Raw genomic sequence first — 72,089 nt, forward strand, 5'->3', positions numbered from 1 at the left:
CAGTTTTAGTATATGTGCTGCCGAAGCGAGCACTGAGATCATCAAAACAGTATAGTATCAGCATAAAAACAGAGACATCATTCAATGGAACAGAATCAAGGCCCCAGAAATAAACCCATGCATATTTGGTTAATTAATTTATGACAAAGGAGCCAGGAATACATAATGGGTGAAGGACAGTCTTTTCAATAAGTGGTGTTGGGAAATCTGGACAGCCAAATGCAAAAGAATGAAACTGGACCACTAGCTTAAACCATACACATAACTAGCTCAGAATGGTTTAAGGACTTAAACATAAGACCTGAAACCATAAAACTCTTAGAAGAAAACATGTAAGCTCCTTGACGTTGGTCTTGGTGATGATTTTTTGGATTTGACGCTAAAAGCAAAGGCAACAAAAGGAAAAATATATAAGTAGGACCACATCAAACTAAAAAGCTTCTGCACAGCAAAAGAAACCATCAACAAAATGAAAAGGCAACCTACTGCATGGAAGAAAATATTTGCAAATCATGGATCTGATAAGGGGCTAATATCCAAAATATGTAAAGAACTCATACATCTCAATAGCAAGAAAAAAAAAAAAGCATAAAAAATTGGATTAAAAACTGGGCAGAAGATCTGAATAGAGATTTTTCCAAAGAAGACATATAGATGGCCAACAGGCACATAAAAAGATGCTCTACCGGGGCACCTGGGTGGCTCAGTCAGTTAAGCGTCTGCCTTCGGCTCAGGTCATGATCTCAGGGTCCTGGGATCGAGTCCCACATTGGGCTCCTTGCTCAGCGGGGAGCCTGCTTCTCCCCCTCCCTCTGCTGCTCCCCCTACTTGTGCTCACTCTGTCTCCCTCTCGCTGTCAAATAAATAAATAAAATCTTTAAAAAAAAAAAAAAGATGCTCTACCTTAGTAATCATCAGGGGAGTGTAAACCCAAACCACAAGGAGATATCACCTTATATCTGTTAAAGTGTCTATTATCAAAAAGACTTGAAATAACAAGTGTTGGTGAGGATGTGGAGAAAAGGGAACCCTTGGGCACTGCTGGTGGGAATGCAAATTGGTGTAGCCACTATAGAAAAAAGTATCAAAAAATCAAAAATAGAACTACCATATGATCCAGCAATCCCATTTCTATGTATTTATCTAAAGAAAACAAAAACAGTAATTTAAAAAGATATGCACCCCCATGAACATGGGGCAGCATTATTTATAATAGCCAAGACATGGAAGCAAACTACGTGTCCACTGATAGATAAATGGATAAAGAAATTGTAGTACACACACACACACACACACACGCACACACACTGTAGAATAATACTCAGCTATAAAAAGAAAGAAATCTTGCCATTTGACAGCATGGACGGACCTTGAGGGTATTATGCTAAGTGAAGTAAGACAGAGAAAGGTAAGTATTGTATGATCTCACTCAGATGTGGAATCTAAAATTATATACATACGTAAAACCAAGGTTCAAAGACCAGATTGGTGGTTGCCAGGGTGGGGGCCTAGGAGAAATGGTCACTGGGAAGCGGGCTCTATAGCTATATTGACCTAGGAGAAATTTTTCATTTTGTTTTTAGTTTATTTATTTATTTATTTTATTTTATTTGAGAGAGAGACAGAGAGCAAGCGCGCTCACGCACGTGGTTGGGGAAGGGACTGATGGAGAGGGAGAAGCAGACTTCCCACTGATCAGGGAGCCCTCCTGGACTGGGCTTGATCCCAGGACTTGGAGATCACAATCTGAGGCAAAGGCAATCAACTGACTGAGTCACCCAGGCACCCCTGTTTTTGTTTTTAGTTTAAATAAGTTGAGTATTTTTAAAAAGTGCTTAATTTTAGTCAAGATCACCTAGGAGGATGGTGTTTGTCTGGGTCTATCTGGCCTATAGTGGAGTACTGCCCATCCTGTCTGCTTTGATAACAGCCTCCCACTCTGAACCTCTGTGGCAGGGGGGTTTGGCTAAGGTTGTACCTTAAGTCTCTGAGCACCCCACTTAACACAGCACCACTTTTTTGTTTGTTTGTTTGTTTGTTTTTGTTTTTTTTTTTAAAGATTTTATTTATTTATTCATTTGAGAGAGCGAGAATGAGAGAAAGAGAGAGCACATGAGAGGGTGGAGGGTCAGAGGGAGAAGCAGACTCCCCGCTGAGCAGGGAGCCCGATGCGGGACTCGATCCCGGGACTCCAGGATCATGACCTGAGCCGAAGGCAGTCGCTTAACCAACTGAGCCACCCAGGTGCCCCAACACAGCACCACTTTTAATCTATCACCTGGCTAATGACCAATCAAATTTCCTGTCTTCAACAAAGTGAGACAGACTTTGGCCATTTGAACTGAAAAGTGCTATTGAGCTAGAGTGGACTATTCCAATTCTGTGCATAAATAGAGAAAGTGGGTCTGCAGGAAGAAGTGGAGATTTAGAACAAGAGAGAGGTAAGAATGGAGATCTTGTGACCACAGAGAGCAGGGAGGTGGCAGAGAGAGGTGCCACGATGGTCCCTGAGGCTTCCCAGTGACCAGTTCCTGTTCCTTTGGGGCCCCAGCTTGCTTCCTTCTGATGGAATGTCCCATACAATAATCCCTGAGTATTTGAATTGCTTTAGTGGGTTTCTCTTTCCGGCAACAGAAAATCTCGAATACAATTATGACTACCTAAAGACTTTCCAGATCTGGCATTATGTGGATGTGGTAGATTTTCAGGGCTCCCGGGAGGATCAGGTGGAGACCCTGTAACATCGTAGTTGGGAGGGCAGGCTCTATAGCTATATTGCTCCAGTAAAAAGTCCAGTTCTGTGCCTTACTGGTTGTGTGATCTTGGACAATTTAACCTCTTTATGCTTCGGTTTCCTTATTTATTTGCAAACACAAGGATGATGATATTTTTCTACATCACAGTTCATTGTGAGGATGAAACACATGAAGACAGTGTACTTGACATGTAGTATTTAAGTATCCAATGAGCATTAGCTGTTATCTTAGTGAGGACTTTATTTTACACACACACACACACACACACACTCATACATATGCACATGTATGTACATATATACAAACATGATAATGTACACGTGCCTATAATCAAACCTATAATAAAATATAGCTTATATGTATGTATATGTGTGTATATACGTACGCATATGAAGAGATGTATACACACACACACACCCCCATTATCCAGCCCAAGCCTGAAGCTCTGTGCTCCTACAGCACTTTGTTCACAAAAGTATTATAAGCTTCATCACAGTGCATTACAACCTACTTATGTATTATTTTTCTCAATACCTGTGAGCCTCACAATTCAGGTAATTACCTTCTTTGTTCTCTTATCCCCCAGAGCTTTGTGTCTGGTGCTGAGGATATTCCTGGGTTCACAGCAGATTTATGTTGTTGGATAGGTGGATGCTAGATGATACACTACTGGATTATCATCCCTTTAGCTTAACACTAGGCTCTCTGTTAAATTCACATGCCCCTAAGTGACTTAACACTTGATGCTGTAGTATTATTTACCACGTAGAGGAAATGAATTTCAAAGTCCTTGCCAAAAGCGGGCTTTGGCAAAAGTGCAGACGAGAGATTTTAGGATTCTGGATGTCTGTGAGTGATGGGCAAGTGAAGCATGTGAGATTCGTGTTCTTCATTCTTTTGTTCTGGAATAGTTCTCATGGTAGAGTTTCTCTTCCCTGCTCGACATACGTGATCAGCAGTGGCTGCCTGGTATTATCCATCACTGCTTTCAGCTTGCTTGTAGCAAAGGAAGTGAACGGTCACATTTCATTAGTTTGCTGGGGCTACAGTAACAAACTTCTGCAGTCTTGGTGGCTTAAACAACATCATTGTATTTTCTCACAGTACTGGAGGCTAGAAGTCTAAGATCAAGATGCCATCACGGTTGGTTTCTGGGAAGGCCTCTCTTTCTGGCTTGCAGAGTTGCCTTCCTGCTGTGCCCTTACGTGTCTTTTCCGCTGTGCACACAGAGGGAGAGAGAAGAAGGAAAAGAGAACTCTCTGGTATCTCTTCCTCTTCTGAAAAGGACACTGATGCTATCAGAATAGGGCCTCATCTTTGCTACAGACTGAGTGTCTGGCTTCCAAAGCTCCTGAGTTGAAATCCTACCCCCCTGTGTGATGGTATTAGGAGGTGGGGCCTTTGAGAGGCGATCAGGTTTTGAGGCAGTGCTCTTGTGGGTGGGATTAGTGCTCTTAGAGAAGAGACTGCCGAGAGCGTCCTTGCCCCGATTGCTGTGTGAGGTTATGGGGAGACCATGGTCACCTATGAACCAGAAGGCGGGTTCTCACCAGACACTGATTCTGCCACTGCCTTGATCTTGGACTTCCCAATTTCCACAACTGTGAGAAATAAATTTCTGTTGTTTGTAAGCTACCTAGTCTGTGAAATTTTGTTATAGCAGTTCTTCTGACCTCATTTAACCTTAATTACCTCTTTAAAAATCTATTCCATTGGGAGCTAGAGCTTCAGCATATGAATCTTGGTGGGGGGAAGACACATTTCCGTCCATAACACATGTTAATCCCAATTGGAAACCTATTTTAGTTAAGAGTTTGAGTGTGTGTATCTGAGAGGCCCACATTTTATATTCTGCATCACTCTGTAATCAAAATCAAAGCTGAGAGATGGGTCTCTCTGGCCTATAGATGAGTAACCGAAAGAAGTGATCATTAAAATGAGATCCCTGCAGTCTCATAGGTGCAGGCTGGAGATGCAGAAGCCAGTATGTTTTAGGTCAGCCTCAAATGTAAAAACCACACAGTGTAGATTCCTGTTTTCCCAGGTGAACTTGGAAGAGTCAGAATATGCAGAGTCCAACTCCAGTGAGGGCTGCCCGATGGAGTCCACGGAGGAGGTGGGATGTCCCAGAGTTGCGCCAGGGCCTCTGATACAGATCTATCAGCCTGGGGAGCGGCAAGGCTCACTTAGGCCTGGGACACACAGCAGGTGAGTTGAGAGGCAAGTGAGACTCTCCAGCCGGAAGGGCAGAGCAGGGAACGTGCCAGAGAAACAAAGAGATGGGAATGGAATGATAGGAGGATGGGGTCGGGGGGTTAGGGGAACCTCAGAACTAATTTTGGGAACACTGAGTCCTCCTCTTATGTGCGGCTTGGCAGACATGCTGCATCGGGGGCTTGTTCCTAAGTATCTGGAGTTGGCCTTACACCATTAGAAAAATTTTGGCAGATAAAGAAAAGCAGTTTCATTAAGTTTCAGGCATTATACCCTTCCATGGTACTTCCTGGTGAAATGTCCAAGCTAAGTGATCTCTCATCCAGGAGTAATATTAACCCTACTCTAACAATCTCTTTCATCATGAAAAGTGAATTTTTTTAATGAGGATTTTTATTTATGTGTGAATTATGCTACCTTCTAGTTAACCTTGTAATATACTAGTAGGATAGTAACTCTAGTTATCATTCCTTGTAATATTTATTACTTATTCCTTTCATTTATGAACATTACATCTTCAAAGAAGCCTTCTCTGAGCTTGGACCCCCACATGGGATCAAAGCCCTCAGTTATGCCCTCTCTTAGCAGCCTGTACTTCTTTTTGGCCTTCCCACTATTACAATTAAATAGTAATTGCATGATTAATTGTTTAATGTCTGTCTTTCTTGCCAAATTATTTCCCCAATGAAAGCAGGAACCAGGTCTATTTTATTTATTTATTTATTTATTTATTTATTTATTTATTTATTTATTATTTTTTAAAGATTTTATTTATTTATTTGACAGAGAGAGAGAGAAGAGAGAGAGGGAACACAAGCAGGGGGAGTAGGAGAGGGAGAAGCAGGCTTCCCACCAAGCAGGGAGCCCAATGCGGGGCTCGATCCCAGGACCCTGGGATCGTGACCTGAGCCGAAGGCAGACACTTAATGACTGAGCCACCCAGGCGCCGCGAACTAGGTCTATTTTAGTCATGGCTGTATCCAACACTGGTTCTTGCCAATAGCAATAAATTCTTTTTAAATGAGTTATTTCATTCACTCATTTATTCATCCATTAGCTCATGTATTGAGTGTTCACAAGCCCTAGGATCTGTGCTACAAACAGGGAAACAGAAATTAATGTGATAGTGTCTGCTTGCAAAGAGTTCACAATTTGGTACAGAAAGTTCTTAACCACTGTAGGCGAAAGTTCTCCTTGAGAACCTGTTGAAAGGAGTCGTCCCTCTGCCCAGAAACTACACATTTAAAATGGGCTTTGTATTTATCTTGCTGTGTTCGCAGATTCCTGGGAGTCTATTCACTGTCTTCCTAAAATTCCCTGAATTCCAAAGTCAGGATCTCCTCATTAAACAGACTTGAAGACACATACAAGGTAAGGAGAGGAATAAAAGAGGGTAGCGGCTTGTCCTGCTATGGATCAGGAAAGGTTTCCACTGGAGGAGATGCTGGAGCCATGTCTCGAATGATAATATGATTTTACTGGGAAAAGTGAGAGCATTAGAGGTTGTGAAGATAGTTTTTAGAAAAACGTGGAAGTGGGAAGGAGCATATCATTTCAGGGAATTGCAAGTACCTTGTATAGAAGAGAATGTGTGATTGGGAAGAAGTTTGGTGGGTGAGGGGTGAGGAGGTGGTCAGGAGAGGACCAGGGATCTGAGAGAACTTTGCTCTATCCTGTGCTTGATGGGGAAGAGATAGCAAGGTTGATTCGTGGAGTGATAGGATCAGAGTTGTATTTTAGAAGGAGCCCTCTGGTGGTGGTGTTGAGGGCAGATCAAAGTCTGAGGTCCTTGAGGCTGGTAGATCAGCTGTCCTCGTCATTCTCTCAATGGGGTTTGCTGAGAGGGTGCAGGTGGAGTGATACTTAGGAAGGAGAATCAGCAGGATTTTGTGACAGGTTGGATGGGACTGTGGGTGAGAAGGTAGGAATAAACTCGACATTTTTGCCTTCATCGAGGGCATGATGGGCAGCCTTGGCTCCCTGGCAGTCTTTTTGTCATGAATGCCAATTCAACAAAATAAAAGTGCTCACAGAACACATTTTTTTTCCCATTCAAAATGAAATAGGCCTTTGTCAATGATAAAAAGTACATTCCTTGCAATTTAGATTACCTAAATAGATTGGATAGAAGAATGTCAGGAGAAAACTAACCCCTGCTTTTTAATCACAAACGTTCTATCTGTGGAGTCACACTGAGGCAGCTTTCTTATCTTCTTGAGATAAGAGCAAGAGCTGTGGGGGGAAGCCAGGTTGGCCACCCGCAAGCTCCTCCTCGCGGCCTGAAGCCTTTTGGGGGGAAAGGTGACAGTTCATTTATGGACCCCCTAAATGGGAGGCACTTAGTCCAGTGTGTTGTACAAAGAGGATTCCTGCTAATATTAAATCCTAACTCTGAATTATAAACAATTTTTCTATAAATTTGGAATCTTGAGTATTATAAATCTTGACCTGTAATAAAAATACCTGTGAAAGTTACAGTCCGCTTACAATTAGCTGCAGTTTCAAACCTCATATGTGGTTGACCTTTGAACAAAGGGGGTTTGAACTGCATGGGTCCGTTGATATGCAGATTTTTTTCACTAAATACAGTACAGTACTGCAAATCTATTTTCTTTATGATTTTTTAAATACCATTTTCTTTTTTCTAGTTTACTTTATTGTAAGAAGACAGTATATTATACATATGACATACAAAATATGTGTTAATTGACTGTCGATGTTATCGGCAATGCTTCCTGGTCAAGAGTAGGCTGTTAGTAGTTGTGGGGGAATCAAAAGTTACGTGTGGATTTTTGACTGCATGGGGGTCAGTGTCCCTAAGCCCTGCATTGCTCAAGGAGCCACTGTAGTAGGACAGTGAGCTGTCAATTAACTTTTTTTTAAAGATTTTATTTACTTATTTGACAGAGAGAGAGACAGCGAGAGAGGGAACACAAGCAGGGGGAGTGGGAGAGAGGGAGAAGCAGGCTTCCAGCCGAGCAGGGAGCCCGATGCGGGGCTCAATCCCAGGACCCTGGGTTCATGACCGGAGCCGAAGGCAGACACTGAGTGGCAGAGCCACTCAGGCGTCCCAATTAACTTTTTTTAAAAGATTTTATTTTTATTTATTTATTTGAGAGCGCGCACACGAGCGGGGGAGGGGCAGAGGAGGAGGGGGAGGGAGAAAGAATCTGAACTAAGCCCTGAGCCCGATGCGGGGCTCCATCTCATGACTACAATATCATGACCTGAGCGAAAACCAAGACTTGGACGCTTAATCGATTGAGACACCCAAGCCCCCTCAATTAACTTTTTAAAAAATGGCTTTGTTGAGATATAATGCATATACCATAGAATTCTCCCATAAAATGTGAACAATACTTCCAATTACTTTCAAAAATGCTGTTGTTTAGAAATTATTTTTGCAGTGAAGCGGTATTCCTTTCATAACAAGAAGAAAGAATACAAAGTATGTATATTTAAAATTTGTCTAACAGTCCTTACACATAAGGAGTTTTTTCTCAGGTGCTTCTGATAATTGGAGTCAAGAGAAAATATATTCTCATGGGGGTTTAAGTGAAAGAAACGTGTAAAATGTGGCCAACATATTATTGCAAAAGTGACAGGTGCAATGAGAAGAAAAGACCAAAGGCAGACTGTCCTAATGGCTTTCTTCAGTGTCCTGCTTGGGCAAGGAGACCCAGTTTAATTTACAGACTCTCAGTCACTATCAAGGGGTTAGGGAGAGACTTCCTCTGCCAACAACCAACCTGGCTAATGGCTGATATGTTGTGATAAGTGTTTTCTCACCCAGCATAGTAGTGGTGCTACTTTTCCCATTCAGAGGGGAAAAAGTAAATAATAGTTTTGGGGTTTCAACTGAAGTAAACGGGAAAAGGAAAGTTCCACCTAAGCATTACCATATATGCGCAGTGAGAAAAATTGGAAGGTTTTGAGAACTCTGAATGTCAACTCCCATTATGTGTTAATGATCTTTGTCATTGATGGAATAGGTGTAAAAACATGCTTTTTGCTGAAATAACAATGTGTAGGAAAAAATATAAGCCTTTTCCTATGAAATTGACAGAACTGTCCACAAATATTGAACCTCTGTGGATTGCTCTATGATGCTGAATGCCAAGAATACAGCTGGGATTTGGGCTGACCCACATATTGGTAATCTAAGAGAGCTTTTCCTTTCCAAGATTGCATATGATGAGTGTGTAGTGCGAGAAGGGCTTAGACAAATCAGACAACCCATCCTGATATCATTGCTAGACTATTTGTTTTTAAGTGCAGCTTTTTTCTTGTGACTTCTGGCTAAAGTGACTCCTTCTTTAATGCCTGCATCTGGCTTTAAATCCTGCTATAATCCAGCATCATCCCAATTTTCCGGTAATCAGGTTTATTTTTTCATTGTTTCAGATATACAAAGACTCATTCTTGTGTCTGAATGTTTGCTTATGTCGTTTAACTTCCTATTGTATTCACTTTCTTAAAAGTCTGCTTTGGAGTTGTGTCCTCCGCTTATAACAATAGATACTATAAAAATAGCCTTAGCGTGTGTGTGTGTGTGTGTGTGTGTGTGTGTGTGTGTGTACCATATACTATAATTACCATATACTATACTTACCATATACTTACTATATATTTTTGTGTATGTATATATATATATATACACACACCCTAATCCCTATAATGGTGAACTATGCAGCTGTGAAAAGGAACAAGGAGGATCTCAGTACACAGCTATGGAATGATCTCCAAGATATACTATTATTCTGAAAAAAACAAAAACAAAAGCAACAGAAAAACAAACCAACCAAGGCGTGGAACAATATTTATAGTGTACAACCTTTTGTGTAAGGAAGAGAGTGAAATAGGAAAGATATATGCATTTTCTAGTATATATATATAATGACAAAGTCCACTATAATATTTAGTGTGCCCTTTATGTGGATCTATGAGGAGGAAAGTTCGTTTCAACCTCTCTGCTGCACTTCCGTGTATTTCTTAGAAAAATTACTACTTGTAACTAATCATGTTTCCTTAGTTGCTTTAACCACTAGGAAACTCAGAATCACATATGCAACTCTTCTTTAGTACTAAATAGATTCTTAGAGCATGACTTTATTTGTCTAAATTTTCAACCGACCTCATGTTATCGTTCTGGTCTTTGGGGGATGAGGGTGGTCCTCTATCTTTTAAAATCATTTACTCCTCAAAATATAAAATTAAAAACAATAGAATCATTTACTCATGCTTTGCTTTTTAAAAGGACAACACAAAATTTATTAATCTGACATTTTCCATGAGTCAGGAGTCTGGGTACCATGTAGCTAGATCCTCTGCTCACGTCTCAGATTTGATATCAAGGTGTGGGCTCGTAATGCAATACGCAGCTGGGGCCTGGGGTTCTCTTCCAAGCTCACTGATTGTTGGCAGAATTCACTTCCTTGCACCTGTGGTACTAAGGTCCTTATTTTCTTACTGGTTCTTAACTGTGGCTTGCTCTCAGCCTCTAGAGGCTGTCCCTCTTCACCAGCAGTTCACAATGTGGCTGTTTGCCTTCTATCTGGAGTTCAGCAGCAACGCCTTTCATGCCCTGAATCCCCCTCATGCTTCAAATGTCTTTGATTTCCTTCTGCCATCAGCAGGGAAAAAATTCGGTGCTTTTAATGGTTTCACCTGATGAAATTAGGCTCACCTGGATAACCTACATATTTTAAGGCTAATTGAATTGGGATTTAATTACATCTTCAAATTCCTTTCCCGGTGGTTCCTAGATTAGTGTTTGAACAGCTGGGGTGGGAGGGGGAGGGCCTTGGGGGAGATCATCTGTAGAATTCTGCCAATCACAATCCCCATAATGGTGGACTATGCAACTGTGAAAAGGAACAAGGAGGATCTCGGTACACAGCTATGGAATGATCTCCAAGATATACTATTATTCTGAAAAACAAACAAAAAACCCAAGGTGTGGAACAATATTTATAGTGTACAACCTTTTGTTAAGAAAGTGGGTGAAATAGGAAAGATACGCATTTTCTAGTATTTTTGAAAAGAAAGAATGGGAGGATACAAAAAAAGTGAACAAAAAATGTCAATTTACAGGGGTGCTGGGTGGCTTAGTCGGTTAAGGGTCTGCCTTTGGCTCAGGTCATGATCCCAGGGTCCTAGGATCGAGTACCACATAGGCTCCCTGCTCTGCAGGGAGTCTGTTTCTTCCTCTCCCTCTGTCTCCCCTATCCTCCCACTCCTGCTCATGCTCTCTCTCTCTCTCTCAAATGAATAAATATAAAATCTTTAAAAAAATGTCAGTTTATAGGAGTAGGAACAAGGATGAAAGTTATACTTCTCTGAAGTACCTGTTTTGTGGTTTATACTTAAGACCCATTAAATGTTTTATATAACTAAAAGACCAAATTAAATAAAAATGATAAAAATAAAACAATTTCTAAAAACTGTAAACAATCTGGTACCAGGTTTTTGGTGTAATTCTTCAGAGAAGAAATGTTTAAAGAGCTCTTAAATCACAGTATTTTGACAATATTGCTGTATACTTTAGGGACAAACTCCATTAAGAAATCTTAAACTGCATTCAGTGTTCTTGTTGTCATTGTTAATATTTGTATTGCTGAGGTTTTTTCTTCCAATTTTAGAAATTGCAGTAAAATACACACAACATATATTTTACTATCTTAACCATTTTAGCTGTACAGCTCAGTACTATTAAGCACAGTCATATTATGCAACCATCACCACCAAAACCTCTCAGGAACTTTTCATGTTACAAAACTGAAACATTATACCCTTTAAACAATAATTCTCCATCCCTCCCACCCCCAGCTTCTGGCAATCACCATTCGGCTTTCTGTCTCTATGATTGTGACTATTCTAACTTCCTCAAATAAGTGAAATTATACAGTATTTGTTTTTTTGTAACATGTTTATTTCGTTTAGCATAATATCCTCAAGGTTCATCTATGTGGTAGCATATTGTAGAATTTCTTCCCTTTTTAAGGCTGAAGATTATTCCATTGTGTGTGGGTACCACATTTTGCTTATCCACCATCTGTTGAAGGTCCTTTGGGTTGCTTCCACCTTTTAGCTATTATGAATAACGCTGCTATGAACCTGGGTATACAAATATCACCTGATTTCCTGCTTCTGCCTTCAATCTTTTGCGTATATACCCTGAAATGGAATTACTGGATTATATGGTAATTCTATTTTTCATTCTTTTGCGGAAACACCATTCTGTTTTCCAAAGCTATTGTACCAGTTTACATTCCCACCAAAAGTGCAGAAGGGTGCCAGTTTTTCCACGTCCTCATTAACACTTGTCATTGTCTTTCTTTTTGTTGTTGTTATTGATAGGAGCCATCCTAAAGAGTGTGAAGTTTTACTTGTGTTATCTTTGCAAGCCATTTCAAATCCCTTTGGATCTAGGTGAAATAAAAATAATTTAAAAACAGCCGATTTGCTTATATTTTCTTTCTCTTTCTTTTTCTCCTTCCTTCCTTCCTACCTTCCTTCTTTCCTTTTCTTCCTTCCTTCCTTTCTTTCTCTTCTCCTTTTATTCAGACTGCATCCAGTCCTCCAATCCAGCTTTTCCAAGCACTCCTGTATTTTTTTCATTGACCTCCCTCCCTTTTCTCTGGGCTCTTGTGTTAATATCATTTTTCACTTTAGGGTTTCAGACTACTTGTTAGTGTTTGTGTGTATTGGTCCTGTTGTCCCAGGTTGTATATTTTTTAGTAGAAGGACCCATGAAACTTCTACTTTTTTGAATCATCTAATGCAGTTATACTCTATCAAGAAATGCTTCCTTTTAATAGTATCCTTGTTAACAAATGCTCAACTTTTAGCTTAACTCTCAGAACACTGAGCACGTTCTCTTTAGAACTGTAGGAACCTGTTTTTGTTTGCAGCATCCATGCTTGTTTCATCGATCCTGCAAGACAATTCAATCACTCAACTAACGTTTCTTGAGTTCCTGTTATATATGGTGTTCTTGATAGGCAGCTGCCTTTGCAACACACTTGGGATGAATGGTAATATCCAGATGGGGTGAGGTCTATTTCCGTTGCAACTTGGGGGAGGGACAGGTAGGATAGCTGTGAGTCTGGTACTTGGGGATCACTTCTTCAATAGGCAGGGCATTTAGTCTTTAGCCAAAAAACAATTCCTGGATGTAAGGCAGACAATGGAACTCTGAATAATGTATATTCTGGGTTTTAACTACCATAATCAATTTATCTCGGTTGACGGGACTGTTACGATTTTAAAACGTTAAGCCCACCGTCTTAACCCCATTAGTTCCAGGGACACTGGAATGGTAGGTCATCTGAACTCTAATTCTGACTCTCACGTCCCAAGGGGTATGGAGGTCACCTTGACCCTCCTTCATTGCCTTGAGTACATTTCCCACTGAGCAGTGAGACCACGCCTCTTCCTCTCCCGCGTGAAGACTACAAGTCCCAGCATGCAGCGCAGCCCTTCTAGGCCAGTCCTCGGCCGCCCGGGCTCTTTCACGCCCGCGTCTCCCGTAAGGCGCTGGGCCTGGTAGTCTGTGCGCGTTGACGTCGTTGCGTAGATGTCGTACTCTTCGCGCCTCTTCCCCGCCTACTGGGTTGCCGAAGTCCGGCGGCAGAAGGTTGCGGTGCTTTCCTTCTTTCTCTTTTTCTTTTTTTTTTTTTTTTCTTCGGCGGTTTGCGTTTTTTTAGGAGACTCTGTGGTTTAAAAGCCAGAGAGAATCTGGAAAGGAGCCACCACTCTTAGCCCTCTTTCCTCCCGAGTTTGCGACTCCCCGGGGCAAAATGGACAAAGTCTGTGCTGTTTTCGGAGGCTCCAGGGGCATTGGGAGGGCAGTGGCCCAGTTAATGGCCCAAAAAGGCTACCGATTGGCCATCATCGCCAGAAATCTGGAAGTGGCCAAAGCCACCGCCGGTGAGCTCGGCGGTAGGTACCGAACTGGAGTCGTCCAAGTTGTGTGGCTGCAGTCCTGAGAGCCTGAAGTTTCTTCGTTTGAAAACGAGGGGGTCTGGCCTTTACGGCTCTGAGGTTTAGCAATTCAGCTACCCGCGTTTAGGAGCACCCCGTCCTGAGTGTGGACACCAGTTTGGGCAGATAACCCCTTAACACCCGGTTCCCCGCAGAGTATCCCCTGCCACGCTGCCTGCCGCCAAGAGCTGAACACTTGGGGTTTTCTTTGAGTCTTAGCAGTCTTGTGAGGCCCTATTAATTAAGCACCTACCCCCCTGAGGCTAGTGCTAACGATGTTGCGTTGTTTTGTTTTGGTGTCTGGAAGAAGGGAGACACACAACAGTTAATTTTTTATGCAGGGTAAAGGGTTCCCTTGTGCCGCGAGGTCCCGGGGCGCCGCCGGGAGACGGGGCTGGGCGGAAAAGCAGGAAGGGTAGGCGTGTCAGGCCTGAAAGGCTCGCTGTAGTTTTCTTGAGGGCTGTTTTGGCCCCTGTGCGAATGCACAAAGCGGTGTTTCATAGACAAACTCTTTTGAGTACCAGCCGGTTTTGAGATACACTTGTTTTGGCTCTCCTACATCCATAACCACTTAATAGGTTATTAAATTGTTTTGGTGGCTTTTACAAATGGAGAATTGAGATTTTCAGATTCCTTTTTACTGCATTTAAAATCCAATTTTTTTTTTGTTTATTAATAATGGGTTAGTAATTGTTTTGCATTATTTTGCAAATTTAAGTCCCTTGATGGTAGGGAGAATTACGATGAACGAAAAATGCTGAGATGCTGCAATTTAGTTACTGGAAGGCGCAAATGCACTTCATTATCAGGGAGGCATTGGGAAGAGGCTGGGGATGCATTTGGAAGCTGTATCCTCCAACGTTACTTATTGGTTCACTCTAATTGTGCACATGGGTTGGGAAAATATTAGACTCTGTTTAGAGAGAAAAAAAAACGAGTTACAGAGCAGGGAGAATTTCAGTGAATGCTTCTTCCTGCTCATATTCACTTCGATTATGTTACTGTCACAAAGGAGTGAGAAAGTGATTTTCCTTATGGGGGTCATCCCAAGCCATTAGTGTTTGCTGGAGTAGATTAAAACTTTTGGTTGAGCTTCGAGGGTTGTTGTGAACCCAACAAGTTTTCAGATGAAAGTCGAAAGTGGGTCACAGAGGAGTCTTTTGGGCCTTTTACTTCCTTGAATTATGTGTTCCATAAGCAATTGGTTTTCACCTACAAAGTGTGACTTCCCAGAAAGCTTACTGTTTCCAAAGGCATGAGGTTGTAATTTTAGTGTTAACTACTAGGCGAGGTCAGCCAGAAAATAAGCAATTGTTTAGTTTTCAAAAAAAATCTACATTTAGAGTATTAAAATGATGTATTACTGAATGGAAAATGCTTTCTTTGACATGTATTCTTTTGGTATTTAAACATCTTTAAAAAGTGGGCATTTTAAAAAGGGTAAGTAAGTTTTTAGTAAAGGTTTTTTGTGTTTTTTAGTTTTGGCATTTTTTTTTCTTTTTATAGCTTCCTGCTTTATAATGGTCAGGCTTGAATAATAGTTACTGTAATATATGTGCCATAGTTAAAAAAAAAAAAAAAAAGTACAAGACCCCTAGGGTTTATTCTCAGGACTAGGAAACCAATTTAACAAAAACCTAACAGAATTAGACATAAATTCAAAAAAAAATATAAAACCCAGAACACTGTTGAATCGAGTAGCATGGGATCACCGTCAAAGCCAGAAATATTATTGGATGAATCTTACAAAGCCTTATGAACACAAAAAGGCCCTCCTCCCATTTTTTTCTTGATAAAAAAAAGTTTTAAGGTTTAATTCTGTAGTATTACTTTACTTCTTACTCCCCATCCACCCCCCTCTCAGTTTTATTGGACTGAACTCCTTGAGAGCAGGAATCCGTGACATAATCTTTTATCTCTAGGTTCTAATAATCACAGGCTTAGCTCATAGTAGATGCTTAAGAAACGTGTATTGAATAATTTTTAAATTGAAGTTATAATTTATAAGTAATGCTAATTTAATTTTGTTGTACAGGAGATCATTTAGCATTTAGCTGTGATGTTGCCAAAGAACGTGATGTTCAAAATACATTTGAAGAGATGGAAAAAAATTTAGGTCGAGTTAATTTCTTGGTAAACGCAGCTGGAATTAACAGGTTGGTCACAAATTTAAGTACATTTCCCGTATTTTTTTTTTCTAATATGTTTTTGATTGGTATGAGTAAATCTATTAACTTGCTGTACTTCTAATTGGAAGAAAGTATGTATTTAAAAAAAAATATTTTAAAATTTGATCTATCTATACATTCTTATCTTTTATAGTGAGATATCAGTAAGGGTACAGTTCGATCAATTTTAACATTGCAGTCACACCCATATTGAGCTATAGAACTTTTCTAGCACTCCAGAAGGCTCTCTTCAGTTTCTTCCCAGTGAATACTACCTTACAGGTAACCACTATTCTGACTTCTGTCACCATTGTATAAGTTCATAACTTAATGGTATTAGAGTAGGTATTCTTTTCTTTTTAAAAGATGAATTTAGGATAATAATTAGAGTAGTATATTTTCTTGCTAAACAGGGCTTACTGTAATGGCAGTTGCTCAGTTCATTCAAGCTATTTTGGCTGCATGGCATTACTTTTAGCAGTTAGGAATATTTGCCCCTCAACCCTGCTTCTGGGTATATCTGTTCTGGTTTATCAGTTATTTTAATGCCCCTCAAATCAAGTTTAAAATGGGACTCTGTAGGTATTCTAGCTCACCTCTATTCCTAATACTCTATTTTCAGTTAAAATGTTATATATTTCTTGACTTTCTGAATTTGTTTTTATCCCATTTTTTATTTATATGCTACTGTTTTTTGTTTTTTTTTGTAGGGATAGCCTTTTAGTAAGAACAAAAACTGAAGATATGATATCTCAGCTTCATACTAACCTCTTGGGTTCCATGCTGACTTGTAAAGTTGCCTTGAAGACTATGATTCAACAGCAGAGAGGGTCTATTGTTAATGTAGGTGAGTCTTCACCTGTGAAATTAGACTTATCTCATAGTGCCATAAAAATATTTAATTGACTAATTTAGAGTTTATTCATGTGTGAAACTTAAATGAAATGGGTCTTTTTTTTTTTTTAAGATTTTATTTATTTATTTGAGAGAGAGAGAATGAGAGAGAGCACATGAGAGGGAGGAGGGTCAGAGGGAGAAGCAGACTCACTGCCAAGCAGGGAGCCCGATGCCGGACTCGATCCAGGGACTCCGGGATCATGACCTGAGCCGAAGGCAGTCGCTTAACTAACTGAGCCACCCAGGCGCCCATGAAATGGGTCTTTTTACTATCTATGGAAAAATGACTTGATTAACCAATTACTGGGTAGAATAGGAATCACAAATTCACGTCTCTCTAGTGGTCAAGCAGATGTTAATTGAATGATACCACCAGGTATTAGAAAAATTTGATATATAACAAATGATGCCTAGCTTTGGTGTCCAGAAGCCATGTAGAGTGGCAGCCGCCGCTTGGATCCAGTGGATTGCTGCTATGCACAGATCTGGTCTCCATTTTGCCAGCCATTTGACATTTTAAGAGAAATTGGACATCCTGATTTGCATGTGACACCTGATTTTTAAAATACGGATAAGGGGGGCACCTGGGTGGCTCAGTCGTTAGGCGTCTGCCTTCAGCTCAGGTCACGATCCCAGGGTCCTGGGATCGAGCCCCACATCGGGCTCCCTGCTCCGCGGGAAGCCTGCTTCTCCCTCTCCCAGTCCCCCTGCTTGTGTTCCCTCTCTCGCTGTGTCTTTCTCTGTCAGATAAATAAATAAAATCTTAAAAAAAAAATACGGATAAGGAATTGAAAAATTTTTGGTGGGGACTAAATGATCTCTACAGCTGCTATTGCATGTGTCTCTAATAAATCTAATACAGAGGTTTAGGAGGAAGTTTTCTTAAGGGAATAATCTTTTCAATTTTTTAGAATGAATGCAAGTAACCCCTAGTCTTCCGTTCATCTGACCCATGGGGCAGATAAACCATGTAGTATGTGCTTGTAGACCTTAAAATGCAAAGTGACTTACAATTCTATTTCAGTTTGGTAATTTGAAAATAGCAGCATATCATCTGTCTTTTAATTTTAAATGGTAATATCTTAAAAAGCCACATAAGGGGAATGCTGCTCTGTTAAAGTAAATGACCCTGTTGTTTAATATAGGAAATGGCTTTCCAAGCCAAATGTAGTGTTTTTCTCTTTTGAAAATGAGAAAAGAATACTGTGCTAATAAGAATTAGAACGTTTTTGACATTTACTCTTAAAAATGTAAGAAATGAGTTTTCTTAAAAAAGATTAGTAAATGATTAAAAAGTAAAAGATTAGGAGCACCTGGGTGGCTCAGTCGTTAAGCGTCTGCTTTCGGCTCAGGTCATGTTCCCAGGGTCCTGGGATCGCCCCGCATCAGGCTCCCTGCTCCGTGGGAAGCCTGCTTCTCCCTCTCCCACACCCGCTGCATGTGTTCCTGGTCTCGCTAACTCTCTCTCTGTCAAATAAATAAATAAAATCTTTAAAAAAAAAAAAAAAAAAGATTAGTCGACCTTTGCCTTCTAACATAGCCAGGTAATGATTTTGGGTTCTCAGAAGCTGGTATACTGGCCTCTATAGATCACCTGATAATGTGGGTATATTTGTTTAACTCTAAAATACCCCCTTTTTAGATATATTTTAAAAACCCATGTCAGTCCTTTGTGTACATGCAAAGCTTTTAGAATTGTGCTAAAAGTAAATAAAAATAATTAAAAATCAGAGAATCTTTTTACAGAAAGGACTACTTTAACCTGCTAGAAAGTTCATTGATTATTTCAGAAGTTAACAGTTATTGACTAGATGGACAATAGTGTGTGGCATGAACTAAAGCTTCCTATTTGGCCTTTCTTCCATGCCCATATTTTTCTTTCTTTTTTGTGTCTCTCTGGATTTCTCTTTCTCCCCGATTCCCCTTTTTCTGTCTATCTGCGTTTCCTCTGTCTGATGTTTCTTTTCTCTCTCTGTGCTTCACAGTTCTCTTCCTCTGTCATTCACTGACATTTAATATATAAGGCAGATATTTTAATATCGGACTTGTTGACTCTAATGTAAAAAGTGTTTGGGATGTTTTCCTAAAATAAAATTACTTTTTCAAAGGTTTTGTGAAGTTCTTGATTAATTTTTATGTCGTAAGTAGAGATCACTGGTGCAGAAAATCACTTCCCCATTCCTGTTTTGCAAGAATTTATTTGCATACAGTTGATATTTGAATTAGAAATTATTCTTTCATATTCATATAAATGAGACCACCCAAGAATCTTTAGTAGTCAGTACAAGTTATGATACATCATTGAAGTTACTAAATTGCAGTTTTACAAAAAGTTTATAATTGAACCTTTGTTAATTTTGATTGATGGTAGTTCAAATTTAATGAGATTTATCTTCAGATGAACTATTTTTTTGGTGGAAATGAATACCTCCTCATCTCTGTGTTGTAGAACCATAAAATTAATCAGCGTTTATCTGACTTTTTCTGGTTTTAACCTCTTCCTACTAGAAGACTTGATAAATACTGTAGGACTTTAACCATGTCTGACGTACTCAGAGATGAGAGTGGGTTTCTTTCATTTAATGGATCAGTTCTCAAGTCCCTGCCTGACATTTGAGGTTTTACATAAGCTTCTTTCAGAACCTGTTTTCTGTTTATATCTGGAGCAGACTCAGACCCTAAGTCTTACTACTGAAATGATAGTGGTTAGAATTCCCAGTTTTAGTAAAGGACAAGGTAAAATGATTTGTGCCTTGTGTGTTTACTGTAAATTATCTAAATATTCAAATAGCCCATTAGTTGGTTTGAATTTGCTTTTGTTTTATTTTTTCTAGGAAGTATTATTGGTTTAAAAGGCAATTCTGGCCAGTCTGTGTACAGTGCAGGTAAAGGAGGAGTAGTTGCATTTTCACGCGCTCTTGCTAAGGAGGTAGCAAGAAAGAAAATTAGAGTGAATGTAGTCGCACCAGGTCAGTGAAAACTTTTTCTTTCTTTAAAAATTGAAGTATAGTTGACATACAGTATTACGTTGTTTCAGGTGTACAATACAGTGATTCAAAAGTTACATATATCACGAAATGTTTACCATGATAGGTATAGCTACCATCTGTCACTATATAAAGTTATTACAATATTACTGACTGTATCCCTTATGCTGTACTTTCCATCCCTGCAACTTATTTATGATTGGAAGCTTGTACCTCTTAATCCTCTTCACCTATTTTGCCTGTTCCTCCATCCCTCTCCCTTCTGGCAACCATTAGTTCTCTGTATTTATGAGTCTGTTTCTGTTTTGTTTTTTTTAAAGATTTTATTTATTTGAGAAAGACACAGCGAGAGAGGGAACACAAGCAGGGGCAGTGGGAAAGGGAGAAGCAGGCTCCCCGCTGAGCAGGGAGCCCGACGCGGGGCTCGATCCCAGACCCTGGGATCATGACCTGAGCCGAAGGCAGTCGCTTAACCGACTGAGCCACCCAGGCGCCCCGAGTCTGTTTGTTTTTGTTGGTTCGTTTTGTTTTTAAGATCCCATGTATAAGTGAACTCATGTTATTTGTCTTTTTCACTCTCTTATTCACTTAGCATAATACTTGCCACTTAGTGGCAAGAAGATTTCATTCTTTTTTATGGTTGAGTAATATTCCATTGTGTGTATATATCACCTCCTCTTTATCCATTCATCTCTCATGGATGCACATTTAGGTTATTTCCATTTCTTAGCTATTGTAAATAATACTATGTTAAACATAGGGGGGCATATATTTTATGAATTAGTATTTTTCTTTTCTCTGTACAGATAACTAGAAGTAGAATTAATGGGTTATATGGTATTTGTATTTTTAATTTATTGAGGATCCTCTGTCCTGTTTTCCATAGTGGCTGTGCCAGTTTGCCTTCCCACCAGTGGTGCCCAAGGGTTTCCTTTTCTTCACATTCTTGCTAACACTTGCTATTTCTTTCTTTTTTTTTTTTTTTTAAAGATTTTATTTATTTATTTGACAGAGAGAGACACAGCGAGAGAGGGAATACAAGCAGGGGGAATGGGAGAGGGAGAAGCAGGCTTCCCGCGGAGCAGGGAGCCCGATGCGGGGCTCGATCCCAGGACCCTGGGATCATGACCTGAGCGGAAGGCAGACACTTAACGAGTGAGCCACCCAGGCGCCCCTATTTCTTATGTTTTTGACTCTAGTCCTTCTGACAGGTGTAAGGTGCTATCTCATTGTTATTTTAATTTGCATTTTCTCAATGATTATTGATGTTGAGTATCTTTTTATGTATCTGTTGGCCATCTGTATGTCTTCTTTGGAAAAATGTTGATTTCAGGTCTTTTGCCTATTTTTTAATGGGATTATTTGGGTTTTTTTTGGTGTTGTGTAAGTTCTTTATATATTTTGGATATTAACTCCTTATTGGCTATATCATTTGTAAATATCTTCTCCCATTCAGTAGATTGCTTTTGGTTTTGTTGATTTTTTTTTTTTTTCCCCTGTGCAGAAGCTTTTTAGTTTGATGTAATCCTAATAGTTTTTCTTTTTGCTTTTGTTTTCCTTGCCTGAGGAGATAGATCCAGAAAAATATTTCTAAGACTAATGTCCAAGATATTATTGTCTGTGTTTTCTTTTAAGAGGTTTATGGTTTCAGAATACACATGTACATTTTTAATCCATTTTTAGTTTATTTTTATGTATGATGTAAGAAAGCGGGCCAGTTTCATTCTTTTGCTGTCCAGTTTTCTTAACATCATTTATTGAAGAGACTGTCTTTTCTTCATTGTATATTCTTGTCACCTTTGTCATAGATTAATTGACCATGTAAGAGTGGGTTTATTTCTGGGCTGTCCATTCTGTTCCATTGATATATATGTCTGTTTTTGTGCCAGTACCATACTGCTTTGATTACTGTAGCTTTATGATAGAGTGTGAAATCTGGCATTGTGATACCTCCAGCTTCATTCTTCTTTCTCAAGATTGTCTTGGCTAGGGGTGCCTGGCCTGGCTCAACTGGTAGAGTGTGTGACTCTTGATCGTGGGGTCATGAGTTCAGGCCCCACATTGGGTGCAGAGATTACTTAAATAATAGATAGATAGATAGTTTTGGCTATTTGGGGTCTTCTGTGAATCCATATAAATGTTAGGATTCTTTGTTCCAGTTCTGTGAAAAATTACTATTTAGTATTTTGATGGGGATTACTGTGGATAGTGTGGATATTTTAACAGTTCTTCTAATCCACAAGCATGGAATATCTTTCCATTTTTTGTGTCATCTTCAGTTTTTTCATCAGTGTCTTATAGGGTTCAGAGTTAGGTCTTTCACCTCCTTGGTTAAGTTTATTCCTAAGTATTTTATCCTTTTTGGTGTAATTGTAAATGGGATTGTTTTTTCATTTTTCTTTCTTCTAGTTCATTATTAGTCTATAGAAATGCAACAGATTTTTATATTCATATCCTGCAACTTTACTGAATTCATCTATTACTGCTAGTAGGTTTTTGGTGGACTCTTTAGGGTGATACGTGTGTGTGTGTGTGTATATGTATATATATGTGTGTGTGTATATGTGCTATCATGTCATTTGCAAATAGTGACAGTTTTACTTTTTTCTTTTTAAACATAATTAATATACTCTTATGGCTTTGTACAATAATAACAGAGATTGTTCCTGTGTTTGTAAGTACATCAGCATCATCAGGCACTTCTGAGTATCAGAATAGGAACATGGAATTTTCACTGTTACTAAATTCTTGAGTAGTGAAATATGTGAGGGCATGACTATGTCTTGACAGGACTTAAGTGGCTACACCTGCCCACACTGCCAGTCTGCACTACCCTCAAGGAGGAGGCCAAGAGTAATACCAGGCTGTTTTGCTTGCATAAACCACATTGCATTTTTTATTTTTTTATTTTAGAGAGATGGGGAGTGAGGGAGAGAGAGAATCTTAAGCAGGCTCCACACCCAATGTGGAGCCTGATGTGGGGCTTGATCTCATGACCCCGAGATCACGACCTGTGCCAAAATCAAGTTAACCAACTGAGCCACCCAGGGGCCCCCACATTGCATTTTCTAGTAAATGATTACTCTCAAACTCTCAAACACAAGAGAAACTTCTCATTTAAAAATCAGTTATAAATTAAGAACTCTTGAAAGTTGAATGTAAGAATTTCAAATTAGGTCAGAGGGTTGGATATTGGTAACATATCCACTAGTTGAACTCCAAATTGTATACTTTTGGAGAACTATTTCCATTTTAAGTGTCCTTCTCTCTTCTTGGAATGTTCCATTGATTTATTGCTCACTGGGATACATTTGTTAATTAATTTAGACTTTGTCAGTGTCAAAGCAGAGTTTTCCAAGTAATGCGTATATTATCTAAATATATTTCTTAAGTTTATCTTACGGAAACAATACTTCTCTGTATTTAAAATATTTGAATAGGCCTATAATATAGTATGCTTTTAATAACAGTATAGACCAGAGGGGGTGCCTGGGTGGCTCAGTTGGTTAAGCGACTGCCTTTGGCTCAGGTGATGGTCCCGGAATCCTGGGATCGAGTCCCACATCGGGCTCCTGGCTCAGCGGGGAGCCTGCTTCTCCCTCTGACCCTCTCCCCTCTCGTGCTGTTTCTCTCTCTCTCTCTCTCTCTCAAATAAATAAAATCTTTAAAAAAAAAAAAAAAAAAAAACAGTATAGACCAGAGGAAATGATCAAACAAGGCTGCATATGTGATGTCATTTGCATATTTCACCAACCATTCGTGTACAATAACTGACATACTGATTTCTCCAGAAAGTCGGTATTTAGAAAAAGAATTGTCAGGGGTCGCATGTTTGTTTTCAAAATAGACAAAATGCCTTTCTCTGGGCCTCATTGTACCCTAGAGAGCTATCCAGGATTCATGTTAGAATTTCAACACAAAGAAAAATTTGAAGGATAAAATTTCACAGACTCAGGAGGAAGAAACACCTTTTTAGAAATCAGTCTATGACTACATCAAAAACTAATGATGTAATGTATGGTGAGTAACATAACAATAAAAAATTTTAAAAAAGGGGTGGGAGGATGGGTTAGCTTGGTGATGGGTATTAAAGAAGGCACGTTCTGCATGGAGCACTGGGTGTTATACACAAACAATGAATCATGGAAGCCTACATCAAAAACTAATGATGTAATGTATGGTGATTAACATAACAATAAAAAATCAGTCTATGAAGTAGCAAGATTTTAACTGATTTTATCTGTAGTTGTCTCTAACAAATGGATGGGGGCTTTTTTTTTTTTTTTAAGATTTTATTTATTTATTTGAGAGAGAGAGAATGAGAGAGAGCACATGAGAGGGGGGAGGGTCAGAGGGAGAAGCAGACTCCCTGCCGAGCAGGGAGCCCGATGTGGGACTCGATCCCGGGACTCCAGGATCATGACCTGAGCCGAAGGCAGTCGCTTAACCAACTGAGCCACCCAGGCGCCCTGGATGGGGGCTTTGAGGCTCATTATGTGATGGCATGGGAGGAAGAAAGTGGTAGGCCATGGTAACAGAAATAAGACTGAATACTCTGGCACCAAAAAGTACTATTACATATGCACGAGGCACTGCTTAGAGAAACTAAGGTTTCTAAAACCAGACATATGTTGGAGTGGCCAACAATGAAGATGACTGTTTAATAGATGTGGCTGTTTAATAATTTTTAATAATTTAATAATTTTCAAAATAGTAACAAAGTCACAGTGGGAAGCTTATAGTAGAGCTAGCTAGCTTCCTGGAGAAAATCTATGAGGAACACTTCTTGTTAAAGATGTAGGAAAAACCAAGCTAGTAGAGATGCAATTCACTTGTAATACAAAGCAAGTTTGATTTGAGCTAAGTACACAGAAATCAGAGACTTCTCAAGAAGACAAGTAGGACATTATTGTGCACGTGTTCCTTTTATTGTGCTTACTTTGGGCATTCCTCGTGGCTTGAAAATACTGATGGATTAAATGGGATGCAAAACCAATTAACTTGGTCTGTCAGTTATAGATAATTGGAAAATATTAAAACAATGATTAGAATTACAGTGTAGCTTGCTAAAGGCTAAAGAAATTTTCCAATTCTTAACTTACGCTAAGGCTTTTAAAATAAATTTAAATATACAATTTACAGCTGGTTTGTTGATCTTCAGATTAATTGCCTTGGGGCACCTGGGTGACTTATTCGGTTAAGCAACTGCCTTCAGCTCGGGTCATGATCTCGGGGTCCTGGGATCGGGCCCCACATCAGACTCCTTGCTCGGCGGGAGGCCTCCTTCTCCCTCTCCCACTCCCCCGCTTATGTTCCCTCTCTCACTGTCTCTCTCTCTGTCAAATAAATAAATAAAATCTTTAAAAAAAAAAAAAAACCCAAATTAATTGCCTTAAATTTTAAACAAGTTCTGTTCCACTCAGTAGCTGTCTGTACTCATGAACACAAAGCATTCTACAAATCACTAACTCTTAGAATTTCCTTCTTCAACTTACATTTTCACAGTGTGCTAAGTAATCTGTAGGACAGAGGAAAATAGGATGAAGTGTGAGTGTGTTGATACAATCTTCAAGACAGAGTTACAAAACCAACCTCCACTTAGACCAAAATAAGAATACAGAATTATAAGGGAAAACTTTTGCCAAAGCTTGTCTTGAAAAGGTTGTTGCTCAGTTTGAGAAGGGGGCCATGTTTTATTTTTTATTTTATTTTTAAATGTTTTTTAAGATTTATTTATTTATATAGAGAGAGTGAGCGTGCACAGAGGGAGAAGGAGTAGGAGAGGGAGAGAAGCAGACTCCCCCCCCCCCGAGTGTGGTGTCCGATGCGGGGCTCAATCTCATGACTGAGATCATGACCTAAGCTGAAATCAAGAGTTGGATGCTTAACCGACTGAGCCACCTAGGTGAGAAAGGGGCCATGTTTTAGATGCTTCTCTGTTATGATCTACAAATGTTATGGGACCTCCCAGAAGTGACTGAAACAATGCAGCATATAGGCATCTATCAGAAGACTCAGTGCTATGCAGTGTGTTTAGTTCACAGGATATAAAAGCAGTTAAAATTTCTTTAAAATACCTACATAAAAACATATTAAGTTCTCCTCATGAAATGCAAAATATTCATAACTGTACATCATTCTTCAGCCAAAGTAGGGCCAGAAATGTCAAATGTGCAAGTATTAATTGTGATGACTTTCAGATTAGTGAGAAACCTTATCCAAGTGGCATTCCAAAGTACACAGATCAGTTAAACATGTATAAAATTAGTACTAATCCAGTTAGAAATACAAAATGAAAATTATGTATGCTGCCTCAAGTATCTGGGATTCCACAGATTTACAAGCAGACCATGTAACAAAGTAGATTCTAGTTTTAAGAAAACATTATAGTTCAATATTTTAAAAAATCTCAAGAAGTCCCGCAATAACGTCAAAAATCATTTATCTGGAAATTAGAGTTCTTTGTGTTTCATCAGTTCAGCAGAATGTAGGTAGTATAAACAAAAGTTTAACTTATTAAAGACATGAGACCGTGGCATTATAAAAAGTAGAAACTGTCTTTGGACCAAATGGATATTTAAAAAACCCCAAAACATACACAAAACCTGGACTAGTTAAGAGGGTGATAAAAATATGCTAAAACTCATATCTACAGTATCCTTCTTTGGTGTGATAAAAATTTGGGTTAGGTATTTACTTGACTTTTGAATGAAATGATTGTTTTCATACACCTCTGCCAGTTAGCCATGGAATCTTTGTCCTACTTTACTGTAGTTATTGAAGAATTGATTATCTATACAGAAAAGACCTTTTGGTTCATTGGTTGTTTGTAAGAGTAGGCTGGAGTAGACCTATGCCACCTTTCCATTTCAAGTCACTGATGGTTCCAGCTTTGTGCTGGGATTGGTTTGTTGGTTGGTTGGTTTATTTGAAAGAGAGAGAGCGCAAGAGAGAGCACAGGCAGGGGGAGAGAGAGAGGAGACTCCCTGCTGAGCAGGGAGCCCGACGTGGGGCTTGATCCCAGGACCCTGGGATCATGACCTGAGCTGAAGGCAGACGCTTAACCGACTGAGCCACCCAGGCACCCCTGGGATTGGTCTTTTATTTGGCAGTGATGCTAAACTAGCAGGGATTAGGGAAATGTCAAAATGTCCTGATAACCTTTGTGCTCTGTTATGTGTCTTCATCTCAGTTCATTGTTCAATCACAGAGGCTGGCTAAATTCAAGCATTCCAAATCCATGAACACTTGATAAATGACTCTGGTTTAGATAAAACCATTTTAGAGGGAAAAAAAAGAAAATCCAAAACTTGTACTGTCATTTTGACACTGCTTTTGTATATGCTTATGCAACCTGATTGATTTTAATGTTACCCTAGTTTAGCCATATATAGAATAGAGTATTTGTGATTTGGGGCTGCATGTATTTGCTTCCCTCTGTTAAGGGATTGCAGTAGTGTGGGTGATGAAGAGTTAATTCTAGTTCATGATGATTTAAAAGCGAGATGATTTAAGGGTAATGCACATGTTTCTAACTCATAATAACTCAGCAGATTTTTCTGGACTCTCTCCTCTATGCAAGGGTTCCCAAATTATAAGAAATGCATAAGATATTCTGCTACAAGGAGCTAAGCACAGTGAGAAAGACAGACATATAAACAAATAATTACAATGCTGTATGATGGATGTAAAGTAGAGGAACATATATGATGCTATGGAAACACTGAAGAAGGAATGCTTAATTTTGTCAGAATGAATCAGTTGTCAAGGCAACAGGCTAAGTAGTGGGGAATCCAGTTTGTATACAAAGGGAATTTTTAGGAGTGTTAATGGAAGTGTGGTTGTATAGCCTTTCTTAAAGATCTTACTTTCTAGCACAATTTGCATTACAGGAAAAAACCTATTGCTAAAAATGTGGTCGTTTCATAGGGTGACCTTTATTATTGGCCATATATATTTAGCAGGATTCATAGTATGAATATGCTTTATTGGTCAGAAGCAAAGTGCAGTTTGAAGTAGAAGAATTAAATTGATTGTATGGATTATTTATTTTTGGTAGTAATTTCAAACCATTTCATCACCAGATCTTTTAATTAGAACTGACAAGCCTCAGAATTAACAAATATGTTTCTTCTTATGTCAGTTTTCCTGGTCACCTTCAAATGGAGTTTACAGTTAAGGAAAACAGTTAAGAAGCAAATCGTAACAGGAAAATCAAGAAATGGGGAAAATAATAAATTAGGCTATTATTTACTGCCTAATGTTACTGACTTTTTAAAGATCAGTTAGTTACTAAGCGTTGGTATTCAAATATAAAATTTCTCATCATGGATAAATCTTACTGATTAGGAAATATTTAATATGAGAAACAGAATATTTGATAAATTGAAACTATAGGGGCGCTTGGGTGGCTCAGTCGGTTAAGTGTCTGCCTTTGGCTCAGGTCATGATCCCAGGGTCTTGGGATTGAGCCCCACATCAGGCTCCCTGCTTAGCAGGAAGTCTGCTTTTCCCTCTCCCTCTGCCCCTACCCCTGGTCCTTCTCTCTCTCTCTCTCTCTCTCAAATAAATAAATAAATAAAAACTACAGTAACCTTTAAAAAATTGAAACTATAATGGATACATTACTTTAAAAAAAAGGGTTCTCAATAGATAGTACAAACACGGTACTAAATTCAGAAGTACAAAAAGGCATAGATTGAAAAGTGAGTCTTCTCTCCCTTAGTCATCTAGTTTCTTTCCTCCAAAGCAATTACTGTTAATTAGTGTCTTTGGTATTTCATATACAAGCCAGTAAAATGTGTGTGTGTATGCATATAATATATAAATATACATCTGTGTTTATTTATATGGATATATAAATACATATGTAAAAAGAAAACAAGTTGTATCATACTATTCAGTGTTCTGTATCTTGCTTTATTCATAATACAGTTTTTTGGAGTTGATTCCATATTATTCCGTATAGAACTACTTTACTTTTTAAAATAACAGCTTTATGGAAATACAACTCACATATCATACAATTCACCCATTTAAAGTGTACAAATCAGTGGTTTTAGTATAGTTACAGAATTGTTCTATCATTACCACAATACATTTTAGAACATTTTCATCATCCCAAAAGAAACCTGTAGCCTTTAGCATTCACTCCCCATTTCCCTCCAATCTCCCCAGCTTCTGGCAACCACTAACCTTTGTGTCTCTGTAGATTCCCCTATTCTGGGACAGTTCATATAAACCAAATCATACAATATGTGGTCTTATGTGACTGCTGTGTTACTTTTAATGGCTGAATGAAAAGACAGTAATGTCTGTCTTATGGCTGTACCATAGTGGATTTAATAACTGTTGCCTCTTGATGGGCAGTTAGATTGCTTCTGAACTTTTGCCATTACAATTAATAATGCAGTGACAGTACTTGTATGTAATTTATTTTGTATATGTATGAGTATAATGAGTGTAATTCTGGGAACAAAACTGCCAAGACTCAAAGGGTATATGCATTTTAAATTTTGACAAATAGTACAGCATTGCATTTATTTCTGTAGGGTACCTTAGTATCCATACCCCCACCCCCCTTTTTTAAGTTGAAGAGCTTTTATGTTTACTACTTGGAGAAAATCTTGTTGACAAATGTTTGTGTAAGCTTGGCAGCTACTCAAAACAGGTGTTATTCTAGGTCCTTTTATGTGCTATTTGGTACGGAGTTGATTTTTCACACTGCTTCCCTGTACACTTTTACTAACACAGTATTAAGATATATGAATTTGTTCTGGGTTAAAATTTTGGTCTAGTTTTTGGCAACAGCCTGTTCTCCTTTAAAAAGAAAAGTGTCTAGGTTATTTCAGTTCTTTCTATATACCAGAGAATCAAAACCTGAGGCAGTAGATGTATCAAATAATATACATCCTATAAATGTTAATATTGGTGATAGGCTAAAATCCTGGTGTCTTATTTAAATATATGGTCTGTGTTGTATATAAAAGCTTTCAAAACTAAAATAGTGATCAACTAATATGGAAGTGAAATGCTGTTTATTTATATAGCTAGCCAAAAAAATGGATAAAAGAAATACATTTTCTTTAGAATTTATCAAATATAAATTCTTATTGGACAAGAACCATGTACTTGCTTTTATGTGGAAGAGTATATCTATACCTTTTAATTTATTATTATTATTATTATTTTTAGGGAGGGAGGGAGTAGGGGTGGGGCAGAGGGAAAGGGAGAGAGAGAATCTTAAGCAGGCTCCACAACCACTGCACAGCCCGACACAGGGCTTGATCATGACCTGAGCCAAAACCAAGAGGCGGGCGCTTAACCAACTGAGCCATCCAGGTGCTCCTATCTGTACCTTTTTAAAAAAGATCTACTGAGTGTGTTGTCATGTATGTGGAACTAAAGTAGAAGTATCCTTGTTTTAAGTTGAGTGCATGTCATTTCAGTTATTTATTTGTTGGTTTAAGGTTAAGGTTTGTTTCCAGCTGGAAACCTCTAATTTGTCCAAGTGATCAGTAACATCATTTGTTGGTCAGTGGCACCTGCTGGTAGTTTCTAATTTTCATAGCCCAGCTTGAAAGGCATTGTAAATACATACATAGTAAAGTGAGAAGGAGAGCAGAATTTCCAGAACTTTATAAATAAAGTGACAGAATGATATGGAAGAGAGTCCTATTAGACCAAGGAGAGAGCACAAACTGGAGAGCAATACAGGCACAAAAATGAGTATGTGAAATGTTTAAGGACTGCTAAAATCTCTGCTCAGGTCCTATGATATATGATAGAGAATCCAATAGGCTGTTCATATGCAGTGACCTGGGTTGCCAATGTATTTATAAATGAGGATCACAGGGTTTATGAGCTATAGCATAAAATGACATTGAAATCTGGTAGACCCTGGAGTCATTTGAGATTAGCTTCACATTTTTTATCTGATTTCTGATAAATTTGGTAAAGATTTACATGAGTTTTTAAAAGCTGCAGATAGATTTTTAGGGCAGTAAATTTATTCTGTATGATACTGTAATGGTGGATATGTTACGTTTTATGTTTGTCAAAACATAGAACTATACCAGCCAAAGGGTGAACGCTAATGTAAACTATGGACTTTACTTAATAACGTATCAATATTGGACCATCAAATGTACCACCCTAAGGCAAGCTATAAATAATTGGGGAAAATAGGGGTAATGTGATAGGGGAGTATATGGGAACCCCCTCTATTTTATGCTCAGTTTTTCTGTAAACCTAAAACTGCTCTAAAAATAAGTCTGTTAATTAAAAAAAAAAGCTGCTGGTAATGTTGAGACCCAAGCTGCTCTTGGGTCTTTGGGTATGTTCTCGGTCTCCATATCAAACATAATCAAAGAAGAAAAGCCAGTATTGGTGAATTAATCCCTTCCTTTCAACTTGGCCTCTGATGCCCACTTTATTTTAGTCTTTCTGTCTAGCATTCAGGGTTGGCTAGCAGCTATCCCATGAGGTTTGTCATTATAATTACCCGTTCATAGACCTGGGGAGAATCTGTGGCAGACTTCCCCTTGTGAAATAACACCCTTATCTTCCAAGCTTGAGCAGGGGAGGGAGAATCTTCAAGTGAGGTGGGTATCTGAACATCATGAGTCCATTGCTGGATTCAGATGGTACCCCTCCTTCTCAAATTTGACCTAACGTGGACACAGACTATGGCAGGGCTGAATCTAGGCTGTAACGTTGAACAAGACCTTATCAAAAGCTTCAAGATATTAGCCTTTATCTATTCCATGTTTCTGGCTTATTTGGTTGTTCTTTGGAAGAATATAGTCTGTCCTCATGGCCTATATCTATGTGGCATAAGACTTCTTTCCATCTCAGTGGAATTGTTCTTAAACGTATCTCACTGTCTAAGTCTCTCTTCCTGTCCAAGGTTTGCCTTTCTGTACCTCATGCTCTGTTCTAGACCTGCCTTTTTTTCCAAGGTGGAAATGCCTTCAGATGGCCTCTCCCAGATTGTGTGGCCTTACTCTGTCTCCAAAAGGACAAACATGCCGGGACTGACATCCACCCAAATCTGTTTCTTTCTGCACAGAATGAATAAAAACCTAGATTAGCATCAGTGCTTCCTGAATTGGAGCTATTCTAATTATCCACCCAGCTACCAATGTAGGAACTGAGGGTTCTTCTAGGGGAGCTCACTTTCCTAATCTTCAAGGAAAGTTGTCATTTAATGAGGCATACTTTTCATCTTTGAATCATAGTTTTGTAGAGCTAAAAGACATCTCAGGGATCCATCATTTTCAATCTACTTCACTTATTTTATGATACAGAAACAGTCATACAGTTTTAGGTAGTACATGACTTTGCTTAGGTCATAGCTTTGATAGTATTAGCAGAGTAGGGAACCAGAATCTAGTTTAGTGTTTCCTAATCCAGTGGTCTTTTTATCCCAAAATGCTGCTTTTGAGAAAAAGTCACCAGAACCCAAAAAGCTCACCGGAAGTTGAGCCTGGAATTTGCTAACTCATCGTTACAAGGTCTTTCTAGCAAAAACATTTTTACTGTAGTTTTTTTGAATTTTTTTCTAAAGTTTTATTTACTTTAGAGAGAGAGAAAGAGCTGGGGGAAGAGCAGAGGGAGAGAGAGACCTCAAGGGGACTCCCTGCTGAGTGAGGAGTCTAATGCGGGGCTTGATTCCACGACCCCAAGATCAAGACCAGAACTGAAATGAAGAGTCGAACACTCAACTGACTGAGCCACCCAGGCACCCCGAGTTTTTTCCTTTAAGATTAAAAAACATTATTGATTTTCTGCTGAGGGTGTTGAGAGTTAGTGGGGAAATATTTTATGCCAGTTTTGCCAGAATTCAAAACAACCTTAGAATAAAGTAAGTGTATCATGAACTCCTTGAGAAGATAATGTGATCTTTAATGTTACATTCATAATTTTAATTAATTCAGTTTTTTGAATATGTGAGATGAGTTTTTTCCCCCTAATATACTCTGAGGTATTTTTGAAAATAAGTGTGTCCAAAGACATAAAACTGGATATCAGGAAGTCCCATGATAGTGCTTTTTAAGGTAATTGGATTGCCTATTAATTATTATGACTCTTCATGGTAGATGAGGTTTCATTTACAGTTCACTTGAAATTCTGCAGAGGCTGGTCATCCAGTGTTGTTATTATCTGCAGCATGTACTTCTCTATATTCTTGCATTCCTTCTGGCCATCTCATTGTTCTTAAAGATGAAAGGGATTGAAGTAAGTGGGGTGGACTTTTTAAATAAATGTGGTAAGATTTAATGGCAGAGGAGGTCATATTTCACAATGAAACACAAAAAAAAAACATTGTTTTTTTATTCCAGGTCCTCATTTCAGACAATTTGAAGTTAGTACTGTGCATCTTTTTCAATAACTATTTATTTGAATACCAAAATAATATACATATGTTGTAGACAATTTGGAAAGTACAGACAAGTGCAGAGAAGAAAGTAAAAATCATCACTTGTAATAATAGTATTTAGTGATAGTCACTGTTAATATTTTGGTGGTTGTTTTAGTCATTAGTATATATATTTTGTTTTCTTTTTAATGGGGTTATAATGCACTTGTAACCTTTTTAATATAAATGTACTTCATAGCATCATTTTTAATAGCTGCATATTGTTCTACTGTGTGGCTATACCATGATTTCTTCAAATAGTTCCCTTTTGAAAGACATTCAGCTTGTTTCTAGTTTTTCCCTAAGAAAGCTGTCACTGTTGTAGGCTTCATGATAGAAAAATCTATGATTATTTCTCAGAAGACTTTTAAGAAACTGTTTAAATATTTATAAGTGAAACCTAAGGCAAAGAAAAATTAAATAATAACATAGTATTACATAATAAACCAATGACCTTAGGTTAATTCTTAATACAGTATTTAGTTCACATTTATCCTGATACTTCAAATGGCAGTGTTTTTAGATTAAATTACAGTTTGAATTACAAATGATTTAATTTTAGTACAAGCCAGTCTGAAAACTGTTCTTTCTTTTTTTGAAAACTGTTCTTGAGGTTGCACATTAATCTTTCACTTCACATGTCTTTTAGTCCATGTATTTTTCATGACCTTAAAATTAAATCTTTTTTCTTTCATGAGGATTAATTATTTGCTCTCTTTTTAAAAGTTTAAATGATTGAGTAATGTATAGTATACTGATTTTGTAAGTTAAGTATTTTAAATATGTATTTGTCTCAGAGTAATCTCACTAGATTTTCTTAATAAATTTATAGTTCTGGCATATTTCTATTATATGAGTCATTTAGAATTGGTTGTTTAGTATATTATGCGGTACTTTATACCACAGAACCATATACTTTAGAAAATGTTCTCTTTAAGCTTCATTTCATTTACTAATGCCATGTTAAATTTTGAATTTTAAGTATATACTTGCACCAGAATAGGATCATTCCATAAGATTTTTTTCTTATATGAATATTGGGAATACTGTTCTTTCTGATCATCAGCTATCTTAGCTATAGCAAACAAAACTAATTTTTGTCAGACCTGCCAAATCAGTTCATGTGACCACCTTTCTTCCCTCTAACCCTATTACCCCTCTACCCCCAATGAAGTGAAAATTACTTCTTTGTGGTAGTTTGTGTGTAAGGGTATTCACCAGATGACCTTTTATTATATTTAGTGGGACAAGTGAGTGTTTCTTCCATAAACTACAGGTTCCTGAAGGAATGGAATTTTTATTCATGTTTGTATCTACCCACTTATATTATGCTAGGAGTTGGGCCAAATATTTGGGAATCGAATGTTTTGGTGTTCAGTAAATGTTCATTGAGTTAAATTGAATAAAAATGTAGACTTGGTTACTTGACTGCTAGCAGAACTCTGTATTTCCTAAACAAGTTTGTTAATAATCTCAAATTTTCAGGAGCAAATTTGTATTTACTTGAAATTGAGCAGATGGCTTAGTGTCTACCCTTTTCAACTAAATAAACATTTCTCTTTTAGGATTTGTTCACACAGATATGACGAAAGACTTGAAAGAAGAACATTTAAAGAAAAATATCCCTCTTGGGAGGTTTGGAGAACCTGTTGATGTGGCACATGCGGTTGTGTTTCTTTTAGAATCACCATATATTACAGGGCATGTTCTGGTAGTGGATGGGGGATTACAACTCATGATATAATTTACAGATTATTCAGCTACAATAGTGATTATAATCAAGGGCACACTTTGGCTATTGATTTGACAGTCATACCTACATGGGTGACATTTGCTCATCAGACCTGTTGATGCTACAAATACTGATTTTCATCTTTATGTGAATATACCTGAAAAGAGCAGTGTGTGACCATTTGTGTTTTCTAAGTGGTATGTACCTTATAGGCTGTAGCAATTTTAGTATATAGACATTTGCAAGTGATATAAACCGACACTATTTTAATTTATATATTTTGTCTCAAAAGTGGCAAAATTATATAATCTAATTAGCATGAATTATTTTATTCTATCAGTCAAAATTCTCTAGAAGTTAACGTTTGGGCCATTGCTAAGGAGTATTTTAGTTGTCAGTACTTGAGCAGTCCTGCTGGTTAAACATTGTATTCCTTTTCCATATGCCTTAGAAGATCAATTTTTATACAGGTTGAAAAAAAATTATCATTTTATTTGGCATGAATTTAGAGTCTGGTTTCTTTGAGTGCATTATTCCTGATTAAGCCTCTGGGCAAAATAATTTACAAATGCAAGTGTGGTATAGTTGACCCATTCTTTAGAAATTCTCAAAGATGATGAAGATTAACCCTTAAGGTTTTAATATCAGGTATAGGAATGAGCTGAGTTCTTATCAACTTAGGAAATAGAAGTAGTTTTTTTGTGTGTGTTTAACCCACAAAACACTCAGTTTAGCAAACTACTTAAAAATAGTATAACAAATAATGACATTTTAAAAATTAAGATTATTTTGTATGAATGAACATAATATGATTTTTACCCTAAAATTCAGAAATACTTACTAATGAACAGTCATAAATGATAAATAAATATGCAGTAACAATGAGTAAGATGTCTTCATAAGGAACAGTTAAAGCATTACTTTTAAGAGAAAATATCTGCCTGAGAATAGAGAGGTAAAGACACAAATTGAATGTAAAATATCAGGCAACATTTATTTTGCATTGAACTCTTTTGCATTGAACTCTTTTGTGGGGAATAATGTGATATTTTACATAATGTGGGGGATAATGTCACTGGATTCATGTTGATTTTTATTTATCATTTCAAAATATGTTTTAAATGTTTACTGCATTTTAAAAAGTAATCTTTTTATAATTTTATTGGAGCTGAACATTATTTTATGTAAACAGATTTAATTTTATATTGCAAGGCGGTGCAAAGGTGTGAAGAGGATACTAAATAAATGCAATGTGATAAAGGTAGTAAAAATAAAAAATAAAAGGTAATAAAGTCAGATCTAAATTCTACATCAAGCTTTCTGATTCCTTAAAAGTTATTTTAGGGCAGCTGGGTGGCTCAATCGTTAAGTGTCTGCCATCGGCTCAGGTCATGATCCCAGGGTCCTGGGATCAAGCCCCACATAGGGCTCCCTGCTCCGTGGGAAGCCTGCTTCTCCCTCTCCCACTCCCCCTGCTTGTGTTCCTGCTCTTGCTATCTCTTTCTCTGTCAAATAAATAAAATCTTTTAAAAAATTATTTTAAATTTATCTTCAAAATAATCTTAGAGAAGTCTATTTAAGAAGTGAGAAAGTTATTAAGTGTGAGTAAAATGAGTATTATTAATCAAACTGTTTACTAAATGCAAGCATGGTAATATATAGGATTTATTAGGCATTAACAGTTCCAGGCACATAAAAGAAATGGAGCAGTCGGGGTGGTTTCAAATGCTGTAGCATGCTTTTAAGGTAGGAGAGTCTGTGGAGACAGAGTAGGCCATTTTTCTAATGCTGCCTCACCTGCACGGCTTTAGCTACCTGTATTTCTTCATAACATCCTCCTCAGGTTTGAATTTCCTTCTCCAGATACCTCATCTTCTGAAATCATCAGTGAGGGTGATTTGACTGGTGATTAGGAAGAAAGCAATATATTTCACTGAATTAATGACATTAAGCTACAGATAGATTTAACCTTTAAGTGTATATATTTATACTTTAAATAAAACCTTTTTAGCTGATACACCTCCCTCACCCAGGCCATATCAAAGTAGTAGAATAGGGAAGAGATTTTGAAATAGGTAAATAAGCCTTCACTATTCCACTGCTGGCGAATTCACTTACTCCCACTGACCTGGTAGAATTTGCAATTTAATACTTGCATCCTGTTGCTCAAATCATTTGGCAGCTGTTGTGTATGTTCAGCCATTCAAGAACTTCAGTGATTTCTTAACAACTTGACAAACATACAGCTGACCTTTGAACAATATGGGTTTGAGCTGTGTGGGTCCACTTATATGCGGGTATTTTACAGTACAGTATTGAAAATGTATTTTATGATTTTCTTAATATTTTCTCTAGCTTGATTGTGAGAATACAATATATACAGCTTACAAAAAAATGTGTTCACTGACTGTTTATGTTATTGGTAAGGCTTCTAGTCAACAGTAGGCTATTAATGGTTAAGTTCTTGGGCATCAGAGTTAATAGGTGGATTTTAGACTGTGCAGGTGATCAGTGCCCCTAACCCCCTGCATTGTTCAAGGGTAAACTGTATTCAGATTATTTAATAATTAAGTTTCTTTTATATCTTTTTTATCTTTGTACTACATTGTAAGCTCCTGAGGGTAGAGACCATACTGTGTTTTCATTCATTTAGCTTATGAACTCAAATATTGGTTGAATACCTGCTAAATATCTGGTACTTCTTTTGATACCCCCACTTTGCCTACTCAGCTCTGAGTATATTGGATATACTCCATAAATACACTGATAAGCCACTATGATTTTCTGATTCAAGATCATCAGCCCATTACTCTGTGCTAGAGTTGGTGATAGTCATTGAGATATATCTGTTCTGATTCTCAGTATGTATCCTGGAATATTATTTTTTGATCAAATCCCTATGATTTAATCTTTTTGGTAATTTATCTTTTTTAGTCATTTATCTCTAATTTTGATGCTTACTTTCGATTTAAAACTGAATTTGCAATCCTAAGCCAATCAGCTGTTTTCTCTTAGGCAGGATACCTTAGTTCGGGTAATTACCAGAAATTTAACTTAGAATTCTTGGGCTAATAATCCAAATGGGGGTGGTATCAGTATTACCTGTAGAACTTTTGTTTCCCAAAATAGTTTTTTTAGTTGAAGTATGGTTGACACACAGTTTTGAATTAGTTTCAGTAATTCAACATAGTAACAGTAATTCAACAACTTTATATGTTATGCTGTGCTCACCAAGACTGTTGCTACCATTTGTCACCATATAACACTATTATAATAAATACCATTGACTATATTCCCTATACTGTATCTTTCATTCCTGTGATTTATTCATTTGGTAATTGGAAGCCTGTAGCTCCCACTCCTTTCACCCATTTTTGCCTACCTCCACCCATCAGTTTGATCTTTGTATTTAGGGGTATGTTTTTGCTTTTTGTGTGTTTGTTTGTTTCTTTGATTCGACATATAAGTGAAATCCTATGTTATTTGTCTTTCTCCGACTTATTTCACTTAGCATAATACCCTCTAGGTCCATCCATGGTGTCACTAATGATAAGATCTCATTCTCTTTATGGCTGAGTAATATTCCATTGTGTATATATATACCACATCTTATTTTTCCATTCCTCTTTGATGGGCACTTGGGTTGCTTTCATATTTTGGCTATTGCAAATAATGCTGCAATAAACAGGGGTGCATATATCTTTTTCAATTAATGTTTTCATTTTCTCCCAGTAGTAGAATTACTAGATAATACGGTATTTCAATTTTTAGTTTTTTGAGGAACCTCCATACTGTTTTTCACATTGGCTGCACCAATTTACATACCCACCAACAGTGTACAAGGGTTCCTTTTTCTCTACGTCCTTGTCAACCCTTGTTTTTTCTTGTCATTTTGATTTTCGCCATCTAACGGGTGTAAGGTGCTATTTCATTGTGGCTTTGATTTGCATTTTCCTGATAATTAGTGATGTTAAGCATCTTTTCATATGTCTGTTGGCCACCTGTGTGTCTTTTTTGGGAAAATGTTGATTCAGGTCCTCTGCCCATTTTTAATGGGATTATTTGGGGGTTTTTTTGGTGTTGAGTTATGTAAGTTCTTTATATATATTGGATATTAATCCCTTATTGGATATATTATTTGCAAATATCTTCTCCCACTCAGTACAGTAGGTTGCCTTTGGTTTTGTTGATTTTTTTTTTTCCTGTCCAGAAGCTTTTTAGTTTGATGTAGTCCCACTAGTTCATTTTTGCTTTTGTTTCCATTGCCTTTGAGATGTGTCTAGCAAGGAGTTGCTGCAGCCAAGGTCACAGAGGTTGCTGCCTGTGTTCTTCTCTAGGATTTTGATGGATTCCTGTCTCACATTGAGGTCCTTCATCCATTTTGAGTTTATTTTTATATGGTGTAAGGAAGTGGTCCAGCTTCATTCTTCTGCATGTGGCTATCCAATTTTCCCAACACCAGTTGTTGAAGAGACTGTCTTTTTTCCATTGGATATTCTTTCCTGCTTTGTCAAAGATTAGTTGACGATAGAGTTGATCCATTTCTGGGCTCTCTATTCTTTTCCATTGATCTATGTGTCTGTTTTTGTGCCAGTACCATACTGTCTTGATGATGACAGCTTTGTAATAGAGGTTGAAGTCTGGAATTGTGATGCCGCCAGCTTTGTTTTTCTCTTCAACATTCCTTTGGCTACTCGAGGTCTTTTTTGGATCCATACAAATTTTAGGATTATTTGTTCCAGCTCTGTTTTAAAAAACGCTGTTGTTATTTTGATAGGGATTGCATTGAATGTATAGATTGCTCTAAGTAGCATAGCCATTTTACTAATATTTATTCTTCAGTCCATGAGCTTGGAATGTTTTTCCAGTTCTTTGTGTCTTCCTCAATTTCTTTCATGGGTGTTCTTAGTTTACAGAGTACAGATCCTTTATCTCTTTGGTTAGGTTTATTCCTAGGTATCTTATGGTTTTTGGTGCAGTTGTAAATGGGATCGATTCCTTGATTTCTCTCTCTTCTGCTTCATTGTTAGTGTATAGAAATGCAACTGATTTCTGGGCATTGATTTTATATCCTGCTACTTCCTGGATTTATCAGTTCTTGCAGTTTTTTTTTTTTTTAGTAGAATCTTTAGGGTTTTCTGTGTATAGCTTCATGTCTGCAAAAAGTGAAAATTTTACTTCTTTCTTACCAATTTGGATGCCTTTTATTTCTTTTTGTTGTCTGATTGCTGTGGCTAGGACTTCCAGTACTATGTTGAATAAAAGTGGTGAGAGCAGACATCTTTGTCATGTTCCTGACCTTAGGGGAAGCTCTCAGTTTTTCCCCCCAATAGTTTATTTTTACTTTTGTTTCCCTTGCCTCAGGGAACCTATCAAGAAAATAGTTGTTACGGCCAGTGTCAGAGAAATTGCTGCTTGTACTCTCCTCTGTGAGTTTTATGGTTTCAGGTCTTGCATTTAGGTCTTTAATCCATTTTCAATTTATTTTTTGTGCATGGCTGTCTGGTTTTCCCAACACCATTTGTTGAAGAGACTGTCTTTTTCCCATTGGATGTTCTTTCCTGCTTTGTCAAAGATTAATTAATCATATAATTGTGTGTTTATTTCTGGATTTTCTATTTTGTTCTGTTGATCTATGTGTCTGTTTTTGTGCTAGTACCATACTGTTTTGATTACTATAGCTTTGTAATATAACCTGAAATCCAGAATTGTGATGCTTCCAGCTTTGCTTTTCTTTTTCAAGATTGCTTTGGCTATTCAGGTTCTTTAGTGGTTCCATACAAATTTTAGGATCGTTTGTTCTAGTTCTGTGAAAAATGCTGGTGGTATTTTGATAGGGATTGCATTAAATGTGTAGATTGCTTTGGGTAGTTTAAACATTTTAACAGTATTTGTCCTTTTAATCCATGAGCATGGAATGTCTTTCCATTTCTTTATGTTGTCTTTAATTTCTTTCATCACTGTTTTGTAGTTTTCGGAATATAGGTCTTTCACCTCTTTGGTTAGATTTATTCCTAGGTATCTTACTGTTTTTGGTGTAGTTGTAAATGGGATTGTTTTCTTAATTTGTCTTTTTGCTGCTTCATTATTGGTGTATAGAAATGCAACAGATTTCTGTATACTAATTTTGCGACCTGCTACTTTACTGAATTTGTTTATCAGTTCTTGCAGTTTTTGGTAGATTCTAAGGTTTTTTATGTATAGCCTTATGTCATCTGCAAAAAGTGAAAATTTTACTTCTTCCTTACCAATTTGGATGCCTTTTATTTCTTTTTGTTGTCTGATGGCTGTGGCTAGGACTTCCAGTACTATGTTTTATAAAAGTGGTGAGAGTGACCAGATGTCCATCGACAGATGAATGGATAAAGAATATGTTGGTATATATACACAATGGAATATTATGCAGCCATCAAAAAATTTGAAATCTTGCCATTTGTAACAACGTGGATGGAACTAGAAGGGTATTATGCTAAGCAAAATAAGTCAATCAGAGAAAGACAATTATCATATGATCTCACTGATATGTGGGATTTAAGAAACAAGGCAGAGGATCATAGGGGAAGAGAGGAAAAAATGAAACAAGATGAATCCAGAGAGGGATTCAGCAAACTGAAGGTTGCTGGAGGGGAGAGGGTTCGGGGGGGTGGGTAACTGGGTGATGGACATTGGGGAGGGTATATGTTGTAATGAGCACTGGGTATTATGTAACACTGATGAATCACAGACCTGTACCCCCTGAAACAAATAATACATTATATGTTAATTCATTGAATTTAAATTAAAAGAAGTGGTGAGAGTGGACATCTTTGTCTTGTTCCTGACTTTAGGGGAAAGGCTTTCAGTTTTTCCCCATTGAGGATGATATTATTTGTGGGTTTTTCATATATAGCCTTTATTATATTGAGGTGTGTTCCCTTTAAACCTACTTTGTTGAGGGTTTTTATTATGTATGGATGTTATACTTTGTGAAATGCTTTTTCTGCATATATGGAAATGATCATATGGTTCTTATCCTTTCTCTTATTCATGTGATATATCAGATTGATTGATTTGCAAATATTGAACCACCCTTGCAACCCAGGAATAAATCCCACTTGATTGTGGTAAATGATTTTTTTAATGTATTGTTGGATTTGGTTTGCTAGTATTTTGTTGAGGATTTTTATGTTTATGTTCATCAGAGATATTGGCCTGTAGTTCTCTTTTTTTGTGGTGTCTTTATCTGGTTTTAGTATCAGGGTAATGCTGGCCTCATAGAATGAATTTGGAAGTTTTTCTTCCTTTTCTATTTTTTGGAGTAATTTGAGAAGAATGGAATAGGTATTTACTCTTATTTAAATTTTTGGTAGAGGGCGCCTGGGTGGCTCAGTCGGTTAAGCGACTGCCTTCAGCTCAGGTCATGATCCTGGAGTCCCAGGATCGAGTCCCGCATCGGACTCCTGCTCAGCGGGGAGTCTGCTTCTCCCTCTGACCCTCCTCCCTCTCATGCTCTCTGTCTCTCATTCTCTCTCTCGCAAATAAATAAATAAAATCTTTAAAAAAAAAAATTTTTTTTTCGTAGAATTCGCCTGTGAAGCCATCTGCTATTGGACTTTTGTTTGTTGGGAGTTTTTTGATTATTGACTCAATTTTTTTTCTGGTAATTGGTCTGTTCAACTTTTCTATTTCTTCCTGTTTCAGTTTTGGTAGGTTATATTTCTAGGAATTTATCCATTTCTTACAGGCATATAATTTTTCATAATATTTTCTTATAATTGTATTACTGTGGTGTTATTTCCCCTCTCTCATTTGTGATTTTATTTATTTGGGTCTTTTTTTTTTTCTTGATGACTCTGGCTACAAGTTTATCAGTTATATTGTGGTTTTTTTTTTTTCCCCCACAGAACCAACTCCTGGTTTCATTGACCTGTTGGTTTTTGTTTGTTTGTTTGTTTTAGTTTCTGTATCATTTATTTCTGCTCTAATCTTATTTTCTTCCTTCTGCTGGTTTTAGATTTTTTTTTTTTTCCCTAGCTCCTTTAAGTGGAAGATTAGGTTGTTCAAGATTTTTCTTGCTTCTTGAGGTAGGCCTGTATTGCCATAAACTTCCCTCTTAGGATTGCTTCTGCTGCATCCCAAAGGTTTTTAACCTTTATGTTTTCTAAAGATTTTATTTATTTATTTATTTATTTGTCAGAGAGAGAGCGAGCAAGTGCGAGAGCACAAGCAGGGGGAGCGGCAGGCAGAGGGAGAAACAGGCTCCCACTAAGTAAGGAGCCCAATGCGGGACTCGATCCCAGGACTCTGGGATCATGACCTGAGCTGAAGGCAGACACTTAACCGACTGAGCACCCAGGCATCCCAACCTTTGTGTTTTCATTTTTATTTGTTTTGATGTACTTTTTTTATTATTTTATTTACTTTTTGATCCATTCATTGTTTAGTAGCATGTTACTTAACCTCCATGTATTTGTGTTCTTTCCAGGTTTTTTCTTGTGGTTGACTTCTAGTTTCATTGCATTGTGGTCAGAAAAAATGCATGGTATGACTTCGATCTTCTTGAATTTGTTGAGGCTTTTTTTGTGGCCTAATATGTGATCTCTTCTGAAAAATGTTCCATGTGCATTTGAAAAAGAATGTGTTTTCTGCTGTTTTAAGATGGAATGTTCTGTATATGTCTGTTAAATCCATATGTTCCAGTGTGTTCTTCAAAGCCATTTTTTCCTTGTTGATTTTCTGTTTCGATGATCTATTACTGTAAGTGGGGTGTTAAAGTCCCCTACTATTTTATTATTGTCCATTACTTCCTTTATGTTTGTTATTAACTGTTTTATTTTTTTGGGTGCTCCCACATTGGGTGCACAAATATTTACAGTTGTTATATCTTCTTGTTAGATTGTCCCCTTTATTATTTTATAGTGTCCTTTGTCTCTTGTTACAGTCTTTGTTTTAATGTTCCTTTTGTCTTGTATACGTGTTCCTACTTTGTCTTTCTTTTGACATCCATTTGCATGCTAGATGTTTCTCCGTCCCCTCACTTTTAATCTGCAAGTGTCTTTAGGTCTGAAATGAGTCTTTTGTAGGCAGCATATAGATGGTTACTGGTTTTTTTTCATCCATTCTGTCAGCCCATGTCTTTGATTGGAATGTTTAGTCCACTTACATTCATAGTAATTATTGATAGTATATATTTATTGTCATTTTATGACTGGTTTTATGGTTATTTCTAAAGATCTTCTCTGATGCTTTCTTGCCTTTCTGTCTTTCATGGTGTGCTGGTTTTCTTTAGTGATATATTTGGATCTTTTGTATGTTTATTAATGGTTTTTGCTTTGTGGTTACCATTGGTTTTGTATATAATATTTTCTGCATATCACAGTCTATATTGAGTTGATGGTCATTTAAGTTTGAACCCATTCTTTGCTCATCTCCTCCCCACATTTTAGGTATATGGTATCATATTTTACATACTTTCATTTTGTGAGTTCCTTGATTGATGTTTTACAGAAACCTTCATACCGTGATTTTTGGTCTCTCCTTTCCACTTAAAGAGTCCTCTGTAATATTTTATGCAGGGCAGGTTTACTGGTCATGAATTCCTTTAGTTTTTGTCTGGGAAACTCTTTTCTCTCTCCTTCTCTTCCCAAATGTTAGCCTTGCTGGATAGAGTATTCTTGGCTGCAGGTTTTTCCCATTCAGCACTTTGAATTTATCATGCCACTCCTTTCTGGCTTGGAAAGTTTCTGCTGAAAAATCCCGATAACCTATTGGGGTTTCCTTTGTGTGTAGCTGTTTTCTCTTCTCTTGCTCCTTTTAATGTTTTTCCTTTTATCACTATATTTTGCCATTTTAATGACAATATGTCTTGATGTGGATCGGCTTTTATTGATTTTGTTGGGGGTTCTCTGGGCCTCCTGGATCTGGATATCTGTTTCCTTCTCCAGATTAGGGAAGTTTTCAGCTATTATTTCTTCAAATAAATTCTCTGCCCTCTTTTCTCTCTCTTCGTCTTCTGAGGCTCCTATAATACTAAAGTTATTAAGTTTCACAGAGTCATTGAGTTCCCTAACTCTATTCTTGTTTTTTTTTGTAATTCTTTTTTCTCTCTTTTGTTCACCTTGATTACTTTCCACTGCTCTGTCTTCTATGTCATTAATTCATTCCTTTGCTTCTTCCAGCCTGCTGTTCAATCAAGTGTGTTTCTCATGTGCCCTCTACCTCTATGTTATTACTTATCTGTGTATTAATGGTCTCATTGATGTTCTCCACTCTTCTCAAGTCCAGTGAATATCCTTATGATTACTGCTTTAAATTCTCCATCAGGCATGTTATTTATATCTGTTTTGCTTGTATATCTGGCCATGACCTTGTCCTTTTGTTCATTTGGGAGAAATTCCTCTGTCCTCTCATTTTGTGTAAGTCTCTGTGCCTGTTTCTGTATTAGGAAAGTCAGGGTGTCTCCTGTTCTTGAGTGTAATGCTTTATGAAGAAGACATCCTGGAGTGCCCTGCTGTGTAGTGTCCCCTGTTCCCCAGGGCCTGGCACTTCTGTGAGTGTCTCCAGTATGTGTTGCATATGCTCTGCTGTTGTGTTGTCACCACTTTATCCTTCGGGCCAGTTATCTGCAGAGGTTCTCTTTCCCTGCTGTGGGCAGCGTTTGAACCCTGGCCTGAATGTGATGTGGTTTAACTAGGTGTTCTTTTGTGGAATGAGACCTGTCACCTCCTCCATCAGGACCAAGGCCTTGCAAAACTCCCAGGTTGGGAGACAGGATGTGGGCAGGGGTTTGGGCCTGTCTTTTGGGGGTGGGGCCTGCCGCACTGGGACTGAGGCAAGTGAGACTGGGAAGGGTAGTTCCACCAGAGTATGGGGAGTGGGGTTTGGTGTAAGCAAGTTAGGTAGCAAGTGTTTGTGCTTCTCTGGTTCCTGCAGGTGGCTCTGTGTTTATGCTAAGGGGTGGGGAAGGGAAATGGTGCCTGCCAATTCCTTTATTCCCAGAGGGGTCTCTGTGAATGTTGACTCTGTGGGATAAGCTTCTGAGATGAGCAAGTAACCTCCTCATTGTGTGCCCCAGGCACTCTTCAGATCACTGTTTTAATGCTGTACTTCACAGGCTGTTTGCCCTGCCTTTTCTCCAAGAGCAGCCCCAGTGCCTGCAAGCTCTCCCATAGCCAGGCATGGTGACCTTTAAAATTCCTGACTTTAAGCCCTGCTGGTTGCAAGAACTCATGAAATTCGGGCCCTCTCGCTTTCTAAGCCAATTGCTATGGGCATTTGTCTTCCCTTTGCACTCCCCTGTATGTTAGTCTGTCTCTTTCCCTCCTCTGTGACCATGATTCCCTCCCCACCTCTGTGGCCATTATATGTTTCCCCAGTTAGCATCTCCACTCTCCTAGCCTCCTCGATGTGGCCTCTTCTCTACCTTTAGTTGTGGAGTTTGTTCTACTGGTCTTCAGATCAATTTCTGGGGAATTTTGGATGATTTGATAAGTCATCTAGTTGTATTTGTGGGACGAGGTGAGCCTAGGGTCCTCATACTCAGCCACCATCTTCCACTCCATGGAGCCACTTGAGATGGTCATATGATTTTTATCCTTCATTTTGTTAATGTGGCATATCACATTAATTGATATGTGAATATTGAACCAGCCTTCCATCCCTGGAGTAAATCCCACTTGATCATGGTGAATGATCCTTTTCATGTATTGTTGAATGCAATTTGTTAATACTTTGTTGAGGATTTTTGCATGTATGTTCATCAGGGATATTGGCCTGTAGTTTTCTTTTTTGCAGTGTTCTTGTCTGGTTTTGGCATCAGGGTAATGCTGGCCTCATAGAATATATTTGGAAACTTCCTTTTCTGCTTTTTAGAATAGTTTGAGGAGAATAGGTATTAACTCTATTTTCTTTTAAAGGTTTATTTTATTTATTTTAGGGAGAGAATGCTCAAGCAGGGGGGAGGGGCAGAGGGAGAGGGAGAGAGAGAATCCTCACGCAGACTCCCTGCTGATCATGGAGCCCAACGTGGGGCTCAATCTCAGGACCCTGAGATCATGACCTGAGCTAAAAATCAAGAGTCCACCACTTAACTGACTCAGCCACCCAGAACCCCCTCCCCCCCCAACTCTTTTTGAATTGATAAAATTAACCTTTGAATCCATCTGGCCATGGACTCTTGTTTTTTTGGAGTTTTTGCTTACCGATTCATTTTTGTTCCTAGTAATTTGAATGTTCAGGTTTTCTATCGCTTCCTGATTCAGTTTTAGAATATTCTAGGAATTTATCCATTTCTTCTCCATTATCCAGTTTGTTGGCATATCATTTTTTATAGTAGTCTCTTATAATCCCTGTATTTCTGTGGTGTTGGTAGTTTCTTCTTTTCTTTCCTTTTTGATTATATTTATTCAGGTTCTCTTTTTTTCCTTCACTGGCTTAAGGTTTATCAATTTTCTTTATCTTTTCAAAGAAGCAGCTCTTGGTTTCATTGATCTTTTCTTTTTTTTTTGGTCTCTATTTCATTTATTTCTTCTCTGGTCTTTATTATTTCTTTCCTTCTACTAAATTAGAGCTTTGTTTCTCTTTTTCTAGTTCCTTTGGTGTAAGGTTAGATTGTTTAATATTTTTCTTATTTCTTGAGGTAGGCCTGTATCATTATGAATTTCCTGTTAGAACTGCTTTTGCTGCATCCTGAAGATTTTGGACCATAGTGTTTCTATTTTAATTTGTCTCCATGTATTTTTTTATTTCCTCTTTGATTTGTTGTCTCATTCATTGTTTTGTAGCATGTTATTTAGCTTCTGCATGTTAGTGTTTTTCCTTTTTTTTTTTCCCTTGTGATTGATTTCTAGTTTCATACCATTGTGGTTAGAAAAGATGCATGCTTTGACCTCAGTCTTCTTAAATTTATTAAGACTTGTTTTGTTACTTAACATGTGATTCTGGAGAATTCCGTGTGCATTTGAAGAGAATGTGTTTTCTCTTGTTTTTGGATTCAAGATTTATATTATGTTAAGTTCATCTGGTCTAATGTGTTGTTCAAAGGCACTGTTTCTGTATTGATTTTCTGCTTGGATGATCTGTCCATTTATGTAAATGGGATGTTAAAGTCCTCTACTACTTTGTATTTCTTTTAGTTTTTCTCTTTATGGCTTGTTAATATTTGCTTTATGTATTTAGTTGCTCTAATGTTGGTTTCATAGATATTTACAATTGTAATATTCTCTTGTTGGACTGATTCCTTTATCATTATAGGGACATGGGACATTCTTTGGGTCTTGTTACAGTCTTTGTTTTAAATTCTGTTTTGTCTGATACAAGTATTACTACCCTGGCTTTTTTTTTTTTTTTTTGCTTCCTTTTGCATGCATTATCTTTTCCATCCTCTCACTTGCAATTTGTATGTGTCTTTACACCTGATGTGAGTCTCTTGTAGGCAGCATATATATGGGTCTTTTTTTTTTTTATCCATTCTGCCATCCTGTGTCTTTTGATTTGAGTGTTTAGACCATTTACACGTAAAGTAATTATTATTATTTTTTTTAAGATTTTATTTATTTATTTGACAGAGAGAGAAAGGGAGAGAGCGAGCATAAGCAGGGGGAGCAGCAGAGGGAGAAGCAGGCTCTCCACTGAGCAGGGAGCCCGATGTGGGACTCGATCCCAGGACCCTGGGATCATGACTTGAGCCGAAGGCAGACATTTAACCAACTGAGCCACCCAGGCGTCCCTAAAGTAATTATTGATAGGTATGTACTTACTGCAGTTTTGTTAATTGTTTTCTTATTTTTGTGGTTCTTCTCTGTTCATTCTTTTCTTTCCCTCTTTCCTTGTGATTGATGATTTTCTTCAGTGTTACGCTTTCTTATCTTTATTTTTTGTGTATCTATTACAGGTTTTGGGTTTGTGGTTACCATGAGGTTTATATTATAACATCCTAAATATATATAGTAGTCTATATTAAGTTGATGGTCAATTAAGTTCAAACACATTCTAGAAGAAATTTTATTTTACACCCCCTCCATGTTTTATGTATATGTTATCATATTTTACATCTTTTTATTCACAGTTTTCTTACTTCTAATTATAACCTTCTCTTTTTCACTTAAAGAAGTGCCTTTAACGTTTCTTATAAGGCTGGGTTAGTGGTGATGAATTCCTTTAACTTCTATTTTTCTGGGAAACCTTTTATTTCTCCTTCAATTCTGAATGATAACTTTGCTGGGTAGAGTATTATTGGTTGTAGGTTTTTTCTTTTCATCACTTTGTGTATATCATGCCACTCCCTTCTGGCCTACTGAGTTTTTGCTGAAACATCAGCTGAAAGCCTTATTTGGTTTCCTTCGTTCATAACTATGTGCTTCTCTCTTGCTGCTTTTAGAATTCTTTCTTTAATCTTTGACATTTTAATTATTATGTGTCATGGTGTGGACCTCCTTGGGTTCAGCTTGTTTGGAACTCTGTGCTTCCTGAATCTTCCTTCCCCAGGTTAGGGACGTTTTCAGCTATTATTTCTTCAAATAATTTTTCTGCCCCTTTGTCTCTCTCTCCTTATTCTGGGACCCCTATAATGCCAATGTTTTTGTTTGCTTGATATTGTCTAAGAGGTTCCTTTATCCTGTTTTCTTTTCTTCCTTTTTTTTTTTTTTTCTTTTTTGCTGTTTAGTTTGGGTGCTTTACATTTACCCATTCTTCCAGATAGCTGATCTGTTCTTCTGCATATTCTAATCTAGTGTTGATTCCCTTTAGTATATTTTTCATTTTAGTTATATTCTTCAGTTCTGATTGTAAAAAATATTTTCTGGGTCTTTGTTGATGTTATAAGTGAGTTCATCCACTCTTCTGTCTAGTCTGGTTAGGATCTTTATGATCATTTCTTTAAACTATTAGGCATATTTCTTAACTTTTTTTATTTCGTTTTTTTTTTTTTTTTAAACTTTTTTGTTTTGTTCTGTCATTTGGAACATATTCCTTTGTCTCCTTGTATTGCTTGACTTTCTATGTTTGTTTCTGTGAATTAGGCAGAACAGCTACTTCTCATAAAGTTGAAGGAATGGTCTTATTGTATATCATCCTTTGTGTAGACTGTGGATGCCTGGTGACTTAGGTTGGTTGGCTGGAGCTGTGACTGGTGTGGGCTGGGTCTGCCCTGGTGAGATGGCTGGAGCTGAAGTTGGTATGGGCCAGGGTGGTCCCAGGGCTCTCTGTACAGAGGATGCTGTAGCAGGACAGCTGATGCTGAAGTGGTTCAAACCAGGGGATTCTGAGGTTATCCATGTGGGGGTTGCCCTGGCAGGACAGCTGAAGCTGAAGTTAGTACAAGCCAGGGAGTCCTGGGGCTCTCTTCATAGAGGGCACTGTGATAGGATAGCTGAAGCTGAAGTGGGTGTCCTGGAGTGCTCAGTGCAGGGGCACCCAGGCAAGGTGGCTGGAGCCAAGGCAAGGTACACGTTGGTCCCAGGGCACTTGGTTTATGTGGCACCCTGGTGGGGCAGCTGGAGCTGAATTGCACGTGGGGTTGGGGAGTTCTGGGGCACTCTGCGTAGCACATGATCTGGCAGGGTGGCTGGATGTGAGGTGGGGCATGGATGGGTAGAGGTCCTGAGGTGCTCTGCACAGAGATGCCCTGGTAGGACATCTGTAGCTGAAGTGGTCTTGGGCCAAGATGCTCCTGGGACAGCTGGAGCCAAGGTGTGAACTGGGGTGTCCAGTAGTGGTGTGTGCCAGGGTTGCCTGTGCCAAGTTGTCTGGAGCCAAAGTGGCGTGGGCCTGGAGTGTTCCAGGGTGCTTTGGCCTGTGTTTTCTTGGTGAGATGCCTGGAGCTGTGATGGGTGCTGGCCAGTAGTGTCCTGATGTGCACAGTACTGAGGCCGCCTTAGTGGGATGGCTTGGGCTGGTGTGGGCTAGGGCCCCAGGGCTTGCTGAGGTGGTAGGCTGGCTAGGGTGCATGGACTCTTGTTCATGTCCGTGTTATCAAGGTGGAGGGGAAAGTAAACTGTAGTGCTTGCCCGGCCTTCTGACCTGGAGAGAGTTGCAGTAGTTCCCCTGCCATTTGGTAGGGTTCCAGGGAAGTTCTTCCATATTCTGGTTGGCCTCTTAAACCACAGCTTTTGCTTTTTTTTTTTTTCTTTTCCTGTGCCCCAGGTTATCTTGGGCTGGTATGGGCTTTGTGCCTAGGGCTTGCTGAGGCAGCAGGCTAGCTATGACATCTGGACCTTGCTCCAGTCTGTGCTATCAGGTGGGGGGGTTGTGTAAACTGGGGCACCTGCCAGCCCCTCTAACCCACAGAGAGTTCCAACAGCTCCCCCGCCATTTGGCAGGGTTCTATGCCTAGTTCCTTTATATTCTACTTGCCCTTTTAAACTGTGGCTTTTTTATTCTGTGCCCCAGGACAGATGAGTCTGTTCACAGTTCCTTAGTACCATCCACCCCCCACCCTCCACTCCCAACTGGAGTTTGCAGTGTTGGAGGGGGGTGATTACTTTATTACTTTATTACTGTGTCTCCTCTCGCCATTCTCTATGTGGTCTCTATCTTTTGTTATGCAGAAGTTGTTCAGTCAGCCCTCAGTTCTTCAGGAGGAATTGCTCTGTATATAGGTATAGATTTGTGCCCGTGGAGGAGGTGAGTTCAGCGTCTTCCTACATTGCCATCTTGGAATCAGCTTCTTCCCCCCCCAAATTTTAAACATATGTCAGGAACCCCATTTCTGGAAATTTTGTTATGTGTATAATAGAGTGAAGAAAATGTGGAGATACTTTAGAAAGAAAAGTTTTCATTGATTCAGAATGTTCATTACTTCATTAAGTATTTATTCATTCCTACTATGTACCAGATCCTACTAGTCATGGGAGGCACAATGGTGAGAAAAACAAACAGAAATGAGTCCTGGCTTCCTGGAGCTCACAGACTAATGGGGGGTTAGGGTGGGGGGCAAACATACCTTAAACAATCACACACATATAAAATTGCAACTGAGAGGAACACTGCAGGAATGAGAAGCTCTTATTACTACTGAACCATCTTACTGGGGAATTTGACCTATTCTGAAAGTTTAGGAATGGCTTCTCTGAGGCATGGATGGTTGAACTTAAATTAAGCCTTCCATTCAGAAGGAACAGCATGTGTAAAAATCTTTTTGGTGAGAGGGAGCATGGTGAATCAGGGATTGAAAGGCCATGATGCCTGGAATGCAGAGCAAAGGGGAGGGGTTGGTGTGAGAAGAGGCTATAAATCTAGTCTGTACAGATCTTTGAGCCCATGTTAAATGTTTTGTACTTTATCATAAGAGCCATTGAAGGATTTTAGGTAGAGAGAATCATGATGCATTTGGAAAAGGTCATGCTGGCTTTAGTGTGGAGAAAAGAAAAAGAAAATAGTGCCGGAGGGGTAGTCCAAGTGAGCAATAATAGTAGGTTGAATCTAGGGGTAGTGGGAATCGAAATGGAGGTAAGTGGTCAGAGCTGAAAATCAGCAATACTTGGCAATGGATTGAATATAGGAAACAGATGCATTTATGATTTACAAACCTGGATGAGTGGTGGCGTTCGCAAAAAATACTAAGACCAAGTTTTGTGGAGGGAGAGGGGGGACGATCATGAGTTTAATTTTAAACATGCTGAATTGAGGTGTCTTGGAGATATCTAAGAGGAGACCTCAAATATGTATAAATCAGGAACTCCAAGGGGAAATGTGGACAAGAGATACACTGTAAATCATCTTTGTATAAATGGTAATTAAAGTCTTGAGCACTAAGGAATTGAAGAGATTGCCCATGTAGAGAGTTTAGGGTGAGAATATGGTGATGATATTTCCAGATACTTGGATAGTACTTGCTATGTGCCACGCACTGTTCTAAGTGTGAACATAGGGTAGAGACTTGAGGAACATTGGCATTTCCTCATCTGTTAGAGATAGATGAGCCTTCAAGAGAGTATTGAGAAGGACTAGTCAGAGTGGTAGGTAGGAAATGAGAGGACTGTAGAAAGCCACTGAAGCCATAGAAAAAAAATTTTTCTTGAAGGAGGGAGTCCTGAGTATCAGTATGTTGAACATGTTAAGTAAGGGGCAGAAAGATGGATTAATTATATGGAAATGATTGGTTACTTAGAATTATTTTTGTGGATTGATGGGCGCAGAATCCAAAAGCAAGTGGGGAAGGAAATTGAAATTGGGTCTTTACTTCACATTAAATGCAGAGATCAATTCCAGAACAGTCAGTATCCAGAATATAAAATGAATAATAAATCAATAAGAATAACCCAGTAGGAAAAGGTGCAAAGGTACAAAACAGGCATTTTATGGAAGAGGAAGCATAGTCAACGTATGTTGAACATATGTTTAAACTAATTAAGGATATACAAATCAAGACCACAGTGAGACTTCATTTTACAGTTGAGTGGCAAAAATTAATGAGTCGGATAATACTGATAGCAGGATTTCTCAAACTTTAACTTGAATCATTTAAAGAACATTGAAAAATGTACATTCTGATTCAGCAGATCTGGAGTGGGGCCTGAGATATACTGGCTTTCTAACAAAGTTCTAAATGATGCCTGTGCTGATGCTCTGTGGACCATAATTTCATTTGCAAGGTTGTCAAGGATAGAAGTCAGCAGACTCTCTTAAATATGACACGCTGAATGAGTATTAATTGGTACACAGTTTGGGAACTAGGTAGACATTACTAGTAAAGTTGAACACACACACACCCTATAACCCTGTTGTTGATCCAAGAGGAACTCTTGCATATGTACACATATATGTAGCGGAAGATGTCAGATCTCCATCCATATCACTTTGGAACCCTTGACCATATTTGTGCATGTTGGTCCTGGTACTCTTTCATTCCCAGTAGCCACCACCTTTTTCTTTTGGTTGACAGGCTGTCCTAACACTGCCAGAACATTCTTTGTGTGCGTGCCCAAAAAGTTAGAAGTGCCTGGAAATTTATGTTCCCTAGGCTTATGTCCACTAGGGAGTTAGTGTTTCCATTTTGTTCAGATAAATACCCAGAGGTGGAATTGCTGAATCATGTTGTAGTGCTATTTAAAATTTTTTGAAGAACCTCCTCCTGTTTACTATAGTGGCTGCACCAATTTATATTCCCACCAGCAGTGCACAGGGTTTTCCTTTCTCCATATCTTCACCAACACTTATTATTTCTTGTTCTTTTTTATAATAGCCATTTGGACAGGCGTGAGGTGGTATCTCCTTTAGTTTTGATTTGCATTTTCCTCATGATTAGTCATATTGAGCACTTTTTCATGTACATGTTGACTATCTGTATGTCTTTTTTGGGTAAGTGTTCAGGTCCTCTGCCTATTTTTTAATCAGATTGTTTGTTTTTTCTAACTATTGAGTTGCATGGGTGTCTTTAATATAAGTTTTTTATATTAACCCATTATCAGATAATATGATTTGCATATATTTCCTCCTATTTGGTAGGTTGCCTTATCATTTTGCTGATGGCTTCCTTTGCTGTGCAGAAGCTTTTTAGTAGTCCTCCTTGTCTAGTTTTGCTTTTATTGCCTTTGATTTTGGTGTCAGATCCAAAAATTCATCAAAGACAAATGTCAAGGAGCTTACCACCCGTGTTTTTTTTCTAGCAGTTTTATGGTTTAAGGTCTTACATTCAGGTCTCTAATCCTGAGTTAATTTTTGTGTAAGGTAGTGATCCAGTTTCATTTTTTTGCATGTGGCTATCTGATTTCCTCAACACCATTTATTAAAGATACTGTCCTTTCCCCATTGTATTTATTGGCTCCTTTGTCATAAATTAACTGACCGTATTTGTGTGTTTTTATTTCTGGGTTCTCGATAATGTTCCATTGAACTTTGTTTTTCCCCTGATATCATACTGTTTTGACTACTATACCTTTGTAGTTAGGGGGCACGAGGCCTCTAGGTTTGTTCTTCTTTTTCAAGATTGCTTTGGCTATTTGGGGTCTTTTATGGTTCTGTACTAATTTTAAGATTGTTCTGTTTCTGGGAAAAAATGCCATTGGAATTTTAATAGGGATTGCGTTGAATTTGTATATTGCTTTGGGTAGTGTGGACATTTTAATAGTCCACTGGAGAGAGAGATCTCTCCAGATCCTTAAAGAATTATTGGGAACTGGGTCAAGCTAATATTGCTACCAGGGGATATGAGACCCCATAATGATTCTCATGTGAATATGGGGGCATATGGAGGCCAGGTGATAAATGGAGTCCTGGCTCAAGTCTGTCTCACAGCTGGGCTCACTGTATCTCTAGACTCACTGTGTGGTCATTTTCCCTGTTCCTGAATGTGTAATCAGCGTGGATATATTTAGTAATTGGCAGCACCATCATATTTAACCTATGGAATAAGAGCCCTTGTAGTAGGAAAGGACAGGTGGAAACTACTGGGACTGTTGCACAAAAAAGTAAATCAGAAGAAATAACATAGCCCGGTTGAATGGTAGAGATTAATGTTAGTCTTAAAGACTTAATGGTTGAGGGTGGTGATTCCTGTCTACTCGCACTTAATGAGATTTTTCCCTGCAAAGGACAGATGGTAGGTGATGGTGAACACATTGGTGAACACATTTAACCAAGCAATTTCCTGACCATAGTTGCTGTATCAGATAAAATGTTTTTACTAGAGTAGAGCAACACGATCTGTGGCACTTCATATGCAGCTATTGATAATGAAGAATGAATGCCTTTTTAACTATTGGGAAGGGGTATCAGAAGCAGTTCACACATACTTAGCATGGACAGAAGTACACATTTATGGTCATGCCCTAGGGCTATATCAACTCCACTTCCCTCGGTTACAAGGTAGTCCAAAGGGACCTTGATTGTCTGGAAATTCAGCAAAACATCATGATCCACTATATTAATGACATCATGTTTGCTAATAACACTCTTTGACAATGTCCTACATTCCCTCACCCCCTTATATTTTTATTGCATCTGTCTGGCAGATCATAAATTTACATGAACAGCTCTTGGCTTTCTCTGTGCTAACAGCGGAAGAGCTAAAGGCTGTGTAAGGAAGTCATGTAAAAGGGAAAATTGGCTTTATGAGAAATTCATGACTGTCAACCTCAGATGGTGATTTTATTTTCTCTGTAGAGAACATGAGACACTCTACAGTCATCTCCAAGAGGGGCATTGGGGTTTGAGGAGAATAGAGGAGGTTTGAATTTGTCATGAGACAAAAAAGAAAAAAGAGAAAGTGAGGTGTTTAGAGGAAGGTAATATAATTGCCAGATAGTGTTGAGGGCCATGTTTGAAGATTATCTGCTACAAAGTTGAGGCATGCAGTATTCTATAATTATGTTTTTTCCCATTCTCAGTTTTGGAGATTTTCTGGAGTTAATAATTGCTTTTTTTTTTTTTTTAAGATTTTATTTATTTATTTGACAGAGAGAGAGATAGCGAGAGCAGGAACACAAGCAGGGGGAGCAGGAGAGGGAGAAGCAGGCTTCCCGCCGAGCAGGGAGCCTGATGTGGGACTCGATCCCAGGACCCTGGGATCATGACCTGAGCCGAAGGCAGACGCTTAACGACTGAGCCACCCAGGTGCCCTTTAATTGCTTTGTTTTATATTTGTTTAGTTCGAGATATATCCATCAAGATTCTATGCCCCAAACTTTTTAACAGAACTCTAAAACTCCTCTCTGTAGCGTGATCTTTGTTTGTTTGAGGTACCTTCCTAGTGCCTCCCTGCCTTGTCCCCTATCCACCTACTCCAGTCTGGACTGAATGCTTTTTAGTGCGCTGCACAATTTTCAAACTAGGACTTTCCCTTACCACTATCCTGGAAATTTCTTTTGGCTTTTTTCTGTCTTGGATGATCTATTATCCTAGCAGAGATTGTTGGTTGTTCTCTAAAGTCCATCATCCCCTCCTTTCATAGTAATAGAACCTTTTATTTTTAGTTTGACATATGGCCAACCACACCTCCCAAATTGCCTTGCAGCTAGGTGTGGTCATGTGACTAAATTCTAACCAGTGAAATAGAAGCATAAGTGTTTGGTTCACTGTAACTGTAGTATTTAACACAGTGATCAACCCAGATCCACAGTAAATATTTGTTGACTTACTAAATCAATATGTTGCCTAGCCTTGGAGCCCCTTGACAGTTCCTTGTCGTCTCTTGACAGTTTTTCCTGCTTATTGAAATCTTACTATTCAAGCCTACTCTCTATATCCTGCAAGAAGTTTTCCTTGTCCCCACTCTTCCCCATTAGGATTATTTCTTTTTTTTTTTTTTTTAAAGATTTTATTTATTTATTTGACAGAGAGAGACACAGCGAGAGAGGGAACACAAGCAGGAGGAGTGGGAGAGGGAGAAGCAGGCTCCCCGCAGAGCAGGGAGCCCGATGTAGGACTCGATCCCAGGACCCTGGGATCATGACCCAAGCCGAAGGCAGTCGCTTAACCAACTGAGCCACCCAGGGGCCCTAGGATTATTTCTTATATTAAAGTCTATACCCGAGTTGAGGAGTTATAACTGATAAGTGGTCCCTGTGTGCTTGCTATAATGGCTGGAGTGCTTTGATATGAAGAGTATTAAGTACTGTTCTGTGACATTTTTAGCACTGCTTACAACAAAAAGTTGGTAAAGAGAAGGTCCTCTCTGGCTTGGAGGGAGAAAAATACTTGATATTGTATTAATTTAGTCTTTACTTGTCTCCATTGGGTTATAAGTGTACATTGAGGGTCTTCTTTATTTTTTCACATTGTTTTGTCCTGTCTGGCATGATGACAGATTGATTTCGACAAAATTGAATTGTATGGGTGATAATTGGATTAAATGAGTATTGGGAACCTTCAGTAATTAAGGTTACTGATTTCCTGGAAGAAAAGGTCATTGAAGATTAACAAAAACTTCACAACTATTAATATCAATGAAGGTTTTTCTGGAGAGGGAAATAAAATTTTCAAATCACCGGCTTTGAAAACCATGAATGAAAATTATTAAAAACATGTTGAAAAGGGCCACAGTGAAGTTGAGGTTAAAGGAAAGTGTTTGAGGAGCGCCTGGGTGGCTCAGTCGTTAAGCATCTACCTTTGGCTCAGGTCATGATCCCAGGGTCCTGGGATCGAGCCCACATCAGGCTCCCTGCTCAGTGGGAAGCCTGCTTCTCCTTCTACCACTCGCCCTGCTTGTGTTCCCTCTCTCACTGTGTCTCTCTGTCAAATAAATAAATAAAATCTTAAAAAAAAAAAAAGTGTTTGAGAGAATATATATATGCTTAAATCCTCTCAGATGCTTGTTTTCCACAGTAGCCTAAATTCCAGTCATACAGTTGATTAATCATGGAACACAAGGGGAATGAATTGAATGGTGTTAATGGTTAGAATATTGTGCTATGATGGCTCAGTTGTCCTTGCCACAAAAGTATCCGTGCTTGTTTGATCAGGCTGTTTATAGGCGTGTTCTTGTTTAGGTATTTGACAGAATAGTAGACATTGGAGAAATGATTACTGTATTAAAAACAAAAACACACACACACAAAAAAGAAACCCCCCAAAACACAAGTGATTCATATAATATATTGTAACATGTTCGTGAAATGATTCCATTGTAGAACTTCCCTTTTTTGACCAAATACATTGTACAAAAGAGAAAGGAAAAGTTATGGTATTGTAGCAAACAATAGGAAAATGGGGGAAAAATCCATTTACAGTAGTATCAAAGTATTCAAATATTTAAAAATAAATTTAACAGGGCGCCTGGGTGGTTCAGTCAGTTAAGTGTCTGCCTTTGGCTCAGGTCATGATCCCAGGGTCCTGAGATCGAGTCCCGCATCCGGTTAGCCTGCTTCTCTCTCTACCTCTGTTGCTCCCCCTGCTTGTGCTCTCTCTCTCTGTCAAATAAATAAAATCTTAAAAAAAATAAATTTAACAGAAGTATCGATCTCTACATTTAAAGCTACAGAATATTGATTGAGAGAAAATAAAGATCTAAATGGAGAGATTTACTGTGTTCTTAGATTAAAAGACGCGGTATAGTTAAGATGTTAGTCTTCTTAAATTGACCTATATATAGATTCAGTCCAATCTCAATAAAAATTCCAATAGGTTTTTTTTTTATAAACATAGAAACTGATAAGCTGTTTTTAAAATTTATAGGGAAATGTAAACAACCTAGATTAGTCAAAGAAGTTTTATGTAAGGTGAACAAATTTGGAGAAATTACTACCTGCTTTCAAGACTAATTGTAATGCAACAGTAATCAAGACAGTGTGGTATTACTGAAAGGATGGATATATAATACAGATCAGTGGAACTGAAGAGAGAACCCAGGAGTGGAACCACTCAAGAATGGTCAGTTGGTTTTTGATAAAAAACTTGATAAAGTTGCCTAGGCTATTGAATGAAGAAAGCAAAGTCTTCCAGCAAATGGTGTTGCAACAACTGTATAGTCAGTCATATAGAAAAATGAACCTTGACCCTGACTTCACACCATACATAAAAATTAATTTGAAATGCATACGATGTAAATATAAAAACTAAAATTATGAAACTTCTAGAAGAAAATACAGAAATAAAACTGTGACCTTGAGGTAGGCAGCAATTACTTAGGACACAAAAGGCAAAAATCAAACAAAAAAATGGTAAATTGGCTTTTATCAAAATAAAGAATTTTTGCTCCTTGAAAGATACTATTAGGAAAATGAAAGGCCAGAGACTAGGAGAAACTATTTGCAATACATATATATGAAAAAGGACTTGTATTCAGAATATGTAATAAGCTGTTACAACTAAAAAGAAGGCAACCAAATAAAAAATGGCCAAAAGTTTTGATTAGACACTTCATAAAAGAAGTTTTATGAATGAGTGTAAGTACCTGAAAAGTTGCTCAGTAGCTTAAGTGATCAGGGAAATCCAGATTAAAACCATATTGAACCACAATGAGATACCACTATATATGCATTAGAACAGTAAAATGAAAAAGACTGATAATACCTATTGTTGAGTATACAGAGCAACGACAACTCTCATATGTGGCTAATGGGAATGTAAAATGTTAAAAGCCCTTTGAAAAACTGTTAGTATTACCTAATTTTTTTTTAAAGATTTTATTTATTTATTTGACAGCACAAGTAGGCAGAAAGGCAGGCAGAGGGAGAGTGAGAAGCAGGCTCCCCGCTGAGCAGGGAGCCTGACATGGGCCTCGATCCCACGACTCTGGGATCATGACCTGAGCCGAAGGCAGATGCTTAACCGACTGAGCCACCCAGGTGCCCCAGTATTACCTAACTTTTTAAAAAAGATTTATTTATTCTAGGGAGAGAGAGAGTGCACGAGCACGGGGGAAGGGGCAGAGGGAGAGAGGGAGAGAGAGAATCTCGCTGGGGGCTGGATCCCACGACCACAAGACCATGACCTGAGCCGAAACCAAGAGTTGGACACTCAACCAACTGAAACACCCAAGCACCCAATGAAGAACTGTTAGTAGTATCTTAAAAAGTTAAACAAACACATACTGTACAACTCAGCCATTTTACTCCCAGATACTTATCCAATATAATTAAAAATATGTGTCCACACACAGATTTGTACATTATTGTTCATAGCAGCTTTATTTATAGTACCCAAATTGTAAGCAACTATATATACATTAATAAAAGAATGGATAAAAAACAAGTCGTATAGGGCGCCTGGGTGGCTCAGTTGGTTAAGCTACTGCCTTCGGCTCAGGTCATGATCCTGGAGTCCCTGGATCGAGTCCCGCATCGGGCTCCCTGCTCGGCAGGGAGCCTGCTTCTGCCTCTGACCCTCCCCCCTCTCATGTGCTCTCTGTCTCTCTCATTCTCTCTGTCTCAGATAAATAAATAAAAATCTTTAAAAAAAAAAAATAGTAGTATATACATAGAACGGAATACTGCTCAGCAGTGCAAAGAACCAACTACTGGTACAATGGGTGAATTGCAAAGTAAGCTGAGTGAAATCAGCAGACCCCAAAGAGGACATACTGTGTGATTTTAGTTATATAAAATCCTAGAAAATGTAAACTCATCTCAAATGACAGAAAGCATAGGAGTAGCTGCCTGGGCCTGAGGGTAGATGGAGGGATGGACTACAGAGAGGCGCTGGAAAACTTCTAAGGGTGATGGAAGTATTTCGTGTCTTGATTGTGGTGGCAGTTTTATGGGTATATATGTTTTCAGAATTAATCAAATTATACACTTTAAATAAATGAATTCTATACCTCAATAAAGTTGATAGAAAGGGAGGATAGTAGTGGGGGGAGTATATGTATGAATTTTGAGTGAGAATGCAACTTGGGGCACACTCTGGAGAATAGAATTTACTTCCGTTTGCACGAGAGGCACCATGTTCTCTTAATTAATAGTCCTGTAATACCATGTCATGTATGTCATCTATTGTGACATTTGCCAAAACAACCAAAGTGATTATTTAGTTTTTAATTAGAAGCCTCTAAATTGTTTTCAACAGTGAATGAAAGCACTTTTATTTTAGTCTGAAGAGACGTCTTTAGTATTTCTTCCTCAGAAAGCTTATGGGCTATCAAGGCTTCAAATAAATGGTGCTAATGTGGTGTTTAGAATATATCTTGAAGAGGCAGTTTCTTCCTTCCTGAGAGTGATGGAAATCTATGCTCTATCTTTAAATTATTTTAGCTAACATATTTATCTAAGTATCTTGGGTATTTTTGAAATTAATACCTACAGTGCTTTTCAGGAGTGTAATAGGAATCATTTGTGTATTGTCTTACTGGTGTTTTGAGTGATGTCTTATACTAACTTCTTATCTGCTAAAAGGGTATTATGTCACTAATTCTTAGTCCCTTTTCATAAATGTTAAGCCCTGGCCCCAGGGGAGAGTTTCACATCTTTTACACTGAGATTATTGGAAAGATAAGGCTTTTGAGGCCAGAAAGCCCTGGCTTCATGTTCTAACTGTAAATAGTTGACTGATTTTGGCAAATTACATTCCTCCTTTCAGCCTGTTTCCTCACTTGTAAAAGAGATTAACAGTTCTTAGAATTGCTGTAAGGATTAATAGCATTAAATGTACTAGTACAGTACCTGACACATAGTAGGTGCTTAGTAAGTGTTGTTTCCATTCCTCCTGATAGGATTTCTGGTACTTCTGGTGCTTCTGGTGTATTATATCTGGAGTTCTTCCAGTGCCAGAAGCATTATGTTTTGTACTTCAGTATTTTCCACTTTTTTTTTTTTTTTTTTAAGATTTTATTTATTTATTTGACAGAGAGAGAGAGACAGCGAGAGCAGGAACACAAGCAGGGGGAGCGGGAGAGGGAGAAGCAGGCTTCCCACCGAGCAGGGAGCCCGATGTGGGACTCGATCCCAGGACCCTGGGATCATGACCTGAGCCGAAGGCAGACGCCCAACGACTGAGCCACCCAGGCGCCCAGTATTTTCCACTTTTATTGATGTACCTTCTCAGCCTTATTTTTCAAGTCCTGTTTTTCAAATTTATCTATTCATCTTGATCTGAAACATATGGGTTATGAGCAATATGATTTTTGGTTTATTCACAAAATGTTAACCTTGATATCTGTCTCTGAGCATATCTCAGAGAGTAAAAGCTTATTCTGAAATCAGTGTCTTCTGTGTCTTTTGCATTCTTTACATCACTTTATTCCCTTTGGTTAAGGGGTCAGTTAGAAGTAAATATTTATGCCATTAGGTCATCAGGGAACTGGCAAGCCATCATGCAACTTTCCCATGGTTTCCCAGAGTCTGATTCATTTTAATCATACCTTTCCCTGTGGTTCTGTTGTACTGAGCTCAGATTAATCCTTGTGGACATGCTGTTCCACAGCTGGCAGCTTTTATGCTCGTGGCCCAGGCTCCGTGGTCTGCCTTGACCAGTCTCTTGATATGCACATGAAGTCACTTCTAAAACTGGGTATCCCAGGTCTTAAACTTCATAGTGAGAGTGGGCTGGGGCTAGGAGTGAGACTATATTCCTACAGAATACTTCCACAGTGGCCCTGCTTTGCTTTCCGGTTTTTCACAACTGGGAACACAGCTTATCAGTCGTGTGAGAGAGAAATGTGACCTAAGCTCCAAACTGAAAACAATCAAAGAGAAAAACAAAATAGCATAAAATATATTGTCATCTTTGAAAGAGTACCTATTGTCCAAAGCTCCAGCAATACCATTTTTATAGTTCATTCTTTAAATTTAGTTTTTATATGTATCACACATCGAGAGTCATTTTCTGTTCCTCAGAGGGAATCACTTTAATTTCTGATTCATTTGATAGTAACCTCCTTATTTGTAATTAACATATATTGTTTTTTTTTACAGAATAAGGCATTATGTATCAACTTCCCACTAAGAAGATGAGGATTTCCTCTCTTTGAGCAGCAAGCACCTCTACAGCTGCTGCATGCAAGCACATTTCCCATTCCACCATTTCCCAATATACTTATATCATAATCAGCAGTTATCATATTATAATTACATAAACAGTACTCATACCTGAGCTGTGTTAGTATTTGATGGCTACTTTCCTTGCACAATATTTTGTTTTCCCTTGAATGGATAATCTTGTTTGTTTGTTTAGTTTTCTGTGTTCTCAACAGTCATTAATCCCAAACCATTCCCAACTGTATAAATATCCTGTTAGTAGAGTTGACCCTTGAACAACATGGGGGTTAGGGGCACTGACCTCCCCCCGCCACCCATGCAGTCAAAAATGCACATAAAACTTTTGACTTCCCCAAAACCTGGCTGCTAATAGTCTGCGGTTGACCAGAAACTTTACTGATAACAAGCAGTTGATTAACACATATTTTGTATGTTATATGTATTATATACTGTATTCTTACAATAAAGTAAGCTAGAAAAGAAAGTGTTATTAAGAAAATCATAAAAAGAGAAATACATTTATAGTACCTTATTGTATTTATCAAAAAAATCTGCGTATAAGTGAACCTGCACAGTTCAGACCTGTGCTGTTCAAGGGTCAACTGTATATGCTGAAACACTGGGTAACTGATCAATTTTATGCTTTCAGTAAATCTTTCTAGTCTCCTGATCTGCTGCAGTCTTCACTGGTTGTCCTCTAGATTTGCTGCTTAGCTGTTTCTTGGGATCTTCCCTCAGAGACATCTTGTAAATTCCCTTTGCTTCACCTATCTGTTGGATCCCCTGTGGATCTCATGTCTTACTTTTTTTGATTTATAACGTCTTTGGTAGAACATGTCTTCAAGTAACTTCCTGAGAAAAGGTGCATAAGAGATAACATTTTTGAGACCTTCACTGTTTGTCTTTAATTCTTCCTAATTGTTAAATTGAGTGTAGTATACTAGGTTAGGAATAATTTTTCCTCAGAATTTTGAAGGAATTGCTCAAGTGTCCTAAGTCTTACCGTGTTGATATTAAGAAGTTTTAAATAAAACCTGTTTCCTTGGTGTGTATATTTCCCTCTGGAAGTCAAGACCTTCTCTTTGCACAGTGTCGTAAGATTTTGTTATAGTGTGCTTTGGCATGGGTCTTTTTTTATCCATTGGTGGACCCTTTCAATATCACTCTTTCTTTTTGTCTTACTTTCTATGTGCATTCCCCAGTTTTATATTGAAACTACATTTTAATTTTAGAAGCTTATTTTTAATTCCTAAGATTTTCTTTTCATTTTCTGAATATTCCTTATTAGTAGCATCCTGTGCTTGTTTCCTGGATGCAGTGTTTTCCCCTCTTCCTCTGAGCTTATTAACAATAGAAATTTTCTGCTCTAGGTACTCTCTTTCTCCAGGTTGCTTTACTTTTTGGATCCTTATTGTATTAGATACTGTCCTCAAACCTTTTGTGATTTTTGGCAGTTTTCTTATACTTAACAGTGGGATATTAAAAAGCAGAATGGATTGAACTCAGGTCTGATCTACCTCCAGATCCAGTTGCTAATTTGCAGGAAATACTGAGGACAGAACATGTTGAATTGCACCATGAGTAGCACTTGGCAAAACCCAGTCTATGAAACACTCTACAGCCTCAACTGCCTGATTTCCTCAAGGAAGGAAAACTGTAGATTAAGAGAGACTTTAAAAACATGTTAAGTTTAAAAAGAGGGCAGACTGAACTTTGCATTTAAAAATGGTTAAAACAGTAAATTTTATGCTGTGTCTATTTTACCACAATTAAAAAAAAACCAACAGGGGCAAGACTAATTATAATATCTATAGGGCATGTGGAGGGGCTTCTGGTGTATGTGGCAAAATTCCATTTCTTTTTTTTTTTTTTAAAGATTTTATTTATTTGACAGAGAGAGACACAGCGAGAGAGGGAACACAAGCAGGGGGAGTGGGAGAGGAAGAAGCAGGCTCTCCGCCGAGCAGGGAGCCCGATGCGGGGCTCGATCCCAGGACCCTGGATCATGACCTGAGCCGAAGGCAGACGTTTAACGACTGAGCCACCCAGGCGCCCCACAAAATTCCATTTCTTGACCTGGATGGTGTTTTTAAGAGTGTTAACCTTAAAATAAATCACTAAGCCATGTATTTGTTTTATGTGGGGTTTTTGTATCTATGTTTTATTTTAAAATAAAGAGTTTTTTAAAAAAATTTTAAAATAAATAGCTTTATGTACGTAGGTGGGCACTGTTGGCTGTGGTTCACTGTGGGGTGATGTGGACATTTTCACTGGCAGAATCCCCAAGTCAGTTTTTTTAACTCCTCAGTTCTCAAGTATTTTGGTTTAGGGACCCCTTTACATACTAAAAAGATTAAGAACCCCAAAGTACTTGTTTATGTGGCTTACATCTATTAGTATTTGCCATGATAGAAATTAAAACTGAATTTTAAAAATATTTATCCATCAAAAATAACAGTAAACAAGGGCGCCTGGGTGGCTCAGTTGTTGAGCGTCTGCCTTTGGCTTGGGTCGTGATCCCAGGATCCTGGGATTGAGCCCTGCATTGGGCTCCCTGCTCGGCAGGAAGCTTGCTTCTCCCTCTCCCACTCCCCCTGCTTGTGTTCCCTCTCTCACTGTGTCTCTCTCTGTCAAATAAATAAATAAAATCTTTAAAAAAAAAAAATAAACACATTTCATGTTAATATAAATATTTTTATGAGAAATGTTACTTTCAAAACCAAAAAATTGGAAGTGACATTATTGTAAATCTTTTCAATATCTAGCTTAATAGAAGACAGATGGACCCACATTCATTTCTGCTTTTAATATCTTGCAATATCACACATAGCGTAGCCTTTGAAAACTTGACACTTTTGAGAGGATGAGAGTGAAAAGGGCAAATAACATTGAAGTGTTACCTTACTCTCTGAGAGGATCTAGGGAATCTCAGGGGTTCTTGGATCATACCTTGGAGAACCAATATTCTGGCTGGTTTTCTCTTGAGCTGGTCAGATTCTCCAGGAAGAGTCTACTGTCTGGCCCACTGGCTTTCAGCATTCTGGAACTGAAAGAGGGGGAGAAGGCTGTAAACCTTCACTTGATTACTCAGTTATTAGTATTCTATCACTATGGGTGCCTGATTGTCTCTCAGACCAGTCCAGAAAACTTGTGTTTTGCCATCTAGTCTTGTGTGCAAAGGATACGAGAGGATCAGAGAGTCCAGTTGCTTCTAAAACATATTTTCAACCAGTCTTGCTGTTTTAAACTCTGCCATCATCTTGACTTCCAAAAGTACTATGTACTCCTAATTCTAGAGTCTTTTTGGGCATCTGCCATAGAAATTGGGTTGTTGTTCAGTTTTCTCATTCTGGCCAGAATTTAGTTTTGAATCTGCTGTAAGTTAGGGCCCAGGTTCCATCTGTTTTCTACTGTCACAGTGTTCTTGCATTGGTCTCAGTCTCCTTTCTCTTTGTCCCTTTGGATTTATGCCTGAACAAACAAACATAACTCTTGAAGGGTTTTGTTTTTGTTGTTTCCTTAACATAGTGGAGCTAAAAATGTGTGTTTAAGGTACCATCTGGAATTGGAAATCCCAGCAGTTCCACTTAGATGGATGTTTCTCTAGAACTTATTCACATTTTGGGATAGTACATTATTTTTTGAGGTGAATGGACATTCGTGGGGAGAGTTTACCTCCTTCATCAGATAATCCTCTTTCCCACATTGGGAAGGGTTCTGGTGCTTGCTATCTAGCGTCCTGGAGAGCCTGAGCAGATACTGTGCGTCTGCCTCTACGGAAGCAGTAACTACGCTTCGGCAAAGTAAGACAAAGTTCCTAAATTCTCTTAAGGATAGTCTCACTGGCAGAGAACAGATATCTTACTAGTCTGTTGTTCTCATCAGGTACTATAAAGAACCACATGCAAATACCACTGTCTTTTCTGAAGGAAAATTATTTATTTACTAACTTCACAAAGATTCTTTGAGAACGCAACAAAGAACAGCTCTTAGAATCTACTGAGCAGGGAGAGAATTAGGATTTCTGATCCTCCTGAGACTGTGGTTCTTAAGAATCACTTATGTGCCAGAATCATCAGGAGAGTTTTCTCAGTCTCAGATTGCTAGACCCCTCCCTCAGAGTCCGATTCAGTGGGTGTGTTGGAGGGTTCAAGAATTTGCATTTCCAGTACGTTTCTGATGGTCTGTGGATCGCACGTGGAGAACTACTGCTCTGAGAAAAACTTCCCAAAAGAAGGAATTTAGTGAAAGCATGTTAATTTAAATATTTAACATGGAGTTGTTTCTCATGAAGTAGGCAAACTAAATCTTTAGATAAGATTTTAACATTAAGAACAGATCAATATGGGCAGTTGCAGTCTTGCTCTCCAAGTTCCTGTCTCCCTCCCCACGATGCCTGCCTGCCCAGATGGCCTCCCAGACCCGCAAAGGAGCCGAGCCCAGCGGGGGGCGCCGCCTGGGCCCCGAGGGCAAGAGGCTACAGCAGGAGCCGATGACCCTCATGATGTCTGGTGACACAGGAATTTCTGCCTTCCCTGAATCAAGCTTTTCACATGGGTGGGGCCATCCATGGAGCCCCTGGCCCGATTTCACAAAGACCTGAGGTACACACTCTCCCTGGAGTTCCCCAGGGGGCTACCCTTATAACGTGCCCACGGTGAAGTTCCTCACAGCCTGCCACCACCCCAGCGTGGACACCCAGGGGAACATCTGCCTGGACATCCTGAAGGACAGGTGGTCTCTCCTGTATGATGTCAGGACCATCCTGCTGTTCGTCCAGAGCCTGCTAGGAGAACCCAACAGTGCTAGCCCTTTGAACACACATGCTGCTGAGCTCTGGAAAAACCCCACAGTGTTTAAGAAGTATCTTCAAGAAACCTACTCAAAGCAGGTCTCCAGCCAAGATCCCTGACTGTCCAGCCTCTCTTCTTGTGTTATCTTTTTATTTTCTTCATTTCTGTCTAGGACTCTGTATCTTAAGCTATCGTGTCATTTTTGTTTTGTTTCTGTTTTTTAAATTAAGTCTGGTTGAGCCCTTGTGATGAATATATTAAATAAATACACTGGTTTTTTTTTTTAAAAACAAAACAAAAAAACAGATCAGTATGAATAAAACAGTATCACATGCTATAGGTGAAATCTGACGTGTTGCATGCTGTGAACAGCACAGGTATTTATAATGGATTTTTCTGGTTTTATATGCTTGACAGGCTCTACTCATGAGAATTAGTAAGCAAACATTTGAGAGCTACACCATATAGGAATGTAAATGAATACACATAAATTCCATTGCACGTTAGAAGCACAGTGGCATTAAATAACACCCTGTCCAATTCTTTATTTTATAAATACCAAAAGAATGATCTCTAACAGTTTTTTTCCTATTAAATTCTTTTTTTTTTTTTTTTAAGATTTTATTTATTTATTTGACAGAGAGATGGAGGGAGAGAGAGAGAGCACAAGCAGGGGGAGCGGCACGCAGAGGCAGAAGCAGGCTCCCTGCTGAGCAAGGAGCCCGATGTGGGACTCGATCCCAAGACCTTGGGATCCTGACCTGAGCCGAAGGCAGATGCTTAACCAGCTGAGCCACCCAGGTGCCCCCTATTAAATTCTTCAGTGTCCATTTTCTTTTGAATAATTAATAATTTGTGGGAAAAAAAATACATATAGTCCAAATTCATAATTAAACTATCTCTTGTGGTTAAGGAACTTAAAATACCATGGGAATTTAAAATATAAGGTCGAGAGACTAAAATTGAGAGTGAACCCATGAAGGTCCTATAAATAATTTTATATTTACTAAAAAAATGGAGACTGTTCTTCAAAAGGGAGTATTAAAATCGTAATAGTGTCTCATTTTCAGAGGCATGGTTTAGTCCCCCATTTGCATGTTCACCTTCCCTCTGGTGTTAGGACTTGAAGTTGTTGACTCCAAGCATACTGTGATGCTTTTGATAAAAAAGGCTATTAGTGACCTTTTATTTTATTTTTATTTTTTTAAAGATTTTATTTATTTGACACAGACACAGCAAGAGAGGGAACACAATCAGGGGGAGTGGGAGAGGGAGAAGCAGGCTTCCCGCTGAGCGGGGAGCCCGATGTGGGGCTCTATCCCAGGACCCTGGGACCATGACCTGAGCCGAGGGCAGACGCTTAACAACTGAGCCACCCAGGCATCCCTATTAGTGACCTTTTAAAACTCAGTTCTGTGTGGCTTGTATGGCCACCCTCCATTGGCCCGCTTACCAATGGCCAGGCTGGCTTTTCTCAAGCCCCCCTTCGAGTGTACCAAATTATGTATGGCTTTAGCTAGCTCTACTAGGAAAGCTGCATGCAGAGTCTGCAGGAGCAGAGTCCTGACACCTGGTGGCAACCATTTTCCAACTTCTTCCCTCCTGTGGCTCCAAGGTTTTATTCTCCTTCTGTTTCTTTTATTTTTCACAAGGCTGCATGGCCAAATTCTCTATTTTTACCCAGGCTTTTATTTTAACCCCCCTTTTCTAATTATCTTTTACAGGAGTGATTTAACATCTTTCTTATGAAAGCTAAAATCTTCATGGTTTAGCAAAGGATAATGGGTGTTCTCTGGGGAGAGTAAGAATTTCATGGGTGGGGAGGTTTTACTGCATCTACAGAACATGTTCCTCCTGACACATTTTTTTCTTATTTTACACATTGAAGGGAAGAATGTGCAGTCAGCCAAATAGCAACTTATATCCATTTCAATCAAGGAGGGGAGTTTGTTCTGAATTATAGTCAATTTATTTGTGTGACTCCTTTGAGTGTTTTTATTCCTCTTTCCCCATAAATTCTGTTTTTATACACAACCGATGTGGAGTTCTGTTTTCATAATTTTACTTACTTATTTACTTTAGCGAGCCGCTTTGCCATAGTCAGAAACTGAAGTATTAGGCCACATAAACTTTTTTCTGAAGCTCTCACAATCTTTGGCCATTGTTACATCTCCTTGTACAAATAATTGTTATCCTACTTTTGGTTGAGGTGGAGAGATTGAGAAATTACCTAAAGTCCTTCTAAGTGGCTCAGAGATCAATCAGTAGCTGTACTTCCTATCACCTAGGACAACCCTTAGCTTTCACATTCCTGTAACAAGCCATTCCCCAGGCTTCAGGCCTTAGAGCTCTATTTCTTTTCTTTTCTTTTACAGATTTTATTTTTATTTATTTGACCCAGAGAGAGAGAGCACAAGCAGGGGGAGCTGCAGAGGGAGAGGGAGAAGCAGACTCCCCGCTGAGCAGGGGGCCCGGTGCAGGGCTCGATGCCAGGACCCTAGGATCATGACCGGAGCCCAAGGCAGATGCTCTATTTCTAAGTACTTTCATTCTCAGAAGAGCTTATGACAGTTTGAACTGTCACCTTTATGACCGGTGGTGACTTGCACTTTGGGCAGAGCACTAACTTGAGTCATTAAATGTCTCGGGCTGGTGTGGTAGCTTCTTAAGTAATAGTGATAGCAGCAACCGGCCCAGTGCCCAATAGCACCACAACTTCTTTCTTCCTTACTTGTCATGTAGATAGTAACTTGCCTGCAGTGATAGGAACACTCCTTCCTAGGGAAATGTCTGTTGATGGTACTTACGATGAAATGAAGTCGAAGAAGAAGATGAGCTTTCCTAGCCTGAGAATCAGAAGTTTTATTGTAAGAAAAATCATCCTATATGACCTCACTTACTTCTTCAAGCATTTTGCCCAGGATGTTAATGGTCTTATGGGGACTGAAGAAAAAGAAGGCTTTTATGACAGACTTCTTGAAAAACATACTGTAGCAATTTCTTTGGGATTCCACTAGATTGAAAAATTTCTTTATTGCAATATTTATAATGTTTAATGTATTGATATGTGTATTTAATTTCTTTTTGTATCTTCTGTTATTGAGGCATAATTGACGTGTCATATTGGTTTATGGTGTACAACATAATGATTATATATTGCAAAATGTTCACAGTAAGATCTAGTTAACATCCACCACCACACACAGTTACAAATTTTTTTTTCTTGTGATGAGAACTTCTAAGACCTGCTTCTCTTAGCAACTTTCATTTTTTTTTTTTTTTTATTTTCGGTTAGCCACTGTATGGTACATCATTGGTTTTTGATGTAGTGTTCAACAGTTCATTAGTCGCCTGTAACATCCAGTGCTCATCACCACACGCACCCTCCTTAATACCCATCCCCCACCCCCTCCCTTCTGTAACCCTCAGTTTATTTCCTTGAGTCGATAGTCTCTCATGGTTTGTCTCCCTCTCTGATTTCTTCCCGTTCAGTTTTCCCTCCCTTCCCCTGTGGTCCTCCGTGCTATTCCTTATGTTCTACATATGAGTGAAACCATATGATAATTGTCTTTCTTTGCTTGACTTATTTCATTTAGCATAATCCCTTCCAGTTCCATCCACGTTGATGCAAATGGTGGGTGTTCATCCTTTCTGATGGCTGAGTAATAGTCCATTGTATATATGAACCACATCTTCTTTATCCATTTATCTGTTGAAGGGCATCTTGGCTCCTTCCATAGTTTGGCTATTGTGGACATTGCTACTGTGAACATTGTGGTGCAGGTGCCCCTTCTTTTCACTACATCTGTATC

The 72,089-nt window shown here is 38.5% G+C and overlaps 1 protein-coding gene and 1 pseudogene across 1 annotated transcript; both read left to right on the forward strand.

Moving 5' to 3' along the window:
* The first annotated feature begins 13,629 nt into the window (after positions 1-13,629).
* CBR4 (carbonyl reductase 4) lies at positions 13,630-36,507 on the forward strand. Its single transcript, XM_021698902.2, has 5 exons — positions 13,630-13,913; positions 15,991-16,111; positions 16,834-16,970; positions 19,855-19,989; positions 34,993-36,507. Exons 1-5 carry the CDS (start codon positions 13,772-13,774, stop codon positions 35,169-35,171), a joined length of 714 nt encoding a protein of 237 aa, XP_021554577.1. The 5' UTR covers positions 13,630-13,771; the 3' UTR covers positions 35,172-36,507.
* Positions 36,508-67,888: 31,381 nt separating this feature from the next.
* Positions 67,889-68,396, forward strand: LOC110588595 (annotated as a pseudogene).
* The last annotated feature ends 3,693 nt before the right edge of the window (positions 68,397-72,089 follow it).

The sequence above is a fragment of the Neomonachus schauinslandi genome, chromosome 2 (genome assembly GCF_002201575.2).
Source record: "Neomonachus schauinslandi chromosome 2, ASM220157v2, whole genome shotgun sequence".
Taxonomy (NCBI): domain Eukaryota; kingdom Metazoa; phylum Chordata; class Mammalia; order Carnivora; family Phocidae; genus Neomonachus; species Neomonachus schauinslandi.

Excerpts from the sequence above, each read along its gene's own strand:
- CBR4 (XM_021698902.2), top strand. The coding sequence starts at position 13,772 with ATGGACAAAGTCTGTGCTGTTTTCGGAGGCTCCAGGGGCATTGGGAGG. Across the intron at positions 16,971-19,854 it reads AGGGTCTATTGTTAATGTAG|GAAGTATTATTGGTTTAAAA; the intron begins GTGAGTCTTCAC and ends TATTTTTTCTAG. Across the intron at positions 19,990-34,992 it reads AGTGAATGTAGTCGCACCAG|GATTTGTTCACACAGATATG; the intron begins GTCAGTGAAAAC and ends TTTCTCTTTTAG.